This window comes from Hemicordylus capensis, chromosome 2 (genome assembly GCF_027244095.1).
Source record: "Hemicordylus capensis ecotype Gifberg chromosome 2, rHemCap1.1.pri, whole genome shotgun sequence".
In the NCBI taxonomy this organism is placed as follows: Eukaryota; Metazoa; Chordata; class Lepidosauria; order Squamata; family Cordylidae; genus Hemicordylus; species Hemicordylus capensis.
Window position 1 is genome coordinate 384,212,489 of NC_069658.1, and position 72,089 is coordinate 384,284,577.

Here is a 72,089-nt window from a genome sequence, read left to right on the forward strand (position 1 = left end):
CCTTGTGGTGGCGGCGGCAGTGGTAGTGGGCCCTCGCGGTGGCAGTGGTGGGGGCCTCATGGCAGGGGCCCGAATTTCTCTCTCTCACAGGGGCCCAAACCTGCTCTCAGCGGCCCTGCTTCCAAGATTCACACATATGCCTAAACATGTGCCTATGTGCCTAAACATATTGCATGAGAAAGGCTACACAACTAATACCCATCTGTATCTCCAACTTTACAGGAAAGTCAACTTTAGTTTAGGGTTAATTACAGTATAGCCTGGAGGAGCACCCCTTTGTGGTAAAAAAAAATGCAGCTTGAGGAAGGTCCCTTTGGTGCACCCTTTCTTTGGGCCAAGTGTATTAAACAGCTCTTGAAACCTTCAAAATGAAGCCTCAGAATTCCTGGGCATTAGGAGACAAGCAGAGGCCCTGTGGCTGCATCACTGTGTACCTGTGGGGTTAAGTGCCAAAGTATTTCTCAGCTCTTTTTGCTGCTTGCTTTGGTATCTGAATGACAGCTGTCAGAGAGTGATTGACACTTTTATTCCTTTAGCTGCTTCCGGGGGGTTTCCGTCAAACTTTCCCACCACTAAGATGTCAGCACGGCCACTCCCCCGCGGAGTAATCCTTTGCTCACCCTAAATAGGCCCTGCGTGTTCACTATGTTCCCTGCTGGGGGATAAAGATAGAGGCGCTGTCCCTTTAAATAGTAAGGGTGTTCTCTCTCAGACCACCATGACATATCTGGGCGTTGGAACTGGGGCTGAATAAACTGGGCAGGCACGAGACCTGCAGTTGCAGTAAAGGGTTTGCAACAGCGAGGGCTGACCCCACACGCAGACACACACGGGTGGTTTGGAGAGCAACTCTTCTTCTGCATAGGATCCAGCAACTGGAGTTTAAACCGCCTGGCTCTCTCTTTGTAGGGAATATCGTACAAAGAAGCGCACGCCCTTTGGCACTGGTAAGTCCACCTTGCGGGGCAAATGCCCATCAGGATTTTGTAGCTTTACCTCTCATAGGGCTCGGAGTGTCAGACCAGTCCAGATCATCATCCCAGCTTTATAGATCAGACTGGCTGTAAAAGATGATCCTCAACTCCCTAGGTCGGATACTCGTCTCAATTCTACCGCATCGTTTGTAGGGAGCGGGGCATGCCGGTCGAGCTTCAATACGAAAATCGTAAAGGGCTCTCAACCTTCCCCCCCCATCGGATTCGCGCGTGTGAATATTTGAACGAAAATGGAAGAGGAAGCCAATTCTGTAGTCGATTTTGCTTTAGAAAACAGATAGGTTAGCAACGTGGACATGTGTAGTAGCTGATGAGATGTTGTGAGGTTTCAGGGGTGAGGGAAGCGGCGCGAGACTTAGCCGCGTGAGCAGCTGGAGGCAGGGGCGTAAACAAGGCTGGAGTGGGCAGCTTTATTTTGTGCACATCAACCGAGGGAAAGAGCAGTTTAAAAAGCCACTGATATGAAACACACAGGTGGACAGGCCCCTTCCAAGATATCGGATCAAGAGCAGCCGTAGGGCAAAGATAAATTGACCTCTTGGTCGCTTTGGTCCATGCTAGAGTAGTTAAGCGAATGTCAAATCCAGGGGTGTAGTGCGGGGCGGCGGGGACGCGCAGGGACGGAGCGAGCGCCGGTACTTCTCGGCTTGGTGGTGGGCATGGCCATGGGGGCTGTCAAGGAGAGCGCCTGCACTTCTGAATTTGTAACTACACATCACTGGTCAGATCATAAATCGCACCCCCGGGAAAAGCTATGGAAAGAGGTACGTAAAGAGTGCAATTAATTTACTCTGTCTGGGCTAGCGTGGATCGTGCTGACGATCCACGTCATCCAGACCGGTTCCCATCTACCCTTTCTCGATCCGCCAGAGATGTCTCTTCTTTCTCCGGAGCAGCGATCGGAGTCCGTAGTAGGCAACTCCATCGCCGCCGTGTCTGCCTGCGGAGATTGTTTCCATACCCCTGCATTGGCTCCCAGGACTTGCATCCATTCCGCAGCCATTCCAGGACGAGAGACCGTAAGCGGAGATCTTCGGGGGCACCGTCGGGGCATCCGATCCGCATCCGCCTCGTGATCTTGCCTTGTTCTTCAACATTGCTTTCCCGAGACTAAGCAAGGAGAGGACTTATTCCGAAGAGGGTCTTGGGGAGCGCCGGGCATCCCCTTTGGAGAAATTGGGCTTGCTTTAACAGGCCATGATTTCTGGTTCCTCATTTTTCCACGTGGCTATGGCGGGGTGGGGGGCGGTTGGATGGCGAGACCCTTCTGGAGGAGGAAGTTCCCCTGGGTTCCAAGGAAGAAGCCTAGTTAGCGAATCGATCGCTCCCCCCGCCCCGTCTCCGGAAAATTATTTATAGACGGGGCTCAGGCAGGCCGCCTGCTTTCCTCCGTCTGCTAGACACACCCCGCTTGGCACTCAGTCACGATTGGGGCGTTGTTCTTGGTTGGAGGCGAAACTTTTCAGCTCCCGCCCCCTGCAGGCTCAATCGGTTTGAGTGCCGAGACACGCGGGCGTCTCGTCTTCGAATTGGACTCGCTTTCGACGGGGACACTTTGCAGCGGCAGGCAGAACCGCCCCGGGTCAGGGATCGAACTCTTGCAGGGCAGTAAGTAGCTTGCATCTTTCCCCAGCTGGGGAATCTTCACCCAAATGCCCTCTTCGAAAGCAGCCCCTTTGCCCTTACCTGCTCATCCTCGTTCAGAATACAGTCAGCCACAGCCTATTTACCGATTTCTTTCTTTCGCCCCTATCATCCCCCACAAGCCGGCAGAATTCTGTGGGACCTAGTAGGGATCCGATCGTCAGTTGAATTGCTTGGCTCTAATGGGACCTGCGGGACTTGCAGAGCCCCCATGGCTTCACGCATGGAGGAAAGTCAGCTACACCAGGCTGGGTTGGGTTTGATGTAATTAGAAACGGGCTGAAACATTTTAGCACGTAGATCTCTCCCCACCGCCCCGCCATGGAAATTCCGCTCTTTATAAAAGTCCCTTGGCAGATTTCGGAGTGTGTGTGGGGGGCGGGGTTCATGCTAATATATTTATATTGAAAATAGAGAGAGAGCATTTCTCCTCGGATCTCTGCCACCCAGTCTCAAAACTCAAAGGAGTTTTTTGATCCTTTACTGGGGTATTATTGCAAATATCTTCTTGTCCAGCGGCTCTGAATCATCTGCATGATTTGTCTTTTTGTGGGCCCTGTAGGCCCCCGCCCCAAAGCATTTCTCTTCACTTTCCATCTCATTGTGAATATCTGGGATATATTACCCCCACACACACACACACACACTCTAACAAATTCCACTGTGAAGGCCATCGCACCATTTGGGAATCTCTGTGTTTGTCCAAAGAGCTTTGTCATCTTGTACAGCAGCAGGGAGTTTAGCTAGGCTGGGTGAGTTTGCAAGGTTAGTGGTTTAATGGACTCCAAATGTTGATTATTCAATGAAGAATGGTGGCTTTGTGGCATAACGGTTTCCATTCCCCCGCCTCCTAAACCCCCTGAGCCAGTGGAGGTCTGGTTCAAGCGGGTGACTGTGTTTTCCTACTTTATTTTAGACTTTGCTTTATTTTTGCTTTGAAGCTGTTTCTTCAGCACCCCTTCAGAAAACAGATATTTGATTTTCGTCTGTTTCCAAGGAGAGCCCCTGGGCTAAATGGAAACTTTGAGGAATGTAAATGGCATTTGAGTTCCTTTTATATGCCAGGAGTCACCATAAACTTTCCAAATCTGGAAAAATGAAATTGTGCCTGAGAAGGAATAATCCACAGTCTAATATTTGGGGGGGGGACAGGTGGGGAGTTCTGCAACATTTATTATTACAAATATTTCACCTCTGTCTATCTGGGGTACATCCACTGCTCTTTCCCCAGCAGCGTCAATCTTCCTTGGTCTGGTTTATTTCAAATCTCACATTTTTCAAATTTGCCAGTTTGGCAGGAATTCTTCAGACATACAAGACGAATTTATTTAAAATTGGATTAGTGCTTTCCCCTTTTAGATCTCTGTGTTAACTCCCTGAAAACGTTCCCTCCCAAACTCACACTTAGCCACCTCCTGTTTATAAAGCAGAGGTATAGGCTTGTAAATTTTGCCTCCTTAAACTGAGCCTTATGGTGTGTGTATTTATTTTCTGTCTCAGAAGCCCCCTCTGCTGTTCACTCCTAGAGGATTGGCTTGCCTCATCGTTCCGCTATCTTACATACAAACAGGGCTGACCACAGGTAGATGGTTTCTCAAGCTCTACTTAAAGGTGTTTTTCTTTCTTTCCAGATCTAGCAGAGACTTTTGCCAAAATGCTCCTTTTGTTGTTGGGGATCATTGTGCTCCACGTTTCAGTGCTTGTCCTTCTCTTCGTTTCTACAATTGTCAGTGTAAGTATGCACCTCCATCCTTGTTTTTTTAGCTCCTCACATGCTAATAAAGTGCAGAATAACCCAGAAGCTTAGCAGAAGTTGGAATCTTTTCCGGTTTTCAATCCTTATTACGGTCAACGACCAGAAAAGCATAAGAAGTTTTGTTAAAAGATTAACAAAACAAAATAAGACAATTAGATAAGATGATAACCACTACCCAATAAGCTAAGACAAATTAACTAACTCTTAGTGAATTTTACAAACTATAAAACAAAATGGTGCAACATTTAAATAAATTAGATCATTCTGATCAGACAGTAAATGAATCTGAGTGGCCTGGAATTTTAACTAAAAAAGGTAATAAAACAAGAACGGATATCCTTGTAAAAAAAAGAGCGTATATAAGGGCATGAGCTGTTGATACAATGGCACCTGCACCACAAGGTCAGAGCCGGGCTACATATGGTATTTTCTTAAATTTTATTCTAAAACGGTTGTAGGGAGAGTTGGAATCTGATCCTAATAATGTTTACTGGGGCATAATTTCACTGGCATCCATAGGAGTTTGCTTCCAAGAAAGTACTCTTAAGGCTGCCAGCCTATTCACACTTACTTGGGAATAAATCCCATGAAATCCACTAGAATATCTAAGTTAGCATGCTTAGGGTTGGGTTGTTCGGGTTCTTAATGCAGTGCTCCTTTATGGAACAGATTAGTGTGAAAGCCCAGTCATTTCTCAAAGGAACAAACACTTGTGGAAGTTGCAGCCCAAACTGTGCTCCAAAATAGCTTCATTGTTACTATCCTAGGACATTTGATCCTCACCAAAGAAGCTTTGTGTTTGAGAGAGTGTATATCAAAATAGGTCAGTATTTTCAATTATATGATATCTTCAGATTTCTTTTTCAGTGGGTTAAATGAAAGGCAAAACTGAAAATCTAAAGCTTTGCTTAATTTACCACAACTTGTTTTGAATACCAGGAAAGAGTTCATCTGAGCATGTGCAGAGTGTATTCTCCTTTCGTGCATTCTCCAATCACAACCAGCTTCTGGGAGAAAGATTTCCAGGCAACAGCTCTGCAGTTACCTTAGGCAGAGATGTGGCTATGCCTAAATGAAATTCATTGTGTGAGCAGCTCGTTCACTCCTGGCATGCTTTATTTGCATGCTTTTCAAGCAAGTCTTATAAAAATACTTACAAAACTCTTAACAGATGTTGTAGGAGTGCATGCAGAACCATTCTCATAGCCCTGCTACTGAGAGGTGAGGGTTGAGGGGAACTGGTTTTCCCTTCCCTTGAAAGATTTGGCAAACACTAAAAGAGATGGTTTTTTATTTGAACTTTTTTTTGCTGCTGCAGTAGCAGCAGCAGCAGAATCAAAGGAATAAAAAGACACAAAGAGATTTTCTCTCCACAGTCAGTCTAAATAGCCATGTCTGCATTTGTGTATTCACTTTTGGAAAGAAGCCTTTTAATTTGTGCATTGCATGCATGTGTTGAAAAAGTGCTTCTTTTAAAGTTTTTCATAGCACATAATTGATTCATTTTGACACTTATAGATTCAAAATTAAGCAAGGATGAACATACCTGTGAAATTGCACTAGGAAATGTATTTATTTTAAAACAGGGTTTTCTTTGGTATTCAGTTTCAGCTTGATTTTGCCCCCTCTCATGAGTCTGCCTTTCTCTTTCAGCAATGGGTTGTTGTGAATGGGCACACGTCAGACCTCTGGCAGAACTGCAGCGCCACCCTGAGTCCATTTCACTGCTTGCCGTCATCCACAAATGGTGAGGATTCTGGTTGGAATTTTCTCAACTTGGTATAGAGCCCCCCGCCGCCCCCCCGCAAAAAAAAAACCTTTTAAAAAGAACTATCATCCTTTATCATGTCTTATACCCGGTGATACTTTTTTGAAACATACTTGATAGGAAGCTAGTCCTGGTAGCTTGTTTGTGCAAAATCTCACAATTTGGACAAAATTCTCGCAGCTTTGCCCTATTGATGTTTATACCTTGCACTGTTCCCTTCACCATTAAACAAGTGTTGCTTGAGTCAACAAGTGTGTCCAGCTTCTTGCCAAATCTTTTGGCAAACCCAGCCACCTAATCAGCAGCATGTTGGCCTATTTAATTTCTTGAGCCCCTTTCAGACATTATGTTATACCCTTATTTAGATATCGGCACACTCTTACATATTTTTGTCTGAATGACTGTGCCTGCACTAATTTTAAAAGTGAACCTGGGTACAGACCCCTCAAATGCATGATACACATAGGAGCTGTACAGCTGTACCTGTGTTCAGCATAACAAGGTTGACCTAATGGTGCAGGGATGGGGAGGGTGGGTGGGGGGAAAGGCAGGATTGCATCTAGCTTCCCCCTAAATGATCCTCATTGTTTTCTTGGCTGTGCTGCTCACTTGCCCACACAAGTTCCACTTCCGGAAGAAGTGTGGTGATCTGGAGGCCAGGGAAATCTCGGATTCATTCACATTTTGAGCAGGATAGCAAAAGGAATGATGCAGTAATACCTGTATAAGTGTGACCCCAAATGAGTAGTCCAGAGAACAAAGTCTTAAACATAATCAAGAGATCTAGGTTCAAATTTCTCCTTTTCCATGTACTTACTGTCTTTCAGTTTCACTTCCCCGTATATAAAAATTCTACAGGTTTGGGTCACAATGGTTTTGTGGAGATGTGGCATGGAACATAGGAAGCTGCCATATACTGAGTCAGACCATAGGTCCATCTAGCTCAGTATTGTCTACACCAGGCCTGCTCAACTTAGGCCCCCCAGCTGTTTTTGAACTACAACTCCCATAATCCCCAGCCACAGTGGCCAATAGCCAGGGATTATGGGAATTGTAGGCCAACATCTGCAGGAGGGCCGAAGTTGAGCAGCCCTGGTCTACACAGACTGGCAGTGGCTTCTCCAAGGCTGCAAGCAGGGATCTTTCTCAGCCCTATCTTGGAGATGCCAGGGAGGGAACTTGGAACCCCTGTGCTCTTCCCAGAGTGGCTCCGTTCCATGAGGGGAATATCTTACAGTGCTCACACATCAAGTCTCCCATTCATATGCAACCAGGGCAGACCCTGGTTAGCTAAGGGGACAAGTCATGATTGCTACCACAAGACCAGCTCTCCTCCATGGAAAACTTCCCACTTCTAAAATTACCACTTGACTACGAAAAACTTTAGAGGTACAGTGAGGGGAAACTAATAAGCTGGGTTTTAAAAAACTGTATAAATAGGTCAGGTGACATGCCAGATCAGATCACAACTTATCTACAGCAGCAGGAAAATGTGTATAGTAACTTTTTTTTGAGGAAAATAGTTATGCAAATGAGGGGGAAATTTTCATGGGGAAGTTTTCCAATTCAAAATTTATAGAAAACTGAGAATTTGATACATTTTCTATATGAAGGCTGCAAAACTATACATACTTACCTGGGTGTAGGTCCCACTGAAGTCACTAGGACTGTGCTATAAAAGTGTCATAGCCATGGTTTGTGAAACTAGGGCCTGTGTTGAAGGAAATACTCCTGGAAATGTTTTCCTTATCTGCAAAGCTTTTGTTTTCTGAGTGTCCCTTATTTCTGCTCGCTTTAACTATTGGTTGGTTAATCATAAGAACATAAGAACAGCCCTGCTGGACCAGGTCCAAGGCCCATCTAGTCCAGCATCCTGTTTCACACAGTGGCCCATCAGATGCCACTGGAAGCCACAGGCAGGAGTTGAGGGCATGCTCCCCTTCAACGGGTACTCAGAGGCATCCTGCCTTTGAGGCTGGAGGTGGCCTATACTTGCAGTCTTTGTGAATATCATTGCATATGTCTTGTTCATGCATTCCACTTTGGCTATTTCAATAGCTTAATGCCCAGAGGTGTCTTATATTAACAACTCTGCAGTCAGATAATTCAGAAATCGGTGATTCCTACTTGGTGATCATAAATGATCTTTCTGCATTCAAGGATATTTGAACCACAAGCATTATTATACTCCGTAATGTCAGAATGCTATGAAGAAACCAAAAGGTTGATCAGGAGAATATCATGATTATTTTTACTGCATATGTAGCAGATGTATAAGTATATGGCTATTTCTGAATTTACAAAATGGTTTTGACAGAATTCCTCACCCAGTGTTCCTAAGGAAACTTGGCAGCTTTGGGATAAGAGGCTAATAACTAGTTAAAAGACAGGAAGCCAAGAGTATAAATAAATGGCCAATTTTCTCAATGGAGGGAAGTGAACAGCAGGTTCCCTCACTGATCTGTATTGAGATTAGTGCTATTTAGCTTAATTCATAAATGGTCTGAAGTGAATAGAACCACAGCCAAGTTGACAGATGACATTAAACTGTTCATGAAGGCAAAATTCCAAGCAGATTGGGAGAGATTTGTCCCGACTTCTTCAAAGCCAGTTTAAAGGACAAAAGAACGGCAGAAGAGACTGTGTAAGGCTATGCATGGCTCTCAGTCTGGTAATTCCATCTTAAAAAAATAATATTATTGTGCTGAGGGAGATACAGAAAAGGACTACAAAATAATCAGGGAGTGGACCATCTTCAGTTTGAAGAAAGACTAGAGAGGCAAAGTTAGGTGAGGGGGAAAAGCCAACAGAGAAAGAACTTGATAAAGGATTATAAATTATGGAAGATATGGAGAGATCGTATATGTAGAAATTGTTCTCTTTCTATTTTTTTTTTTAAACAACCTGCTAGAACTTGGGATTATCTAGTAACACTTATGACACCAGTTGCCACAGGATATTGTGATGACCACTAGGGTTCAGGGTGTGTGTGTGTGTGTGTGATTCTTCTGTCCAGGAGTGCAGAGAAGTGGAGCCAAGGGGGCAAACAGCCCCTGCACTATACTAGGAACATAGGGACATAGAAAACTGCCATATACTGAGTCAGACCATTGGTCCATCTAGCTCAGTATTGTCTTCACAGACTGGCAGCAGTGGCTTCTCCAAGGTTGCAGGCAGGAATCTCTCTCAGCCCTATCCTGGAGAAGCCAGGGAGGGAACTTGAAACCTTCTGCTCTTCCCAGAGTGGCTTCATCCTCTGAGGGGGCAGTGCTCACACATCAAGTCTCCCATTCAGATGCAACCACGGCAGACCCTGCTTAGCTATGGGGACAGGTCATGCTTGCTACCACAAGACCAGCTCTCTCCCAACCACTAGGCTGAGGGCCCCTCAACATGCTATTACTAATAACTGGCCACATTTGAAGGAAGGGTGGAGGAGGGCCCCTGGACCATGGTATTTTTCTCTACAGCCCTGGTTCCTTTCAGTGACTATTAGCTATGATAGCTAGTAGTGAAAGCTTTTAGTTCATCAGCATTATACAGTACTTCTGATTACTGGATGCTGGAAACAGACTGCAGAGGATAGCTGCCTCCACCATGACCTGTTTGTAAACTTTCTAAATACATCAGACTGGTTATTTATTTATACTTATTTATATGTTCCATTTTTATATTGCCTTTCTGCCTTGACCAAGGCACCCAAAGTAGTTTACTGGATTGAATAAAACCAACCAACCACTGGACTTGATAGAGGCAAGAGTACTCTTTATGTACTAGTAACTTGCTTCTGTGCAGGGCGGGGAGAAAAGCATTCTCCCAGCAATGTATACAGTTGGCATCCTTGCAGGCGTGTAACAGAAAGCAGGGTTTTGTCCATGAAAGGAGGTAAAAGAAATAACAAGGTCAGTGTAATGACCCTAGCTGAACTCTTTTTCAGTTTTCCCTTCACAAATGCTCAGTCGCTCTGGGTGGTTCTTTTTATCAACAACCACATGCTCCACCCAGATCAAGTTGTTGTACTTTTTGGCAGCTCTGGCAACTGCTTGAGACACGCATTTGGGTTTCTGAAAGAGAAGATCTTTCAGAGATGTTCGAATAGCCCTTCTAATTTGTTCACCAATCATCTTTCTATTTGTGGTTTGTTGCAGTTCTGAGAATGGTCTTAGAGGAACAAAGCCAAGTACTACAATCTATATTATGGACATTATTACCTTCCCCAGCTGTCATTCACATCTCCAAGGCTGTGCAGCTTTGAGGGCACTTAACTATTGCAATCATTCCTTTCTCCATCAGAGCCACACAGATAATGGAGTTATCTCATGCTGTATCTGGGCTGTTACTCGACTTGAGTAACTTCATGTTGAATCACCTTGAGATTCAGACCCGAAGCACTTCTGTTAACATGACACTTGGGCTGGGTTACACAGTAGGAATGGCCCCATTTTTAAATGCCTCCCAGCCCTATTTCTCTAAAACTGGAATCAAATTGATGATGACTCTTTCAAATCAAAGCTTGAAACTGAGTTTTTAGTCCTATTAATTACTAAGTAATTTGAAGTCCATGGCCTCAGATGTTCAGTGGCTCTAACTTATTTGGTATTTTGAAATATACAAATCTAACTTGAAATTCATGACTCTACAATAAGGCAGTTCACACAATCAGAAACAGGGTAGGACAAGCATCCTACCCAAGTTGGGGAACAGTGCACATTCCTGTGTTGTGATTGTGCGTGAGTGAAAAACAAGATAGGAGTTGCTGGCAGTGATAATCTGCAAGGTTTCTTCTGGGTAGGAGAGTTTTTCCTTCTATTTCATTCAGCAGCTGGGTAGAATCTAGTCTCCTACCCAGCAGGAGCCTTGCAGATAATCACTTCTGCCCACCTCCTATCTTGCTTTTTACAAGAACAGGATCGATCACAAAACAGGCACACATGGACGGTTCCCAAACTGGGCTAGTTTGGTCAGCAGCCAAGTTAACATAAAGCCAAGTCAAAGCCACACATTAGTGGGGACACATTCAAGTTGGATAGAACTCTTCCTCAGGCTGGGTTTCAACAACAGCAAAACAGAAGAGAAAAAGATATTGTTGATCAAGAGTCAGTAGAATCTCTGACTGCAATGTGACAGGCTTACATTTCAGATTCAGAAAGCTCTTTGCAGGCATACTGAGGGTCAAATTACAAGTGGCTCGCACAGACACTTGATTGCTTCCCTTGGTTATTGTTGTTTTTAAATGTTCAAAGCAGTTGTGGAAAGCTGCTTTCTAGATCAGAACTTTATGTGCAGAGGATCCTCTGATCGCCTTTCCTCCATGCTGTGTTCTTATAAATATTCCTTCCTAAACTAATTTTTGCACAGATATCAGAATTTGTTGAAGAGTTTATATCCTGCCTTTCCATTAAAAATGGCTTGATACCTGTATTCTCCCCTCCAACTGGGTGAAAAGCAGCTCAGAGGGAACAATTTTGATAGGCAAAATGTTCTCAGGGAAGGAGTTCCCTCTCCCAGTGAATTTTTGATCTAGATTGCCGCTTCCCACAGCTGCTTTTAAAAAAACAATCATTTTATTTTTAAAAACCTCTTGGGGAAAACATTCACGCAACTAAGCATCCCATGTAGTTTGACCCAAAGTTATTTTATTCCCAGTGTAAAAGATCTTGGATTGCCCCAAAGCATAAAGGACAAAGAAGCAATAGTCTTCTCCCTTTGAAAACATAAACACCAGCTGTTATTGCAATTTGCCTCTAGCAAATTAGAAGTTTGCTTAATACACTGTACTACTTGCAGAGTTTGGGGGTTTAATGGGCCTTCCGAGTTGAGCTTGGTTCTTGCCAATTTTTGGAAATGATTGAATTTGGCACTGTCAGTGGTGATTATCATTTCTGCACTAACTGAAACTCAAATCAAAGTACTTTAGGAAAGAAATCTCAAAAGCAAAATTCTAATTGGTTTTTTCCTAACTCATTAGTATTTTCTCCTGAGGTCTCTATCCTTAAATCATCTCACCTAGAATGATCCCACAGGCATCAAGAAGAATAGAAGACTAATCTTGAAAGGTGGTGGTGGTGGTGGGGAGATTTTGTCTTACTTGTTTGAGAGAGGCAAACCTGTGGTCATGTTGAGGGCCACTTCTTGCACCGAGTTGTCTGTGGATTTCTGGAATAACTCCACTGTCTTTGGTGTAGAGATAATCAGAGTCTGCATCAGGATCTGACAATCATCTCCTGCCCTCTTACATGAGTGAAAGCTCCTTAACACAAAATCAGTGGGATTGCTCATTTGATGTAAGTTCAGGAACAAGTCCTTGATAGCAGTTGGGGGTTGGTCATTACAGCATAGATGAGAGAGCCGAGGCTGCTGGGGATGAGGTTGCCTGGAGTTCGTTCAGGTTTTGGAAATGTGTCATCTTGGAACTGGCTAGTGACTCTGTAGAAGATGACAGTCAGGAACCTGAAACTGGTAGAATGGGACCAGATTCAACCCCTTCATAGATTTGGAGCAGTAGTTAGTTGGTTGCTTGTTTGCTTTTTAAAAAATGCACCTCAATTCTTCTTTTACTGCATTTGTATTTCCCTGTAGGTCTAGTTCTGTTTACCTTCTGCATAATGGGAGGCATTTTTCCAGTGGCAGCATATCTCCAGACAGCCCCTGGTTCCACAGGAACTAACTAGAGGGAACTTGGCTTCATAAAGCCAGTGAATTCCAGCATGCATGTGGTGATGCTGGAGTTACATTTGCCCTGCGAAAGAAAGGTCCCTGTTGGAGGTTTATGCAGGAACTTTGGCCAACAAAGAGCTGTTGTGTTTTTGCTGGTGGAGAGCTCTGTAATCCTTTAGGTTGAAAAGACTCCTAATCAGCCAGTTGTATGTTAATGGAATTGTGGGTGCTTCGCATCGGGAGGGTTCTTCAGCAGTTTGCTGTAATGCTAGTTTTAACTATGCTAAAAGCAGCAAGGCCAATGGCTTGTATTTCCCAGAAGAGGGAACTCTTTGCAAAATGGGTGTGTGTGCGCTTGTGTATGATGCTCTCTTCTTGTGCCTCTCTGCTGGCCCCTAGTGGTATCAGTTCCGACTAGACAGTCTGGATGCCCCTGTGTAACAATGTAACAGATTTACACACTATAGTTATGTCCTTATTCAGCAGTTGGTGGCATTAGTTTAGGCACGGCTATATATGCAGGCTGGGCATGCTATTTCAGAGTCACTCATGCACAGCACAATTTGGCTGTGCTTGTATTTCAAATATAAAAGGATGCACTTAGTGGCACCCTGGAAATTGGGGATGTTGTTTGCACAGCTAAGTAATTCTTGCTCTTAGCAGCGGATGTTTATATTAAAGGAAGATCCATATTTCACAAATGTATGGTGAAGGGATGCCTTCCTTATCCCAAAAGACAAGTCTTGGGTGTTCGGTATAAGTAAATTCTTTACAGCCAAGGATGGATTGAAGCAGAAGAGAACCTTGTGCTGAGCCATATTCTAGGATGACCCCTCCCCTCCCCTCCACCCCCCTGTCAGATCTCATGCACAGAGACAGGCCCACCTAGACTTCCCTACTGGCCACCATGACCACAGCTTCCTTGTCTTAAGATGAGAGCACCGCAACTATATTTTGAGCTCTGGATATCTTAGCCCTCTTTAGGTGAAATCGCCATGTGGTCAGTGAACACATGAAAGAGGAGGAGGAGTGAAGAGGGACCACTTTGCCTGGCTCTATTGACTGACATCTATGGGACTCTTGTACAGCTGTGTGCAAGTTGGGGCTTGCACACAGTGCAAGTGAGTGGAACTTTTGGTCTCACAAGGTTTCTGATCGCATGGAAGACCCTTAGTGTTTACAACTGTATATGCATAGAGACCTGCACAATGTGCGGACAGGCAGACGTGCCAATGTTTAGTGCATGGCCAGCCAGTGAAGAGGGAATAACAGGCATGGTGGGGCAGGGGACCAGGACCATGGCATGCAGGGTGGGGCAATTTAATCCTTTCCCCTCCCACCAGGTTCTGATGATAATCCCCTCTGCAGGTGCTATTAGCCCTGGAAAGAAAACTGCCATTGGCACCCTTGAGTGCTCCCTTGCAGGGCCTAATGGCAGTTTTTGGAGTCCCTTGTGGCTTTGTGGAGTCCCTTGCAGGGAATAATGACATCCTGTGCATGCTTACTGGGAAGTAAGTCTCATTGGCCAATGTTCTGTGCACTGGAATTAACGCAAAGCCCATGCACTGTTTTAAGGAGTTCCACAACAGCTTTGGGGCTGCCTTTCACCCGAGCTTCACTCCCAGCAGCTTGCTAACACTGAGGCTGCACTCTGCAGAATGTTGGCCACTATGTTCAGTGGGACTTGCTACCATGTAACTGAGCATGGGACTGCAGCCTGACTGAAACTGGGTTTCCTTTTGGCTGCTTAGTTCTGGCATGTTGTTGAACTCTTCTCTGCAACTGCAAAGGTGGCAATCTTTGTTTGAAAATACAAAAGCGACGAGTCTTAGGAATCTAACAAAAGCCATCCTGTTACAAACCTTAATGGGCTACATGTTTTCTCCTCCTGCTCTATAATAAGTACAGTATGTGCCCAGTCCAGTTGCAGACCAAGAGCATAGTGTTGAGAAGCTCCCCACAGAATGTATTTTAACCCTCTCCCCATCTTCACATGATATGCTGACCGCACACTGCATGACACCCATTCATTCCTGGTATTCCTCCTGCAGTTCACGATCATACATCAGTAGCTTGCTAATCCCCAAGCTTTTGAGCCTGACACTGCTCCTGCTTGGGAGTAACCTCTCACCAGGGGCCTGGGGAGGAGCTGTCTGCTGCCTATGGGGAGGTGCAGCTGGGCCTTGGCTTTCAAGGAATGTCTAGTCATGTTGCAGCATTCCCAGTGTAGGGCTGATGGGCAGGGTTACAGCACATATGGAGTGCCTCCACATTCTGCTGGATCGTGCGCAGTGCAAGTGAGCATGAGTCTGATGTAGTCAACAGCAAGGTAACCCCTCTAATACAAAACTGGCAACATTTCCAAGCATAATGGATTGCTGTGGTATCAGAAGACATTCTGCTACACTGTTAGAATAATAAGGGTGCCCCCCCTTTTCCAAGAAAATGCTGTAAACTGGGAATTGTTCCAGTTGATTTGTTTGAAGAATCACTACTGGGAAGCAGTTAAGATTTGATTGGTCAGCCATAAAACAAGCTTGCAAGAATGCATCAAGGGCTCCTCCTCTGCCCTGCTTCTCTAGCCTAAGACTTTTACTGTTGATTTCCAGAGATTATGGGTTTCACCAGTGGGGCTCTCTATTCACGGATAAGAGCTTTTGTCAAAGAAAGCACCATTGTATTTATTTTGTAGAAAGGGACACTAAGGCATTGAGCATGTAATGGTAACATTTTCAAAAGAATGTGTAGGTCACCATGGGTTTACTGTTCTTTAGTAAACCATGAGTGACCATGAGATCTTGGTTTGGTGTGAGAAACCTTTGACCCACAGGCCAAATCCAAGCGTTGGTATCTTTTTAAATTTTATTTTATGGCAATTGCCAAGTCCCAGCAGGTGTGCTGCAGCAACAAAAAGGTTCTACAGCCAGAAATAGCTGCCAGCAACAGCCTGTAACAGTACTGTTGGTCCATAGAAGGTTGCAGTTCTGTACCTGCTTGGCTGGAAGCAAGGTCTGCTGAACACAGTGGGACTTGTATCTACATAGGTCAGGCTGCAGAACAATTCCCTCTGTGACTTCCCCATGTCCCAGTTGGTTGGTCTCAACCTGACCTTGTCCTTGAGCCTCATCTCCACAGGTCATTCAGCTAGAGGAACTGGTCCTAAGGAAAAAACTGGCAAAGTCTGGTTCAGGGGAATATTCCAGATGAGGTACAAAGGTCCCTTTGGTAGCTGATGAACATATTCCTAGAGAGCTCTCTGGCAACTATAATTCCGGTTAGTCCCTCCTTTTCTCTCTTCTGGGAGAGGCATCTACAAACCAAACTGGTGCATTGGAGGGGGATTGTATGTGCCCCTCACCAGCTAAGACCACCCTTTGCCCTCTCTTATTGTATATCTTTATTTAGGATTTTCCTCTCAATTTCTTTTTCAAGGTCTGAGTGCAAGTTCAAGTCTTCTTGAACCTAGTGAGATGTTAGCCCTGCATGTTGTAGGAGTGTACAGGTACTGTACATGTTTTTGTATGGATGACTGTACCTGCTTTAAAAGTGAGCCTGGGTACAGCCCCCTCAAATGCATGGCACAGGTATGAAGTGACTGCTATACCTGTGACGTGTGAATAACTGCACCTATGTACACTCATTAAAGTGTTGAACGTAATGCGTAAATAGGACTTTATTTTCCAATTAAACATGAATACGATTGGACTGTATGGGAAGAAAGCAGTGTTTTAGCTAAGAGCCAAACCTTTTAGGACTTTTATCACATAGAATTGGACCCAGAAGGCACTTATATCAAGCCAAAGCACAGTTGCAATTCAGGTGACTTTGAAAATGTGGACTTTACTGATTTGTCTCATTTCACACAATATGGGTATTCACGCGATCTGCACGTGGGCAGCAGGGAGGGAACGCAGGGTCCAAATCGTCTCCCCGCCCCCAGACAGCAGTGTGCCTCTTCTTTGGGCGCTCTGCCGTGCCGCTCTCCAGAGGCCAGGATGGTGCGTCCCGGCCTCCGGGTAACCCACAGTCAACGAGTGCAGTGCATTGGAGAATGCCCCCATGGAGAATGCCCCCATGGAGAATAGAGTGCCCCCCATGAGATGGGCACTCTAGGTTCATGTCGCTGTGTGTGCTCAGGCTGCAAGTAGCTCAAGCTCACACATGATCCTGGCAGCTGCCTTAACCTTGGCTAAAAGCTGGGCTTAGAAGTTGGATTTGGCTGGACGGGAGCGCCAGGATTTGTGTGGATCCTGGTGCTCCACACGAGCAGCCTTAATGCATATTCTTGCTCTCTGTAGGATCCTGTTAGAAAACTCACCCCTGTGAGCATAGCTGAACAATAGAGTAGGATCAAATGCACAAGCCTACATGGCAGGCATCCGAGATGGTGGTGATGTGGGATGTACCTCTCCTGCCTTGTGTATGCAGTGTGAGATTAATTAGTCCCAAACTGTCCTCGTTGATTTTCAGTCTATAAAGGGCTTGTATCTACTGAAAGTCTTTTTGGATGACAACATCCCTGCTCACCAGAGAGCAGCCTCAGAGGCACGGTAACAGTGGGATTGATACCTAGTCTCCATGTCAGGAATGTGTTCTTTTCATTTGGGCACATTCTTCCCAGTTAGGATCACTCCTCAGTTAGCTGACCAGTATGCAACAATTACAAGTTTAAATGTTGTACTCAGAGTTTAGCTTGCACTGCCAGACATTCCTTGTGTAGGCTTATCTCAGGAATTCAGGACTGGATCCCACTTGTACATCAAAAGATTATCAGTCAGATCCTCGACTGAAGCAGCACCACTGAGGATGCCAAAGACCCCATGGAATTCCAAACTTTTGATCAAGACGAGATGGCATTCTTCAAATGACATTTGTGGGGGCTAAAATATATCTCGTCTTTCTCCCTTCCTCTACTTGATATTGATGCTATCACAGCACGGCATGCTTTTCATTCAACAAAACAGGATTTCTCTGGGTTGTTGAGAGTCGGGCATACTTTTTAAAGATGTATTGAGTAGGGTTGCCATTTTTGTTCTTCAGGAATGGTCTTGCTCTTGTGCTTTTGACAGCAGTCTGATGCATTGAAATGTAGCAGTGAACCTTTTCCTGTCATGGAGACAAGTGGCTTCATTTACCAAATTACTGTGTGCCCGACTGTTGTTAAAGGACTAGGAGCGAAGCCTGTAAGAAAGGCAGCAGTGCTACCTGGGACAAGCTGCAAAGACATGTGCAACACTTCAGAGCTGCTAGCTTTTTTCTGCCAGGGCTCCTGTGCCTTTAATAGCTGCATATTGGGAAGAAATCAGTAGGTGAAGCCTTTCCTAACAGCTCAGTGAGATAGAAAAGGCTTCACTTGCCATATTTGGCTCACGTGCTGCTATTCCAAGCAAAAGAGGCCTGCTGGTAGAAAGTTTAAAACTCTGTATCCATTTTTTCTTTTGATGACAAGCCCAGGGATGTTTTGTCACTGGCAGCTCTTTGAAGCTCACATGCACCTTAAAAAGAAGAATATACATGGTAGTATTATGAAACAGGTCAGTATTCTGAATGTATCGCACATTTCTGTTACGTTTGCCGACTGATTCCCTATTATTAGTGAAAACCAATGTGATCTAATTGCAGTAGGCTGGACTTGGAACTGGGAGACATGGGTTTGAATTGTGATTGCTTGCTACAGCTTTCCTGAAGGTGCCTTTAAACTGTTGTATAGCAGACAGACATGCAGTGTTCCAGCGCCCGACATCATTGAATATCTGTGCTAGTAAACACTGCATCTGTTGATCTTCTGCTTGTCAGGCCACTGTTAAATCACAGGACTCTGATCAAGCAAAAACGTGGCAATACCAGTTCAAATAACTGCTGGGTCATCAACTTACTGCGTGGCCCTGGCTTTGTTGTTATCTCAGCTCGAAGTTTCTGTCTATAAAAAGGGGTGATAGTGGCCTACTTCCGAGAGTTATTGTGATGAAAAAGAACCTAGGCATTTTAAAGCTTTTTGCACATCACCAGGGCTATATACATGTTCATGGACTGATTTCTGTATATCCTCTGGATGCACACTTGGTAGGATATGACTAGCTTCTGCTGAGCTTCTACTGAGATGACCTCTGCTAACCTGGCAAAGAGGCACCTTTTAATGTGGTGATTCTCTTTATTTAGCAGGGGGAGAGTAACTGGCCCTATCCATCCCAGCACAGTACCTCCAGTGACTGTACCTCCAGTGACCTATGCTTCTTTTTAGATTGTGAGCCCTGTGAGGACCTTTTCCCTGGTGGACTTCCTATGCTTTTCCCCCAACATGGTGGAGGTGAAGCATTATCTGTTGAATTTCTATCAGACAGCTGTTAAAGGCACAGGAACTCTGCCACAAATGTAGCAAATGTGCTCCCATAGTATTCTGCCATTCTCTTGCTATGCAGAGCTGGAGTCTTGCACATTACAGGGAGGAAAATGGGTAACTGTTAGGGCTGGGCAGTTGCATTGGTCTTATAGGAATGTTGGACTGATATGACCACTATTGGGCATTGTTGGGAGGATTTCTGTTAGGACAGCGGGGAGTCCCAATAGCTGGAATTCTGATTGAAATGCCTGCTCTCCTGTTCGAAATCCTTCCACTTTAAATAGTAATATTGGCGGTGGGTGGGTGGGTGGGGGGACTAGCCCATCTGCTTGGAGAGTCTTTTCCTCCAAGCCAGCTCAGGGCTGGTTTTTAAGGATTGCATCCCTGAGATCAAGGGTCCAATGGATGTTTCTTGGGGGTTACTTTGGTGGCTGACTCCCCCAGATTTTGGAGGTGCAGTGCTTAAAAAGCAGATCAGAATAGGAGGTGGCTTGGAGAGGCTTTATCTCCAAGCTGGTTTCCGATAAGTAGTATTGGGTCAATGCCGATGCAATATTGATAATGATAGTGTTGGGGAGGCCCTATCATTCTCCCCATTATTTCCCCCCATATCATTATGAGATTGGCATTGATCCAATATTTCTTCTGGCACCCAAGTCTAGTGGCTGTAGAGTCTAATATGAATTCTGAAATGTTTTACAGGGTTCAGAACTCCCCTTTGTTTTAGGAGATCATGGTAGTGATATTTCTTTCTTGTATATCTTTTGCATTATATGAGTAATTAACTGCAACATGTTTCACTAAGAATCTGCTGACTATGAGGTAATACTTTTTCAAATTAGGCACATGATTTATTTTATGTTATTTAGTACTTCCCCAAACTCGCATCTCTGGGTGGTTTACAATAAAATCACATGAATTAAAACAGAACATTGAAACAATTTAAAACAGTGACAGATTCTACATTTGATGTAGTACAACCAAAATGTTCTTAAGGTTGGGTTGCCACCTTTTGATTTGCTCTTGTACCTTTAGCAGCAACCTGACACAATGAAACTGAGCAGATAAAGTTTCCCCCAGCATTATGCCTCTGGTCCCAGAAAAGTTTCAGCTGGTTAATTGCTAGAAGCTAGGCTTCTAATAAATGCACAGAAGCAGGATCACTACAAAATAAAAGGGGAGCAGGGGCTTCATTCCAGCCAGATCCTTTAGAACAATTTGTTCAAACTCTTTGTCGAAGAGTTTGCTGTGTTGTTGTTCCATGAAGTACCATTTCTGAGTGCCAGTGGCAGCCCTGTAGGATTCTAGTAGAGCCTAAGGACTGGCTAGAAAAGCTGAGGAACGCCAAGCATCTCCTTGGGATCCTTCTCGCTCTTCTAGCAAAAGGGATCAGGCAGGGACATAGATGTGAGGCTTCTATACATGCATAATATCATTAGAAGGAATGTCTGTCCAACAAAACTTTGCAGCCCATTAGAAATGTTGTAGAGGCTGTTTGCATTTAAAAGTACACAGAGATGTCCACTTAAGAGGACCAAAGTGCATTCTTGGCATTCTTTTATTGGTACAGTTTTGATTTATAGCTTTCTGCTCCCCCACTGGTAAAGAATTCTTGACTATTCATTTCCAGTGTGGATGTTCAGCTAGATGAGCATGAAATCTGGTAGAGGGCCTGGTACCGCATGATATGAAATGGAACAAAAGATAGCACACTTATTTCATAACCTAAAAAACTGTGTATCCTTTTGGCTTGGAACTTATGAGAATAACATAAATATGTCTAGCTAAATAAAGTATGATGTAAAAAATACAGACCGAAAAGGATGCCTACAATACCTCTCACACCTATTTTTGGCCTGCTTATATAGCAACAGTCTAACACCACTGTTGGAATATACTTGGGCACAGACCTCTTAAAGAAAGGTGACTGAGCAGGGCTGCACAACTTTGCCACCCCCAGCTATTGTTGGACTACAATTCCCATCATCCCTGATCATTGTCCACTATGGCTGAGAATGATGGGAGTTGTAGTCCAGCAACAGCTGGACTACAGCATGGTGCAGTGGTTAGAGTGCTGGACAAGGACCGGGGAGACCCGAGTTCAAATCCCCATTCAGCCATGAAACTAGCTGGGTGATTCTGGGCCAGTCATTTCTCTCTCAGCCTAACCTATTTCACAGGGTTGTTGTGAAAGAGAAACTCAAGTATTTAGTACACCGCTCTGGGCTCCTTGGAGGAAGAGCAGGATATAAATGTTAAAATAATAATAATAATAACAACAACAGCTGGAGAGCCAAAGTTGTGCAGCCCTGACCTAGAGAAAGGCCAGTTGCTGCCGATGTATGATTTGGATATAGAAAGGCTCTCTTGTAAGAGCAAAGGGGTTGCATTGGCACACAAAGGAGATGGTGTTCTTTAGGACATGTAGGATCTCAATAGTTTTGAGTCCAAACTAAAGCCATGAATTGTCCCTCTAAGCCAATGATATCCTCATTTTCTTCATGCAGCATTTGTGGGGGAATCCTCAGAAGTGTGACTTCCTCTCTGAGGAAGTTCGAGAAATTGTACAGTTCAAGAAAAGCTGCATCATGCAGTTCTGTGGCATGTGTAAATTAGCTGTGAATGGTGATAGAAAGCTGGATGCCATCTGTGATGATGTCTTGGTAAGGCTTGGTTGCTGTTGTTATTGCAGCCTTATCTTGATGCACCTTGAATTCACCCTGAATTGACTCATCCACAACCAGTTGCCAACCATAGCCAGATGCTGTCATGAGCAAGATTAGCTCCAGGGCATTATTGTGAAGGTTCATGAAGCTGGTTCACATCCATTAGTTACAGAGAATGACTCTTCTGAGAGACTCCTATGACTTGACATAAACTATATTGGTGGTGGGGAATACATATACATATGACTTTCTGCCAGACAGTCTTGTGCATGGCAGGCTCCCTGCTGACTTGTGGCTTGTCCTCTAACACGTATGAGTCATTCAGATCATTGTATTTCCACTTGCATCCAGTCATGAGAATTTATGTTCTGCCTCAGTCTTGTCTGTTGGCTTCTAGAAGGTCTGTTATAAATAGCAGCTAAATAAGAGAATGTGTTCTCTTGCTGCTTTGGATGGGAAGGCGTAAACTTTAGTTTTACGGTGATAATGTTCCATGACTGGAGAAAGACATACAGGTGAACTAGAAGCCTTAACACATCTAGCTACATGAGTGATGGGGAAGTGGTCCTAGCCATTTCATTTAGGCAAACTACACATCATCACCCCAAGTGTTTGGGTCTCAGGCAAAGGCATTTCCCATCCCAGATGCGCACGGTCCCTTTTTAGCTGGGGATGCCCTCAGTTGAACTCCAAACCTTCTACCTGCAAAGGATCTGCACTCCCTCTGAGTTTATAGGTGCTCTCCTTCATGTTTGTCAATGTTGCATGTAGAGAGATTGGCATTAAGTGGAGCCTTGTGAAGTCTGTAGCTGTAGTGACCGTGCTGTTCCTGTAACAGCCTGCATTCTGGAGGAATAATGTTTTATGTATTGGTTGCTTACATTAGTGACACTCTTAACAGCCCTTATCTGCCTGAGACTGCACTGTTAAAAGCTTATATGGTGATGAAGAGCCTGGAGGAACATGCGTGGTGTATATATATTTTTTAACCCAAGGGTTCTGTGAGATAAGTAGGCATTTATAAGCTCTTTATGTGTACAGTATGTTGCTCTCAGTCTCTCACTGAACCACATAGTGATCTCAAAATGTTCTTTCCTCTCTGATTCATTCTTCTAAAAGATTGCCGTTTTGTTGTGTCTCGATCAGTGCTGGAGGCTGCTTTGGTCTGTGTGTTGCTGCCATGGGGATTCCGATGCCTTCCGTGTACTGCCTCTGCTTTCATGTGATGCGATCCCTCCTGGCTGGGGGACTGTGTGATGATGATGATGCAGCCTCATGGGTGGAGCAGATCATGTGGGTCTTCCCTTCCTATGCAGTTGGCACCTCACTAGAGGGTTCCAGGGATGTGGGAAAGTCCCATGTAGTGTGCTCCACCCATATGGTTGCATCATCTATATGCAGTCCCAGTCATGTGGCATCACATCATAGAAAAGCTGCTCCCACACAATGATATTGTGCCTCCCACACAGTCCTCTTTGAAAGGACTGCATCTCAACCCTTGTTAATGCTATCAGAAACCTCCCATCTCTCTCACTCACCCACGCAGTATGCCCACATTTGTGTGATTGGACTGATCAATAGGATGAGTACAGTTCTGTTCAATAAAAATGGCATCCCCTAGAAGACTTGAAATTGAATCATGCATCAAAAGAACGCATGATACATGAGAAAGGAATCAGAATGCTAAAAATGCCCCGTATGGAATCTTAACAGTTTCTGTCCTCAAAATAAGGTGAAAGAGATCTAGAAGTCCCTTGCCATTCATTTCTTATGTGAAATGTGAGAAATTCCCCACAAATGCACAAAGAAATATGCTATGATAGTTCTCAAGCTTGGGCTTGGTTTTAAGAAATGGAGAGAAGAATAGGAGAGTGAATTGTACTCAGGGGTGTTTGAATCTGTTTCCATTGACTTCAGTGAAAGCTTTTCATCATGTTAACGAACCTTCTCTGATGAATGACACCCAGCTGAGGTTCTAGGGAAGCAGGATGTATATGTGGGAGTTGGGATTTGGTCTGGACATTGGAATGACAGCTGGTCTTTGATCTGCAAAAGTATTTAAACTTCAGTTGTAGCAAAACTAAAAAAAAAAAAAAAAAGCTCCTCTAGGTAATACAAGTAGGATTCTAAGGAAGATGGATAGAAAGTTAAATGATTTAAGAGTAGGCTCAGTTCACCCATGCAATCAGCAGTGTTGCACTTGCTTGTAAACGCCCCAGGTATAGGTTTTTTTGATACAGCATGCAATCTGTGTATACAGCAGTCTCTCTCCATAGTTTTTCTCAGTCTGATTCTGAGAACATACTTAGAACCCCAATCACCAATTTGCAAGTATCTAGACCACTTGGCACTATAATAGTAAGAGCTGCAGTGACTGAAAGGATGCCTGTTATGTGTGCAAGTCAAATGACCTGCTAACTTTCAAGTAACTATAAATATTGAGAGCTGATCAGTTGAGTAACCTAGCCACATCATAATCCGCTTAAGCCCGAAGGAGTAAACTGTGCTTTCTAGAAATTGACAAACATTCCTGCATCCAAGCAGTGCTATTGTGGTATTTTGAGTGTTCGTTGTAGTATTTGTTTTGCAAGAGCACTTACCCAGCTCCAAGGCATGTAAATAGCTGGACTCTGACTTGGGCATCAGGGATGGCTTTGACTGAGCTCTTGTTGTCAGTGTCTTGACTGATAATCATGGTAGAGTGGCTTCTTCTAAGATTCTAGATGTGCACAGGATTATCACTTAGAATAGCTGCTTATTTCAGATTTTGTTTCATTTTTTGTTTGCAAACTGTTGTTTGCAAGCTGGTGACTACATAGCTGTCAGTAGACCATTTGAATAACATCGTAATCGTGTAGCAGGGTGCGAGAATTCTCATTTTTTCAGCACCTCCCAGTTTCTTTGGAACTGCAGTTCTTCCAGTAAGTGCAACTGCTTTAGATGAAGTGCTGTGAAGATGGTGGTCGTGCTTGTGTCATGGACACTTCATGGATGGTATCTATCATATCACTCGAAAGTGGGCCATTGTGGTTGGAGATTATAGGAGCTGTAATCCAACAACATTTGAGGACCCAGGTTTGAGAACCCCTACTCTAAAACATATCAAATTCCTCCCTGAATATTCTGCCATTTTAAACAAAATTTCCACAGTTTATTATCTTTCCCTTTCTCCCCCGCCAACATTTTATGATTGGATACTGTATCCTTCCTCCACCCCAGTATCCAATAGAATGCACTTCTCTAGCAATGTGGAAAGTCCAAGTTATCTCCCAAAAGCAACTCTAGGCTCTCCCTTCTTACAACAGAGGGTATCATTTCATGAGGTTTGTGTATACGGGGTGCTGTTAGGCATGGGCTTAGGGGCCCAGATCTGTGTGCCCACTCTCCTAGGGATCTGATGATTTTCCCCAAGGGAAAAGAGTTTCCCTTTTATATTTGTGGAATTGCTTGGGCTACAGTTCTGAAATTTATCACAGGTGTCGGGTAGATGATCGGGACTCTGTGTATTGATTTTGAAGCAGAACAGTTGATGCATTGATTTTTAATGATGTTTTTAAAATTAAAAAAAACTTCAAAGAAGTCCTATAAATAGCTTGTTTTAGGGCATAAAATTACAAAAACACTTGGAACTGAAGCCCTGCCCCCCCCCCCCCCCGGACCATCATCCCATCTCCATGTGGAGGAGTCTGCCCATTGCCTTCATTAAAAAGGATAACCCCCACTTTTCACCCCTTTTATATTTCTGGAATGGCTTGTCCTAGAGTTCTGAAATTGGGTTAATATGTAGTAAATAATAATAATAATGATGATGATTCGATTTCTATACCGCCCTTCCAAAAATGGCTCAGGGTGGTTTACAAAGAGAAATAACAAACAAATAAGGTGGCTCCCTGTCCCCAAAGGGCTCACATTCTAAAAGGAAACATAAGACACACACCAGCAACAGTCACTGGAAGTACTGTGCTGGGCGGGGGATAGGGCCAGTTACTCTCCCCCTTCTAAATAAAGAGAATCACCATGGTAAAAGGTGCCTCTTTGTCCAGCCACCCACACGACTGCCGGCTCCGTGACGGAGCCTGCAGGGATCGGGGGCTGCATGGCCCCCGGAAGTCTCAGGATGCCTCGTGTGAGTGCGCAGGGCATGCTGGAGAGAGCCCCGTGTGTTGCCGTGGTGCAGAGCTGCGCCACAGCAAAACACAATCAAAAGATCGCGGTTAATGGAGCGCTCACTCAGTTAACCTCATTTTAGGTGAGGGGTATTCAAGCGGGTTACTCGCTTTGGCTAAACCAGGCTTGCCTGCAAGCCCAGTTGTTCTCGTGCTCGCCCAAAAGTGGGCTAGGCTCCTTTAGCCTGCTTTTGGCTGATCGTGAGAATAGCCTCTGAGGCTATTCTCACGATTGCAGAAAATCGGGCTAGCCTCTGCTAGCCCGATTTTCTGCACTTGTGAGAACCACCGGGCTCGACTGTGAGCTTGATAGTTCTAGAGCGGATAACTTGCTCAGGTACCCCTCCCCTAAAAGCAGGTTTGTGGAGTCAGTGCTCCGCAAACCCGGGTTGGTGTGACTCATCACAAGGAGACCCCCGGAGGGGAGGCGAAAAGCTGCCTCCTGGCTCCGGGGGTCTCGCCAATCGGCTCCCGCTCCCCGCTGGCTCTATCACGGAGCTGGCAATTGTGTGGGCAGCCGATCCAGCTGCCCAGGGCTCCCACTTGCTCGTGTGCGGGGAGAGCGGGCTTAGCCCTGTAAATAGCAGTTACAGAGCAGTCTGATAATACACAGGTTGGGAATACTAACACACACACACCCCCAATTAACCCTCACAGTTGCTACTTAACCTTGGGAAGGAAGCTGTTATTGATGCCAATGTGCGCTTCCCTCCTGAGGCTAATAACAGATTGGGGAAGTTTGTTGTCAAGACAATGGTTAAATCCTCTTCCCTGCATGTTGTGCCTTGATCCTGATTCTCCCCCACCCCTGCCAGCTGCTATTTAACTGAAAACACAGACACACATACAGGGCCAAACTGTGCCTTTTACATAATGAAACTATTCACACACACAGAGAGACAAAACTGGGCTAAGAAGCCCAGCCTGGTTTTACCTGAGCATGTGTACCCCGGTAATCGGGCCCAATCCCAGCGGCACCTTGGCGGCAAACCTGCCTGTGGAGCCACCCTCCAAAATGAGGTTAGGAGAACGAGTGCTCTCCTAACCCCATTTCTGTGATCATCTGCCAGCCGTGGCTGCCAGCAACCACAGCTGGCAGACTGCGGGGGTCCTGGCCAGCTCCGGGGAGGTATGATCCCCACAATACACCACACACTCACATGGTGCAATATGTGAGTGCATTATGCATGCTCTGGGGGTGAGGCAATGCAGGGCAATGCATCCCAGCACCCCAACCCCCTCAAGCTACCAGCAGCAGTTGGTAATCGTCTAGGCGGGCACTCTGCTTGCTGAAGAGGGAGCCCTCGGTTGTCTTCAGGGAGGTAAGCTATTTAAGGCTTCCTCCCTGCTTATCTTCTTGTCCTTTCTCACAGCTCGTGAAAAAGGGCTCAATGTGTTCTTGGGTGCTTTGTAAGGCCTTTGTGTTAATACAAGTGCCTACTGCCATCTCTGCGCTTCACAGCTGAAGGAAAATGAATTGCTAACAGTGATGCCAGTGATGGAGGGCTGATTTGCTATAGCAGGTGAAGAGCAGGAGGGTCTGGAAATGAGTGCTGTAGCCCCATGCACAGATCACTATCTCTTGCTAACATTGCCCTAATGGTTCTCTTGTGTCCTGTTTCTTTTTCCAGAATGGCTGCAGTCTGTCCAGGCAATGATGATCCTGTCCATCATCTTCAGTGTTTTGTCTTTGTTCCTGTTCTTCTGCCAGCTCTTCACTCTCACTAAGGGTGGACGGTTCTACCTTACTGGCATTTTCCAAATCCTTGCTGGTAAGTAGAGCGGAATGGGAGGGAGTGTCTTGGAACACTCCAAAGATCAATGTCATGCTGGAAAGTCTGGTGACTAAACCCGCAAAGTGCTTACCGCATAGATGAGGATAGGCTTGGCATGAAGCCCGTTTTACAGAACTCTGTAAAAATCAGGAGCACCTCAGTGTCTCTGAATCCATGACTTCTGATTAGGGATATGCAAAAACAAAATGGGTTCATGTTTTGCTTTGTTTGACTCATTTTGTTGACTCATTGCAACATTTTTCTTCATTCTATGCCTAGCTTAGTTGGTTACTCTATTTACCTTTCCTTCACTAAATAATCGTTGATGAGCTTGTAAATCAAAGCTGTCTTAGGGCTCTGGACAGCATTTTGTCACCAGCCAACGTTCATTATTACCCCCAGCCATAAGCCAGGGGTCAGCTGCTGCTGTACCCCCATGCTTCAACAGGGAATATTTTGTATTCACCTCAAACAATAGCTTGAACTGAGGTTAAGTCTGGGGCCATTTTGAAGAAGAATCCCAACCGATGGAGCTGGTTAACTTTGGAACAATGCTGAGCTGCAGTATTTTTGGGTCCTGTTTCTCTGGGTCCACCAACAGAAAACAAAGCAATCAGTTCTAACAAATCATAGCATTGGAAAAATTTTTAGGAAGTTACTGGGATGCCTGTTTCCTTTGTGGCCCTTCCCATAATATGTGCCAAAAGCTGAAATTCCTCTGAATATGTGCCATCACTGGGTGCCAAGAGAGGCAGAGTTCAGATCCAGCAGCCAGTCTGAACTGTAATTATTACTGATTGTTGCCCAAATATATTGATTGCGTACCAACAACTTCCTGTTGAATATCCTGTTATGTATTCTCCACCCGGGATTGGGGCAGCTATTTGTGAAATAGGATTTCTGTGAGAAATGCAAATTCTATTAGTTCAGACTGCCATGATTGTAGACACAGAGATTGAAATATTTTGCAACCGGTGTAGACAGAAAGCATGAAATGATGCCTGGTATGCATTTTTTGTGGCCAATAGGTTTGTGCATTGCCAAAAATGTCAGAATTCGACCCAACCCACAGTGGGACTTGTGGAAGGGGCCATGCTGCCCCCCTCCCAACTATCATGACAGCTCTGCCGGACCCTCTCCACCTCACTGCCATCTCTCCCCTCCCCTGGCTCCTTTCCCTTTGAACAGATGGGGGCAGGGGGCAGGTTACATTGCTTCACCTTTGCTCCAGAGGAAGCATACGTGCACACAATCACACGGAGCTGCCTTCCTCAGCTTGGGATTTAAAAGTCGTGTTCCTGCTTGTCTTCAACTTTCCTTCTAGATTCAAGAGTAGCACTGGCACTTCTGGGATTGGTTGTGTCCCCCCCCCCCCCAGTTGTGACTGAGAAAGTTAAAGCAAGTGTGTGTATGTGTGTGGGGGGGGACTCATTTAAATCTGAAGCCACAGAAGTCAGCTCCTTGCATGTGCATGCTTCCTCGAGAGCATAGGTCTTAATTCTTTTAGTATGTTTGCATACCTCCCCAAGCTCATGTATCTGGGCAGTTTACAACACAAAATTAAAACAGTCTAAAAAGAAATTTGTAGTTCTCCAAATCGAATTAAAATCTTAGATGAACAAATGTCTCTCAAGAGGTTTTTTTGGAAGCTGTCAGAGATGGGGAGGCTCTGATCTTGTGTATAGGCATAAAGAGAAAGAGCGCATGCTGGGTAGCAGCTGCCTGCCTGCTCTCTACTGAGCCTGGGGAAGTGCCATTTTTAAAAATGAGTTGTAGACCCAAGGAAATGCCTTTCTGATGTACCTTGTTCTTCAGACCACACCTCTTCCTTGGGCCTAGTGTGGAGGAGAAGGCCTAGGGCTGTCTTTGGAGGATGTGTCTGTCCTGGAGGAGGTCCTTCTCTGGTTCTGGAGCTTGCTCTCAGTGGCTGTATCTGTCAGCCATGATGGGTGTTTGTGTGAGTCACATTGCACTTCTTAGCATTACTCCAAGGGTGTTCTACACAGCTATTTTTAAGGCCTCAAAAGTGCATTCAGTGTGCATCTAGACAACACTTGTTGGGACCTTTCTGTGAACCTTGCTTTGAAATGGCCATATGTCCCTGAAGAAGCGATAGCAGCATACCATTGGCTTTACAGACTATATCAGCAGTCCCACAGTTCACAAACTCATTTAGACTTACAGGTCTGGCCAGGGCTTAGTCTTCTGTCAGTCTTGGCTTCTTTCATCATGGAGGTGGGGGGCTGTCTGTGAGTCTAGACAAGAAGTGCGGCATCAAGGGCACTCTGTGTTATAGCCAATGGGACACCTGACCCACAGAACCTAGCACAGGAAGTTCTCATTTACCCAATAGTAAATGTTGGGGGATTATCCTGAATACATAGGTGGCCAACCTCTGGCATGGCTGCCACAAGTGGCACAGGTAATGGGAGTTGGGGCACACCTGGATTTAAAAAAGGATTGTGGCATACAATCAGGCCTCCACTCTTGTATGTCCCTCTAGCACTGTGCTGCTGCCTCCCCCTGCCGCATTTCAATAGACTAGAGGTACAGCTACCCCGAGTGTTCTTTAGGGAACATTGGAATGGCCCTGTCTCTTGACTTGTGTCCATGCTTGCCAACCACTGACATAATACATATCCAGGACTATCGATCAATGGCAGTTCACCGGCCCAGTCTCCCTCTCTGCTCTGAAGGGACCTGCCATGCACTTCTGAATAACCCTCATGCCAGTAGTAGCTCCTTCTCTGTTGCCCGTTCCTCTTCTCCCTGCATTCCAGACTAGCCGTTGGCGGATATTCCACGCCTCAGCTCCTAAAGAGAGAGTGAGTCTGTTTAAGAGTCTCCAGAGTGGGGGCCATCTTGGCTTGTGCCCAAATTAATTTGCATTCCTTAAAAAGGGGTTTCTTTTTTCAAGTCAAAGTTGCACACTTGCTCATAGCATTCCTTAGGCTTTGTGGACATTACACCATAGCCTGCATGTCATTGCTGGGAATGGCGAAGGCCCAGGAGTGTCTGCAGCTAGCATAAGGATAGTCCCTGTTCACATGTTTCCCATTAGACCTCTCTGGCAGGAGTGGCAATGTGGGAAAATGGAGGCTCTATTTCTGCTGGGTGGAGTCTTTGAAAACCACCCCTGCGGCAGTCCATGATAAAGCACGTTCCAAACCCATCAATCAAGCTGACACTTTCTGTGGAGAGGATTGTGCCCCCAAGGCAACCTTTTGCCCTGTGACTCAGCCTGGCATTGCCCAAGAGCTGCAGTAGAAATGCTGCTGGTCTTGCTGTGCAATTTGCCAGCAGCTTTGGCAGGGATAGGATGTCGAGTGCAGGAGCTCTCTGGCTAATCTTTCGTCCTCCTATTTCTGCTCAATGTAAGGTCTCCCAGCAGGAAGGAAATGCAGTTAAAATGGAATGCAATCTAATAGTCTGATGGTACATGATGATATAGTTAAGTGGGTTTCAGTCTGGTCTGGGCCTAGATGGAAAATGGCCTGCTGATGCAATGCAAACCACTCTGGAAAGGTGGCATATAAAGTGTGTGTGTGTGTGTGTGTGTGTGTGTGTGTGTGTGTGTTTTAATCAAGTATTTGGATGCCAGCAAATGTTTCAATTTCTCTCTCTTTAACATGCTGAAACTCAGATTTTTACAAAGTGGCTGGCATCAGCTTCGGAAGACAGGCTATATATATTTTATTTTACTTTATTTTACTTTATTTTACTTTATTTTACTTTATTTTACTTTATTTTACTTTATTTTACTTTATTTTACTTTATTTTACTTTATTTTACTTTATTTTACTTTATTTTACTTTATTTTACTTTACTTTATTTTACATTTTATGTCCCGCTCTTCCTCCAAGGAGCCCAGAGTGGTGTACTACATACTTAGGTTTCTCCTCACAACACCCCTGTGAAGTAGGCAGACTTCAACTCTGCCTACTTCAGACCTACTTGAGGCTGAGAGAGAAGTGACTGGCCCAGAGTCACCTGGCAAGCATCATGGCTGAATGGGGATTTGAACTCGGGTCTCCCCAGCACTCTAACCACTACACCACGCTGTCAGTGTGTGTTTTAATTAGAGGAGGGGTTCTGAGAACAGCATCTGTTTGCTGTAGCGGCCAGTGAAGGTGCCACCGGGGGGGAGGGCAGCGAGAGGCACCTTTTAGAAAGTGTTTCAAGCAGCAGTGCGCCACCCAGCACTCCCTGCAGCGGGGAATTGGCGCCTCCACTCACCTGGCCGCCACTGGGGGGATTGGCTCCACAGAAGCCGAGTGAGTGGCAGAGCCATGCTGGGTGGTGTGCTGCAGCTCAGAGAAGCTTGCAGGTGCTGCCGGAGCAGAGGTAAGCACCTACTAATTCATGCTTAAGGGTGCCCCTCGCTGCCCCGCCCACCTGTGGCACCTGCACTGGCTGCTACTGTCTGTTTGTGTGCAAGTCAGATATCGACCTTTCTAAAAGAGCACTGGAATGTTGGTCCCAAATACAGGATTTTGAGTACAGATGTTTTTAAAATAACAGGCTATAAGATTAATTATGCATTCACAACCTGTTTCATTGTTCCCTATGGCTCACAGAGCTGTGTGCTTGGGGTGACGTTTCATGTGGGTTTTCCCTACTTGTGTTCTGAAAACACAGAATATGGCTAATTTCAGCCATCATACAAAGATGTCAGACTTCTTTATTTTGCAGCTGGTTAGAATGGACCCTTGAGATCTGTAAATGGCAGAGAGCCCCGCCCCGCCCCAGAATTTTGTTGTTCATTCTGTTCACACTCATTACATCTCTCTCTGAAGTCCTTTTCTGGATGCTTCCATATATGCATACTCAGAATATAGACGGGGCCCTAAGCAGGGGTGGTGGTGGTGGAATGATTAGGGAGGAGCATCAGAGTTGAGGTCTGCTATCATATTCAGATTGGAACAGAATAGGGAATCATTACTTGAAGTTTTGCAGTAGCCTCCTTCAGCTAGATATGTACACAATTTCAACCCCTATTCTGGGCTCAAAGCTGATCCCTGTGGCCTTTGCTCCTGTAGTGGGTGTACACCCATGGGAATTGCAGACGATATGATCTGTAAGAACCAGCTTCAGGGTTTTAAAAAACAAAACAAAAAGGAACAGAAGCCATCTGTGTTAATTCTTCATCCTTTGAAGTGTTTTCTTCCCTGCAATCCCCATCGCCACTTTTGAGACCTAGTGAATCTTTTGGTATCTTCAAGAAGGAACAAAATCACCACCATCTCTTCTCTTCTGCCACCTCTTTACATACAGAGTCTATGCTCTCTTGTCTAGTGTCTGTAGGTGATTTGTGGTATGACCACAGCACTCTTTTCATCCCACCCAGATCAAGACACAATAGTTTTTGCTCCCAGCCTGTGGGCTGTTGCTGTTGCTGTGGGTGTCCTCTCCATGGCTCAGAGAATGGGAGCTGCATCAGCAGCTTGTGAATTCAACACATTCCCACTCCTGCACTTTCTGCAAACAAAGGGGGCAGTGTGGAGGGAAAGAACAGCTCAAATATCACTGTGGTTAGGTGTAGGTGGTCCTGAGGCACGTCGCAGGGATTTGGAACAGAGTCTCCTCTGGTGGCACATTGAGCAGGTTGTGGAATTGCTGGGATCAACGGAAAGGCCTTGTTCTGGGCACTGAATAGAAGAGTCATTGTGTAATCCTGGCAGTCTCTGATGCTGGACTAAAAAAAAAAAAGTCCTAGAGCTGGTATTGCTGATCTGGCAATACAAAGCAGCTGAGCTTAGTGGCATTACTGCACAAGGGGCCTGGGGTGACCTGTTCATGCTTTGATCACTGGGGCTTAGGGCGCTGGAGGCAGCAGGATGGAAAAAGAAAAAAAGTCAAACTCTGATTTGCAACTGGTAAAGCAGGATTAATCCATATGCTGAGTATGTTATGGAATAAGGCGCCAAATTGGGACCCCTGCTGAAATTATAATTATCTGAATATGCCTCAGTATGGTAAGAGTGCTTGTCAAAGTTTCACTGTCAGGTATCTTAAACTCTTGCCAAGCTAAACAAGAGGACTAGTGGCCATGTCTTTCCCCAGTTATGAGGCACTCCTAAATAATAGAAAACCCAATGCCATTTGGCTCTCATTCCAAAAGATTTAGAGGCTTGGCTCAACCACCCTTACCTTATGCACCATCTACATTTTGGTGCATACCTCTTCCACTTCCACATGGCCTTTGCATTCATCACTCCGTTAACATGGACAGGTGAAGGGAATGTGGCAAATCTGAGGTGTGGAGTTACTGGGACAAATGGTTAAGTTGGTCCTGATGGAAATTTAAAAGTTGGCTTTTGCAGAATATCCTTGCATCCCCCAAAATGCATGGGATGTTTCCCTAATCTCTTGAACATAGTTGCTAAAATGTCTCCTAGAACCTTTTGATAAAAGAATTGACAAAGGGAGTGGAGTGGGGAAGGACAGATATTTGTAACTAAGTGATACAGTGAATATTTCAGTCATGAATTTGCTTGCTAATGTTCTTTCCCCCCCTCCATTTCCCCAGGCCTGTGTGTGATGAGCGGTGCTGCCATATTCACAGTGAGACATGAAGATTGGCATCCCCACGTGGATATCTCCTTCGGCTTCGCATACATCCTGGCTTGGGTAGCTTTCCCTCTGGCTGCCCTTAGTGGAGTGATCTACATCATTTTGAGGAAGCGCGAATGAAGTGTCAAGTGAGGCTGCTGAGACTAGAGCACTCGGGACAAAGGGGTGTCTAAGAGTTAGAGAGTTTTAAAAAAAGGAAGTTAACCCAAAAAAAGCAAAAAACCCAACAAGGAAAAACAAAAACCAAACCAAACTGAAGAAGGGTTATTGTGTTCATTGAAGATGTATATAGTATCTATGGTTTTAAAAACCTATTTATAACACTTTTTACATATATGTACATAGTATTGTTTGCTTTTGTTTGTTGACCTGCCGCCATGTTTAAAGCCTAAAGAAAGTGCCTAAGAATTCTTACTCCTAACCGTATAATTAGAGTGCTGTATTTCCTCCTCCTGCTGTGGAAGCCAATGGATCCCTCCTCCAAAGCTTTCCACTTCCAGCCCCACACCACATACAAGTCAGGAACCCAGGCTGAGCCCTCAGATGGTTAGGGTGTGCCACCACTGCACTGATGCTGGCCAATGCCCTCGTGTACCCATGTTAACCAAGTGATGGATATAAATGCCATGTGGAAAGGGGAAGGATGTGTGCCAAAATGTAGATGGTGCATAAGGTAAGGGTGAGTGAGCCAAGTTTCAAAACCTCTGATAGCCAATATGGAGTTGTATGTGAAGTATAGTCTCATCTGTGCATCCTGCAGCTGTGTAATTTTGCCATCTCCCCCATGTATAATCCCCATGTATGACAACCTGAGCTCCTTGGAGGAAGGGCAGGATAGAAATGTCATAATCAATACATCTCTTCCAGCGGGGTCTACTCGCAGCCAGTGCCTGTTTGTGTTATATTCAATCATATCAATATATACATATTGTGAAATGGCCAAGACTAGCACTGAGGCTGAAGGAAAGAACTGAGTGGGACAAGAAACAAAAATAAAGTTAGTCAGGTCAGTTAAGAACTAGCCAAGTGGGCTGTCCTTCCATTGAGACAATTGTGGGTGAGAAGATGGCCCTCCCCCCCCCAAAGGACTTTCCTCCCCTTTCTGTGAGAATAAGCTAAAGTGGAGAAAATGAATGAAACCCTCTAAGCTTCAGATCCCCATTCCTCTCCCTAATATATCTCTAGAAATTTGAATACCAAATCTGTGAAATGGTGCTATCTATTTACCATTCCTTGTATTGCTAAGCCATTTAACCTTACTCACTGGAAAGTCAGATAATGATTTTATGAGATAAACCAAGAAATAGGAATGATAAATAATTCTGTGTAATATATATACAGCTTATAACTGCTTTTGTACTTAGGAAAGTTGCTATTATTATTATTATTACTATTTTTTTTAATAAAGCATTTATAACCAAGGTATTCCCCCCCCCCTTATGGTCAGGAGGGAAATAAGCAAACCTTCTAGACCCCTCCACGCCTCTGTAACCCTTTTCTGTGCTTCTGAAGGTGTGTCTGGCAATGACCTGTACTGGCAGCCGCATGTAGATGTGTAAGCGGTGCCTTCTGATGCTAAGACTCCAGACATTATTATGCGATTATTTTGCTTTGCTTTTCTGATTTTATACCAACTGTGTGGACTAAGAAGCAACAAAATAAAAGTCAGAATAACTCAGATGTGTCTGTCCTCTCTTGCTTCTTCTATAGCAGCAAATGTATCACAGCCACAGCTGTTGAGAACTAGGGTAAAGAATTGTCCAGTAGTTGCCAGCAACACTCATTCTGCAGAAAGGTCTTTCTTCAAACCACTTTACATCAATTTCCCACTAATTTGCTAATCACAGCCTTCAGCAGGGGGTTAAAGACTATCATAGCTCTCTTGCTTATGAGATAACTGAGCTTAATGGGAAACTGATAGCATGTGACTGATAAAAGGAGTATTTCTGACCTCCCTGGGAATCAGGAGTGACTCTAGAATAAATAGTCTGGGGGAGCAAAGGGGTGGCAAAGAACCTTATAAGGGTAGCAAGGATTTTGCTATGCATTAAATAATAACAGAGGTAAGATAACTAACATAATTATAGAGGTAAGATAACTTCACATTTCCAAACTTACTCAGAAAATGGGACAGATTCCTCTTAGAAAATACAGAGGCTCTTTTCATGATGGGGACAAACTGGGCTAAAGGAGCCCAGCCTGGTTTTCTCCCATCGTGAAAACCACCGGGCTCGCCCGCGAGCCCAGTGTTTCTCTGCCGGCTAGCCTACCAAAGAGGCCCTCCACTTAAATGAGGTTAGCGGAGCGAGCGCTCCACTAACCTCATTTTGGCAATCGTGAGTCACCACAGTGCGGCTCTGTGCCATGGCGACGCATGAGGAGACCCCCACTAGGAGGCTAAAAAAAGTCTTCCGGTCTCAGGGGTCTCCTCAGGATGCCCTGCACACTCATGTGGGGCACCCTGGGACTGGGTGGCCCCCTGATCCCCACAGCCCCTACAGGCAACGTGATGGAGCCAGTAGTCTTGTGGCCAGAGATCCAGCCACCCAGGGCTAGGTGTTTGATCACGTGTGTGGAGAGTGGGCTAAGCCTGCTCTCCCCACACAAGCCCTGCAGGCTTTCCACACTGCTCATGTGGAGAGCCTCATAGTCTTTTTTGGATTAGGCCAAACCTTCCAGTCTGCTTTCCAGCTACTTCTTTGTTCCTGCCTAAAACCATGTGGCAGGAAAGACTGGAGTGGGGAGAGAGGTCAGTACAAGGACAGCTGAACTCCTGGTCTCACTCAGCCCAGTTCCCACCCCTTCCTTCACTAAGCGGGAGGCCTGGCTCCTAGGAGGCCGGAGGAGTCTCCTGGCTACCTGGCTGCACTGATTTCTGCTGCTTGTTCTGGGGTAGGGGAGTGAGTGAATTAGTCTTTTTAAAACAGGTGTTTTTTTTAAAAAAACAAAAAACCAAGCGATAGGACCGTAATATACGATGACTGTATTGTCTGCGTATCACTTTGTTGTCAAGCTCCAGTCTGGTGAGTGGGGGAGTGCCTGCTGGCCATGTTGGTAAGAAATCATGGCTTATATTCCACATGAGATTAGCCTTTTTAAAAAAATGCTTCTGAACAAGACAGCCAGTCACAATCTGAGAAACAAAAGGTTACTTTATGTTTTATTATTAACAACAATTATTTAACACCCCTTTCTCAATTTGAAGATTTTCTGAGGATTCTGCTCTTTGTTTCCAAGGAATTACTTCATTGACTGTTGTGATTGAGATAACTCAGTGAGAGCCCAACATGGAAAGCCTATTTCCCCACAGAAATCCCAGTATCCCCGAAGGGGTCTCTTTTAATGTGCACAGTCCAAAACACTACACCTGCGCTTAATACATTTTGGGTTCTGGCTGCCCCAGCCTTGGTAACTTCATTTTGCCATTGCTCTTTGTATCACCCTCACAGTGGCTAACAGACGTACACAATAAGATCATAAAAAGAGTTTTGCTGGATAAGGCCTGTCTAGTCTAGCCTGCTGTTTCCAACAATGCCCCACCAGGTACCTCTGGGAAGCCCACAACCAGGAGGTGAAGGCATGCCCCTTCTCCTGCTTTTACTCCCATGCAACTGGTATTCAGAGTCAGCAGGACATAGCAAGGTTGGAGTGCGCCCAGAGACAAGATTTTAAAATGCCCCCCCCCACCCACTCAAGCTCAGCTCATGCAGTAAAGAAATCTTAAATGAAGCTGAATAGTGGTAACAAAAAGCATGGTAAAATTCATCCTGTAAATTGTGGATGATGCAAGTCATTTAATGGTACTAGAGAAAGACATGCTGTTCTGGTAGCTCCAGGGCTTAACACACACATCAGTTTCGGAGGATGAAGACAACTGAAGGAAGCCTGGGCAGGTGTGCAGCTGGGGGAGTCAGTCATGTGAATTGCCTCTGGGGGGGGCCAAGGCAGTGGACCCCCAGACAACTGTCTCCCTTTGCCCTATTATAGTTACGCCCCTGTTCAGAGTAATTTGGACTTCACACTCCCAGAGGCTAGATGGTGTGAGCACAAGTTTGTTTATACATAAAATGAGATGTGTATGTTCTGAATCATATGGGTGAGCTAGAGGTCTTCAAGTCTCTTGTCTGTCTAAGGTGGACACAGTCATAATCGAGGACTTGGGGAATATTGGAGTTAGTCCAGCCAGTCTTGTTTAACTTCATGTCAAGATGAAATATTGATGGAATAGTGGTTGTGGTGGTGGTATCCATTCCTTTCTTTCCTCTCTTTCTTGAATCAATAGTCTTGGAGCATCCTAGAAAGACTAACATATCACCTTTGGGTAGTAAACCATTCCTAAGTGACTTGCATAAAAGATAGCGTGCACACAAGTCCAGCATATCAGTAATCGCCCTGCTGCTCAGTCCACTTCCAGTCACAAAACACTCCTTAGACTTCCTCTCTGCATTACCTTTCAGGGAGCAGATATTGCAATTTCAAAATGTCTGCTTCCATTTTTGAACTATGTATAGTAAACTTGGGGCCAAATGTCTTGGGTTCAGCAGGACAGTGCATGTCTAAAGTCTGCTGACATAAGGCAAGGAGTGATTTTCTTACAATGGGGAAGATAGCTTTCAAAATTTTGATTGATCTTGGAAGCCCTCCTGAAACTCCATCTTTCTCTCTCACAGTCTCTATCCCTATACATAATCTCACAACTTCTAAGGCATGAAAGATGAAAAATCTTGATCGTGTTCAGGTGACCTTTTCCCAATGCTCTTTTATATTCCATTGATTCAGAAATGTGATCTGTGAATTTGCACAAAGGAAAACCTTGGCTGACATTTGATAGACATTTTTCTGGAGTTCCGAAGTCCTAGATGGATTTACAGACACATTGCTGCATGAATAGGAGAGAACTGTATTTGGTACCTCTGAGCAAAAGAATGTGCATGCTTGATCATCTAGTTTTGTTACTGACAGCAATGAGAAACATGTTAGAAGCCCGCCCTCTTATGGTGAAACCTGGCATAATTTGAAATGTGGAGAAAATCTCCCATTTTTAAACTAACTTCAATGCTGCAGTCACTGGTTGAAAAACATTTTTCTCAGGAGTGGAGCACTGAAGATACAGGTCACAGGAGAGGTATCCATCCCTACCCTGCCAGAAAGTGATGGAAACAAAGAAGGAGATGATGGTGTAGTGACTAAGAGACTGAACTGTCCATGGATTGCTACAGAGGAGTTTGCTTGCCTCTGCTATCTATAGACTGCCGTAAGAGCCCTGCACACTACAACTATCAATGGAGAAGATAATTCTGTGAACTGCCATACCAATCTGCCTAAAGAAGCAGGTTTACCATGTTGAGTAGACTGCATGATTCAGATGCTGTAATAACTTTTGCTGGGATGGGTCCCGTGTCCAGTGATTGAGTCTCAATGATAACATGAACTCTCCCAAAAATCTCTGCAATTGCACCATGAGGAAGTCACTATTTGATCACTTAATACTGGTGGTGGTGGTGTGTGTGGCATTACACCTGAGATGCCTAATAGCTGTCTGTGTGTCACTGAAGGCAGGGTTCCCAGGTGGTCTTTCATCCAGGCACTGATCGGATCCAGATCTGCTCCTTTAGCAAGGCTGTTTCTTCATGTGCCTTCAGAGCAAGACCTAGGACCACCTTTTCTATCTAGGCAGCTGTCCTAGTGAAATATAATAAATATATCTATGTACTTATTTCTCTTAGATGTGCCGTTCCATCAGAAATCACATGCGTGGTGGAACTCTTGCGAGAGTTCTGGACACGCGGGCAGCAAGCAGTTTGGGTGGGTGGTGGAGCCACGCGAACGGCAAGAGGTGGTTGGCCAGCCGGTGGACTCGGCCTTGTATGAAATAACTGCCTTTCAAAGTACATTCATCATGTCACAAAGACCTCCTTGTTTTTGGAGCCTCATTCAGATGTTACTCACCACGTGGTGCTTACAGCTGGGAAAGCAGAGGAACTCCTGCTCAGGAGCTGTTCCTCAATAGCTCACCCCAACCCACCCCATTCAGCCGCCCACAGTGACAGCAGTGGTTGTCTGCAGCAGAGGGACATGCTGTAACCATGAGAGAAGGTGCTTTCTTGTTGGGATGTATGCTGGTGTATATTTATTGTTTGTTTGTTTGATTTGTATACCGCCCTTCGAAAATGGCTCAGGGCGGTTTACAATTAAAACAAACCACTAGAACAGCAAAGAGCTAAAACAAATTAAAAAACAACATAAGAAGTAACAATTTAAAAACATTTTTAAAACAACAATTAAACAATTACAGTGATTAAAAACCCCAAAATCGGGTTTTTAATTTTAAAATAAACCAGCTATTAAAACCCCCAAAATTTAGGAAGCTGAGAAAGCTTGGGTGAAAAGATGGGTTTTCAGGTGTTTTTTGAAAATTGCCAGAGATGGGGAGGATCGTATCTGAGCAGGCAGCGCATTCCACAATCTTAGGGCAGCGACCGAGAAGACCCGTCTCTATGTAGCCACCAAACGAGTTGGCGGTAACTGGAGACGGACCTCCTCAGATGACCTCAATTGGCGGTGGGGCTCATAACGAAGAAGACGCTCTCTTAGGTACCCAGGGCCTAAGCCATTTAGGGCTTTATTAGTTATAACTAGCACTTTGTATTTTGTCTGGGAACCTACTGGCAGCCAATGTAACTCCATCAGTAAAGGAGTAACATGGTCTCTCCAAGATGACCCAGAGACCAACCTGGCTGCTGCATTCTGAACCAACAGAAGTTTCCAGACTACGTACAAAGGCAGCCCCACGTAGAGCGCATTACAGAAGTCCAGTCTGGAGGTTACCAACAGATATACCACAGTTTTGAGGTCATTGATCTCAAGAAACGGGCGCAGCTGGTGTATCAGCCGGAGCTGATCGAAAGCACCCCTGGCCACTGCCTCAACCTGAAAAACCAGGGAGAGGTGTGAATCCAGAAATACTCCCAGACTGCGAACCTGTTCCTTTTGGGGAAGTGTGACCCCATCTAGAACAGGCAGATCAAAATCATCTCTGGAGTTCTGACTGCGCACAAGAAGTACCTCCGTCTTATCTGGATTCAGCTTCAGTTGATTCTCCCTCATCCAGACCATTACTGCTTCCAGACAGGCATTTAGGGAGGATATGCCATCTCCTGAAGAAGCTGACATGGAGAAGTAGATCTGGGCGTCATCAGCGTACTGGTAACACCCAGCTTCAAATCCCCTGATGATCTCTCCCAGCGGTTTCATGTAGATGTTAAAAAGCACTGGAGAAAGTATGGAGCCTTGAGGGACACCATACTTAAGCTCAGATTTTGAAGAGCAACAGTCTCCAATTGATACCATCTGGAATCTATCCGAGAGGTAGGAGCAGAGCCACTGTAAAACAGTGCCTCCCACCCCCAACCCCCTCAGATGTTCAAGGAGGATACTATGGCCGATAGTATCGAAAGCCACTGAGAGATCCAAAAGGACCAACAGAGTCAGACTTCCTCTGTCAATTGCCAATTGGAGATCATCCATCAGGCCAACCAAAGCTGTCTCCACCCCATAGCCCACTCGAAAACCAGTTTGAAATGGGTCTGGATAATCAGTTTCCTCCAAGATCACCTGGAGCTGAGAGGCCACCACCCTCTCAATTACCTTGCCCAGCCATGGGAGGTTGGAAACAGGCCTATAATTGCTCAACTCCAAGGGATCTAATGCAGGCTTCTTTAGAAGAGGTCTGATGAGTGCCTCCTTAAGACAAGGAGGCATCCTGTCCTCCCTCAGAGAAGCATTTATGATTTCCACCAGGCTGTTTACAACAATCATCAGTTCTGTAGGCTGACTGATCTATTTGTATTTCTTACTGGACACTTGAGACTGTTATTTTTCTCTTTGGATGATCTTTCACTCAGAGTAGGACTGCTGCTTATGATTTGGTAATCCTATATAATAAAAGGCTAAGTGAGTGGCCGTGGCTTTGGAATGTTGGGGATCTGCGTCCCTGCCTCCCTGGGCTGTTCTGGGCCTGCACGAAGCACAGGCCCAGAACAGCCCAAGGGAGTCCGGACCCCCAACGCCAGTGTTCCAAAGCCACCACACACTCGACCTCCTGCCGTCGCCCGCCCGCCCGCCCGCCTTCCAACACCGTTCCGGGCCCACCGGCGGCCATTTTGCCCCTATCCCCGGCCCAACATGTGGCCGGATCGCTGTCTGCCCACCATCACTGCCCCAGCCACCAAACACTAGACCTCCTGCCGCCGCGGCCATTACGGCCGGATCGCTGTCTGCCCGCCCGCCCTCCATCACTGCCCCAGACCCATCCACGGCCATTCCGGACCAATATCAGGTGGTCCTTGCACGGCCCCACTGGCAGCCATTCCCCCCCCAACAATGCTGTTGCCCGCCCCCCGCCCGCCCTCTCTCCCAACTGCCGAGCCCTCCTTACCCCGACCATGTCCATCGGGCGCAAAACACCAAAACTGCAGAGAAACAGAGGAGCTTGCAAGCAGAGCTCCTCTCTTTGGAACGGCTCTGCCCGAACTGACACTATGGCCGTAAAGGACGCAATAGGCGTCCTTTGCGTCCAAACTGACAGTACGGCCAGAGGCTCTGCAAGAGAGTGGAGCTCTGCTTGCGACCTCCTCTGTTCCTCTGCATTTAAGTCGTTTAAAGCTGAAATTGAGCAGTCCTTCGCCCGACGGACACGGCTGGGGCGAAGGACAGGCAGAACAAGAAATGTATTGCTGCTCGCACTATTGCTTGCTATCTCACTTCCCTAAAACCAGACTCTTTTCCAAAAAGGTGTGTACCAGTATGGTTGCCAAGATTTTTTTTAAGACTTAGACCTTTAAGGCTTAGTGTGAAGTTGGCCTCAAGCTTGGAAAGAAAGGATATTGGATCTGGGGTTGGGGGGCAGAGCTTGCAAACAAGTTTGTGTGTCTCATTTTAGAAATTAAACACTGCTTGATTCTTTCCCTGTGATAATGACTACATTGACTACTTGATTTCTGTCTCACCCCAGTGTAAGGATCCATTGACTTTTGTGTAATCATTTCTGTTTGTCCCTCTTTGCCTCAAGTGTGCTGAGGATGAAATAGCAAGGTTATCTACTCTAATGGCATGTGGAATACGTTATATTCCATATATATTTTATTAATGCTCTGCTTAATTATTTACTATTTGTGAAGATGACTGTAATTGTTCAAAATTATAGAACTTTCCAATACTACTTTGCATACTGCGCAGAGATCCACAGCTCTGAGATGTGCATGTACTGCTTGCAAGCCACTCCAAAGTGCAACCACTCTGGGGCCACTAAGCAGTGCATAATTCTAATTGTGATGGTACTCTCATTTTTCCCAATGGGTGTGCAAAACAAAGACAGAGAGAAAGAGAGAGACAGACAGACAGACAAAAAAATAGACAGACAGCAGAAGACAAAACAAGGAATGAGGGAGGGAGACAGAACAATAGAGAAAAGAAAAGAAATAAAGAAGGAAAAACAGAAAAAAGAGAGAGATGGGAAAGAAAAGAACAAAATAAACAAAGAGAGAGGAAGGGAAAATAAGAGAGGTAAAAGTGAAGAACAAAGGGAAAAAACAAAAGATAGAAAAAGAGAAAAAGGAAAACACACACACACACACACACAACCCCACAGAACACACCCATTATAGAAAGAAGAGAGAAAAAGATAACGAAGAGAATAAAACATATAAAAAACAAAACAAAAAAAAGATAGAAGGAAAAGGAGAACAAGAAAAGGAAGGAAAGGAGAGAAAGGAAAAGATACAGGGACAAAAAAAAGCAATAGAAAGGAAGAACACTTAAAGGGAGGGGAAAGCTAGCGCCCGTTATTATAACGGGCTTAAAAATACTAGTAGTTAAATAATAACCTTAGTAACTCTGTTCAATAAACTTAGCAAGCCTCAGTTTCCTCTCAGTTACAGTTCTGTGATTGACAGGGTTGCCCATCATGGAAGCTACCTTCCCTCACAGATAACTACTGCTGCAACTGTGAGTGGCTGAAGAGTGACAGCTCTGGGGCAACTCCTGGGTGGGACTTCCTCCCTGCTTTCCCAGTGGTAAGCATGAGCAACGCCGGAGTGAGTAATATCTGAATGAGGCTTGGGACTCATGGTGAAGCTGAAAATGAAATGGCACTTGTGGTTACCACTGATACCAGTGGAAGAGCTGCTATAATTGGGTGGATGTGTTCAAAGAACACAAGCCAGCCATCCCCAGGAGCCACCAGGCTCAGCCCTTGCCCCTCCCCTGAGCTCTGGCTGGCCTCTCGCCTCCTTGCTCATTCACAAGCCGGTGCTTCATTGCTGGCTGGGTGATTTTTTTTAACTTCCACTCCCTTGTTCAAAGCGAGGGAAAGGAAAATGAAACACATAGCTGCAACAAAGCTTTGGCTGGAAATGAGCAGCAGGCTGCTGTCACACACGGGGCATGGCCAGCAGCCAGAAGGGCCCATGCAGACTTCTGCAGCTCATTCCGTAGTTGGAGCTTCATTGCCAGCTGGGTGTTTTCTTCTCCCTTTTCCTTGCTCCGGGTGAGAGAGAGAAATTAAAAAACACCCAGCCGGCAACAAATTGCCCATTGGGAATGAGCTGCAGACCACCATGGGCCCTTCTGGCTGCTGGCCATGCCCCTTGTGTGTGATGTCACATACATGTGTGTCTGGTACACAAGAATCTGCCCACAGAGCTGCTGGGGAGGGGGGAACACAGGCCCACCCTCCCCTAGCTATGCCTCTGGCAGAGTGTTTTGAAAAGTGACATTCTCTGAGGGTGTTGACACGACCAAAGATCACTGGATAAGAGAGGGTGAAACCAGGGATCCCTGGTTATCTAGGGAACTGGGAGCCTTCCTGACCCAGCCGTGCTGAACCTGGGTAGCTCAGATTTGTTATCCAGGTTAAAAATGACATAGGAGGACAACCAAGCCTGTCCTACTTTCTTCTAGGCCTGTAACCAGCCTCAAATTTGGGGGAGGGGGGCAGGGATTGCAGAAGTCAGGGGAGGCAGGTTATAAAATGTTCAGTGAAATGTTCAGTCAGTGAGGCTGGGGAGGAAAGAGAATTTTTTGGAGTGGCACGTACACACCATGCCACCAGTTGGCTACGGGTCTGCTTTCTTCTGTGCAGCTATGTTGTTTAAAGCTTCTGCCAACCATGCTGGCAGCTCCTGGGCTGCCAGTGGATATTTTAACCATAGATCTGGGTGGAAAGAGGGACTAGTTAGAACAAAGCTGCTGCAATAGTTCAGGCTGCCTCTCTGCTGCTCCTGCACTGCATTTTGGTAAGGCTGGAGGCCCCAGCTCCTGATTTCAGTAATGGAGAGTACCACTGTGCTGTTTGTGTGGATGCGTGAGCAGCAGAGGTAAGAGCAGACTATGTCATCTGGGAGTAGGCGGGTAGGGTACTGCCTTCTCTCCAACTCCCCTCCTTCCCTCACCATTTGGTCATGAGAACAAGCTCAATGAGCTCATTCAGTATCTGCCCCTGTGTGTGTAGATGTAAGTTCTAATAAGACATCATATAACGACAATGACCAGTCCATTTTCTTCTCCATTTCCAGCTACAAAGAGCTAAATGTTGACATTCTTGGTGAATGAAAGTTCTTTTCGAAAATTCTACTGAAGAGCGACCCATTTCTCTGTGATATCCGGACTGTATCAGTGCCCTGTTCCCCCCACAGAACTTGATTCTGTCATTTACAAGCAACACAGGTGGCGTATCATCTTCCTCTTCTAAAAGTAACTTAGAGCCTGTTCTCAACAGACAACCCTTCCATGCAGAAGCATGAGGTTGTTGCCTCAGGCATGGGCATGAGGAGGGGCATTCTAAAGCCCAGGGGCAGTAACAGAGAAGGCCCATCTCTGAGTAGCCACCAGACGGGCCGGTGGCATCCATAGATGTACCTCTCTAGATGATCTCACCTGGAGGTTCATGGCGAAGATGATGTGCTCTTAAATAACCAGGGCCTAAGCTGTTTAGGACTTCCCGTGACTGGACATACTGTTCCTTCCATTTGGCACCAAATGCAACCTATGACATTGGTCCACTGTGTGGAAGCCTGTTTCAATTCTTCCCCCTGAAAAGTGGGGGTGGGGGTTGGCAGGGGGAAGGAGACTATGCCTATGAGGGCAAAAGCCAGGAGAAAGGCAAAAGCCATCTGCAAAGCCAGAGAAAGGTGACCCAAATCCAGCTGAGAACAGGAAAAGCGTGTTGGAATTGCAATGCCCACCCACTCAGTCCATCTTTATAATCACATTTCCATATACGTGCCAGATGCATCTCACTACTAAATAAAAACAAAACAAAATGTGCTGCTTCTGGCTTTTTGCCTCAAGTCGATTCTTCCACTTATTTCATGATAATGCCACTGATGGAATCAATCATCTGAACAGGTTTTGGACCTGCAGGCCCGTGCAATAGAGGAGGAGTTCCAAAACACTTTGGTGACTGTAAAATCATATTAAAAATCCCTAGTAGAACAGCTGGATATCAGAGTAGCAATATGTTGAAGAGCTATGTGCAGGGGAAGAACGAACACCTATTGGGAAAAACTCTTTAATAATATTGTGTCAGAAACAAATGCCATTTAATGTCTCCTTCCTGTACTCAACAGTAAACCCTTTTGCAAACTGTGTTGGGCAAAAATATTTTTCTTCCACGTATTGCCTTTAAATGCCTACATGTAATTGTAAACTTTAAAAATTTTAATCTAGCTTTCACTTACACTGCAAATCATTTCTTATTACTTGGCCACATGGTGGCATGGTTTAGCTGTCTGTAGCTGCTTCTACCAGGCTTGAAAGCACTGCAGATTTTGCAGAGGTCTATTGAATGACTTTCTGCTAGCTGTGTACAGCAGAGAGGTGAGTGCTCCATAGCCAGCAGGGGGCACACTTGACCATGCACCTTTGTTGCCATCAAGAAGAAACCAGGTAAGGAGACATATGAATGTGGCAATAACAGGCCTGATGCTCCTTTTAGTAGTGTATCCAGAAGAGAATGTGCTAGCTTTGAGGTTTTTGGTTTTTTTAAGTACTGTTTTTTAAATCTGAGTCAAGTTTTAACCATCCTTATTTCAGTCAGGCTCAACACACACACACACACACACACACACACACACACACACACACACACGATAAATCATTAATATTTTCCTTTTTGCAGATGAATGAAATGAACCAAGACTGAGATAATGGGCTGGCTCCAAAGAAGTGTGAGCAGAAAGAAACTAGCCACTTGTGTTCATCTGTAAACGCTCTTCTGTGATCTGAAGACACTAGAGTAGAACATGGGAAGAATGATGTGCTCGCTGGTCAAAGAGATCAAATGGTCACAAGAAAGATAGCACACACCGGGTAAGAGATTCAGTGTATCGGTGCTTATATGCCAATGCCAGAAGCCTCCGAGCCAAGATGGGCAAGCTGGAGTGCTTGGTTGCTAATGAAGAAATAGATATAGTGGGCATAACAGAAACACGGTGGAATAATGAGAACCAGTGGGACATTGTTATTCCTGGATATCGGGGAGACAGAGCTGTAATAACGGGTGACTTCAATTACCCACATACAGACTGGGTAAATTCACAGTCAGGTAATGACAAAGAGGTCAAATTTCTAGATACGCTGAGTGACTGTGCCCTAGAACAGAACAGTTGGTCTTGGAACCAACCAGAGAGAAAGCAACCTTGGACTTAATCCTGAGTGGCACCCAGGAGCTGGTGCGGGATGTCAGTGTCATGGACCCTTTGGACAACAGTGACCATAGTGTGATCAAATTCAGCATACATGTGAGGAGAGAATCACCAAGGATGTCTTACACAGACACTTTGAACTTCAGAAGAGGAAACTTCTCTAAAACGAGGAGTTGGGTGAAAAGAAAACTGAAAGGGAAAATCAGGAGAGTCACTTCACTCCAGAATGCATGGAGTGAATTTAAAACCACAATAATAGAAGCCCAGTTAGAATGTAAACCAAAAAGGAGGAAAGATACCACCAAATCCAGAAGGATGCCAGCATGGCTAACAAGTAAAAACAAGGAAGCAATAAAGGGGAAGAAAATGTCCTTCAGAAACTGGAAGGCATGCCCAATTGAAGAGAACAGAAAGGTACACAAAGAAGCTCTACAAATGATCTGTGTGTAGAGTCTGCAGGGCTTCTGCGAGGAGAACAGGCTTGACCTGTTCTCCCCGCAGATGATCCAGCGCGGAGCCCCGGGTGACTGGATTGGTCGCCCACACGACTACCAGCTCTGTTGTGGGGGTGGCATGTATCAGCAGCTGCTCAGCCCCCAGAAGCCCCAACATGCCCAGCGCAAGTGCATGGGGCATGCTGGGAAGATCCCCATGCCGGGAGGTTTGTTGTAGCCTGCAGTCATGAGAATCGCCTCAAACTATGGCAAAAGAAATGCAAGGAGACAATAAGGGAGGCAAAAAGAGCGATGAGGAACATTTTGCTAAAAGCATCAAGGGGAATTTTAAAAAGTCCTTTAAATACATCAGAAGCAGGAAGCTTGCCAGGGAGTTGGTTGGTTCATTAGATGATGAGGAAGTTAAAGGGATTATTAAGGAGGATATGGTGATTGCAGAGAAGCTAAATGAGTTTTTTGCATCTGTCTTTATTTATTATTTATTTATTTATTTATTTACACAGTCAGATAGGTGTTATTGACTGGTTTGTTTTATCCAGACATTGAGTCGTTCCCAAGGACCTGGGATGGCTGAATTTTATTGTCAATGTTGTTGCTGTTGTTATAGATATCGTCACAGAATATAGGCTGTTCCCAGTAAAGTTACTTTTTGTGATTGGCTGATGGTGATTTCTGTGGCCCCTATGGTGTTGAGGTGCTCTTCAAGGTCTTTTGGAACTGCACCCAGGGCGCCAATTACCACTGGGATTACTTTGGTTTTTTTCTGCCACAGCCTTTCAATTTCAATTTGTAGATTTTTGTTTTTTGTGATTATTATTACTATTACTATTACTATTATTATTATTATTATTATTATTATTTTACATTTATATCCCGCTCTTCCTCCAAGGAGCCCAGAGCAGTGTACTACATACTTAGGTTTCTCATCACAACAACCCTGTGAAGTAGGCTAGGCTAAGAGAGAAGTGACTGGCTCAGAGTCACCCAGCAAGTATCATGGCTGAATGGGGATTTGAACTCAGGTCTCCCCGGTCCTAGTCCAGCACTCTAACCACTACACCATGCTGGCTGTCATGGCAGAGGATACTGAGCCTGAACTGAGCTTTTCAGGACAGAGGCAAAAGAACTGAGTCAGACAGTGATGACAAGAGATGATGTTCTAAACTGCCTGGAAAAATTCAAAAAATAACAAATTGCCAGGGCCAGATTGTCCTAAAAAAACTCAAACGTGAAATTGCCGACCTCCTTGCAAAAATATGTAACTGATCTCTACAATCAGGCTCTGTATTGGAGGACTAGATAGTAACACCGATTTTTAAAAAGGGATCCAGAGGAGATATGGCAAATTACAGGCTGGTTAACTTAATATCTGTGCCAAACAAATCAATGGAAAGCATTCTCAAAGATAAAGTTGTTAAGCATATAGAAGAACAGACCCTGCTGAAGGAGTAGGGGGGTGCACAAAACTGGTTTGCCTGACTCGAACCAGACCTGGCATGTTTGGTTTTCTGTACCCCCGAGGCCCTCACCCCAGTTCATCTCGAGTTTCAGCTGGTCTGGGGTTCAAAGCATTTAAAATCTATATCTATATCTCTATCTCTCACCAACAGGGCCCGGGGTAAATTTTAGGTGCTGCCTTGGAGGAGTCTCTGGAGCTTCCCCTCCCCCATGCTCCTCCACCTGGTCTTTTTCAGGCTATTGCGTCCTGTTTTGAGGCCTTTCCAGCCCTCTCCCAGCTTGTGGCGAGCATTTTGAAGGCTATTGCACATACACATGGGCTAATTGCGGGCCCAGTTCTGTCAAAATGGACACTGTCTGCTGGGAGAGGGTCAGAAAGGCCTGAAAACAGGACGAAAGACTGTGGGAGGCTAGCAGGTGGGGGGGGGGAGAGCTTCAGAGACTCCTTCGTGGTTATGGCAGCAACCCCCAGAGGCGGCAAAATTACCTCTGGCCCGGCAGTGAGTTATAATTTAAAAAAAAAAAAAATTCGAACCCCGAACTGGCTCTTAGCCATCCTGAAGTGTTCGGCTCAACTTTGAGTCAGTTTGTACATCCCTATGGAGAACCAGCATGGCTTCTGCAACAGTAAATCAAATTGCCTCACTTTTGGAGTTCTTTGAGATTGTCAACAGGTGCGTGGATAAAAGTGATCCAGTTGACATAATATACTGGGACATTCAAAAAGCTTTCTTCAAAGTTCCTCATCAAAGACTCTTGAGAAAACCTAGCAGTCATGGGATAAGGGGACAAATTCATGTGTGAATTGGTGACTGGTTGGAGGACAGGAAACAGAGGGTAGGTATAAATGGAAAGCTCTCTAAATGGAGGCAAGTAAGAAGTGGGATCGCCCGGGGATCTGTACTGGGACCAGTGTTTTTAAATTTATTAATAAATGATCCAGAAGTTGGGGTAAGCAGCAAGGTGGCCAAATTTGCTGATGACACCAAAATATTTACTGTAACGAAATCCAAAACAGATGGTGAGTTGCTCCAAGAGGATCCTTCTAAACTTGGGGAGGGGTGGGCAACAAAATGGTAGATGCAGTCCAATATTAGCAAGTTAAAGGGATGCATATTGGGGCAACCACCCCCCACCCCCACAAAAAAACGCAACCCAAGGTTTGATTTTGTGATTTGCTTTTCTCAGCACCGAGTTTAATATGTTGTGCTATTGTTGCTATAACTATCTGGTTTTGATGGGTCTCAGATTGACAAAGGTAGAACTTAGGTGCCTGCCTTCCTTGAGTTGTGGTTTGTTCTATCTGTAATATCCCTTGGTGATTGCTGTGATGAGCTTTCTGTCTGGCCTTGAGACTAACTTGTGTTTCACTCACTGATGGTCTGCTCTGCATTCTGCTGAGTACAACCAGGTGTACTCAATCAATCAATCAATCAATCTATCAATTGGTTTTTATTACAGCCGTTGGCCAGGCAAGAGATAAAAATCAAAATAACAAATATAATTAATATACGCAAATAATGACTGAAAATTACACACAATAAAACAGTATACAAACATCCAGGATAGATTACTTTAAAAATGGTTAAACAACTCCTAAAATTGAGACCTTAATCTCATAGCAATATAAAAAATTTGGCCACCACTTTTGTGATCTCACAGCTTGTATCCGCAAGGCAATATTGTGTATAAAAAAGCTCACACCTTCCAGGAAATCTAACTAACGGGGGGGGGGAGGGAATAAGTTCTTCTCTAACACCTTGATACAAAGAGCAATATAACAAAACATGGGTAACAGTCTCCAGGAGGCCAGAGCTACAAGGGCAGAAAAACGTAGCTGAAGAATCCTTAGCAAACCTCCTTTCCAAAAGAGAGGAGGGCAGCACATTTAAGCGAGCCCAAGCAAACACCACCCGAAACTTGGAGAAGTGAAGTGTTGTTAGCTAATTTGCACCTCTATCTCCCGTAGGGGGGGAAATCCCAAAGTGTAGGGGAGAGCAGGTCCTGTTAGCCGAAGACGTAATTTCCTGACATTCAATGTCATGCAACTGTAGAAATAGTATTTCCTTCACCTTATTATTCTCCAGAGTAAGTAGTTCAGAAGGAGAGAGTCCCAATTGCATTATTTTGTTGTTTACATAAGATAGCCAGGGGTTTGGATAAGAGTCCAACCATAATTAACGTGAAAAAGAAAATTCCCGAATCTCTAAACAGAGTATAATCCATCTAGCAAAAGTAGATTCCCAAGCTTTACAGACTATAGGAAAAGACCCAGATTCCAGGCAAAGGACAGAATATGGCACACACCTAGGCACTGCAAAGATTGCTCTTAGGAATATAGACTGTACTCTCTCCAATTCAGTTGTTACCCCCTGTATCCATAATGAGGCTCCAAAAAGTAATTGAGCCACAATCTTAGCCTGAAATACCTGGAGTGCCATAGGTATATACTGGCCTCCTTTAGAATAGTAGAAGCGCAAAAAGGCACTAAGAGTTTTACGGGCTATATGGATGGAGGACAGCCTGTGGGTATTCCAGTTAAGATTGTATTGGTGGGGGGGATGCCTAAATATTTGTATTTGTAAACCTCCTCAATACAATTCTGGTTTCCTACCCATTTGTATACTTTCCTGGATTTAGAAAAAACCAGGACCTTTGATTTTTTATAATTGATAACTAACTTGTTATCGTTGCAGTAGCAGGCAAAAGCGTACAGCAATCTTTGCAAGCCCAGTCTAGTCTGAGATAATACAGCCGCGTCATCCGCATATAACAACACTGGCACTCGTTTATCAGACAGCTTTGGTGCATGTGAATCCACCTTTTCCAGACATTGGGCCAAATCTTTAATAAAAAGATTAAACAATGCAGGGGCCAAGACACAACCCTGTCTGACCCCATGAGTAGAAGGAATTGAATCAGTTAGAGCCCCATTAGTGGCATACCTAACCCGTAATGAAGATGTGGAATAGAGCTGCATCATCAGGAATAACAAATCTTCTGTCTATTGTAGTTTTTTCAAGTTTGGACCATACTAAGTATCTGGCAATGGAATCAAACACAGATTTTAAATCTATAAAAGCAACAAAAAGTTTGCCTTTAGGGCCACTAGAATATTTCTTCGCTAGCTGATACAAGATCATACAATGATCTAGAGTAGAGCGGCCTGCTCTAAAACCTGCTTGCTCAATCCCAAGAATCTGGTTCTCTGAGATCCATGCCTCAAGCTTATCCAATAGATAAAGAGCATATAACTTACCAACCACAGACAGCAAGCTTATGGGCCTATAATTAGATGGATACAAATGAGAATCATTATTAAATATGGGAACAACTATTGCTGTTTTCCATTGCTCTGGTATAATTCCTGTGCTGTTAATAGATGTAAATAAATTAGCTAAAACTAAGGCCCACCATTCTATATTAGCTTTTAATAGTTCAGGAAGAATAAGGTCTGGACCAGGGGCTTTTCCAGTTTTTAAACGTCCTACTAAATTCGTTATTTCTGCAGGAGTAACGGGGGGCTAACGGGGTAACACATTGATCAGAGGTGGTACAAAAACCTGGCTGGGCTGTGCATCATTATAAACGGTAAAAAAGTGCATTTCTCACGATCTAGCCAAAATCCTACAAGGCATGTTAACTCGGCTTGTTACAGAAACAATTCTCCAAAAAGTGTGGCTATCTTTATTATTAGAAGCCATTATAAGCTTATTCCAGGCATTTCGTGAGGCTTGATGTTTAGCAAATTTGAGACTGCTTTTGTATGCCTTCTTTATCTGAAAATAGATTGGTGGGAGAGTTTGTTCTGAATCAGATCTATACTATCTGTAAATACTCTTCAGTTGTTTGCATAGTGTCCTGCAGCATGAGTCAAACCAATTAATAGTTGCTTTCTTGCAGTGAGCATACGAAGACTGTAACTTGCTCAGGCATGGAAACTTTTGGATAAGAGCACCTTCTAATTTTACATAAGCAGTAATGGTTTGCAGGCCCAAATGTGCTTGCACAATAGAGTTATATAGATTTCTACCTTCGGGAGAATCATAGAACATAGATATCTTACTTTCTACTTCCTTTGACCATTTTATTTTGCAGCTTGAATTGGTAGAGCTATCATCAAAAACACAGGGAAAAAGATTATCCCTCCTTTCCTGGGGAAGATCTAGATAAATGAACATGGGAAAATGATCACTAAAAATTAGCTCCCCCACCTCAAAAGAAGTGACATAAGGAAGAATAGATCTAGAAACCATAACATAATCCACAACACTACTCCCCCGTGAGGAAAGAAACATGTATTCCCCAGGAACATCCAGGGGTATAGTACCATTTAATATTGTCAACTCAGATATGCTAGATAGATAGACCAGTTGGACTCCTGATGAATTGATGGCTTTATCTTTAGAAAAACAATTGGAAACAGGGGCACCATCTATACAGTCGCCCCATTTCCAAAAATGGGAGGCCAACAAAGTTGTATCATCAGTACCACATCTAGAGTTAAAATCCCCCATAAGGATTATAGAAGCATGGGGATAGTTCAATATTGCTTCAGTTATGTAGAAATCCAATTGTTGCCAAATAGTAGCAGAAGAATTGAGTGTTTGACCTGGAGGCAGGTAAACATCAAACAATAACAAATCTCCACTCTTAGCCTTAATCAGAATTGCCATAGCATAAAGGGGAAAGTCAGATAATCCAATGAATTCTACATTCAAAGCTAACGATATGCAGCATACTAATCTGGCCATCAGCCTTCCCCTGTTAGTATCCAAATGAGCTTTCAATGAGTAAATAGTATAGCCACTGATATTAATCTCTCCTTTTGTCCATGTCTCCTGAAACACTAAGATATCCCACTGTTGTATGAAGGTAATAAACTCTATATCATATCTCTTCCCATTCCACCCAGCAATATTCTAACCAAGAATTTTCCAGGTTGACTGTTTACAGCTCGCATTACAAATCTCCGATTGATCAGGAATAGATTGTTCAAGTGAAGATTCTGAAAATAAAGGTCCAGTGCCATTTCCCATCAGTAACGTTAGCACAGGGGATTTCACCTCTGAAAAACTTTCCATATTCCCTTCAGATGGTGCAAAACCGGACATAGGCATCAAATAATCCTGCTTATCAAAAACAGACTGAAACTGTCATTTCTGCAAAAGAGGACTTGATAATTTTTCCAAGCTACCTAAGGTCTTTTCCAAGGGAGGAAAAAAAATTGAGATTTTAGTCTGTCTCAGGTGGTGTAAATCAGCAGTGGGCAAGCTGTACAGTTGATCCTTCATGCAGGAGGAGTTAAATTTACCATTCTCCTGTAAATAAGAAGGTGCAATAATATCTTTTACACTTTCCTCCTGTAGTGTCTTCTTCCTTTGATTTTGAAAACGAGGAACCGGCAAATTAGATTCTATACTGGAACAAATAGTCCCACAAGGGAGCAAGGCTGAAGACCTTTCCAAAGCAGAGCTTGGGAAAGAAGTTGGACTCTCAGGAGATACAATGAGAAGATTTTTCCTAAATTTATGGTTATTGGCCAAGATGGATTCAAGGCAGGATAATTTGGCAATATTCGGCCAAAGGCCGTCCTAAGGAGGGAGGGAGGATTGCAGGTCATATCATCCTCCACTGCAGATGGCTCCAAGATGTCAGACAAGGTAGGTGACTGATAGAATCTCCGAAGGCCCTGGTTGGCAGCAGGTGGCACTATCGAAGGCATGTCCAGCAGATTTTCTATAAGATCAGACAGATCAGGGATAAACGGATCCAAAGTCGGGCCAACTTCCGAAACAGTCAATGGGATGAAATCCTTGGACTCCCCCAGTGGAAGTAAGGCAGGGTCAAAAGATATAGAGAAGACAGACGCAGGGGACACCAGGAGACTATCATCCAAAGAGCAGACTGGAAGATCAGATGTTAAGCAGCACAGCCGGGCTTCTTTATGGGTGGGAGAGGATCCCCTTGGAGCACTTGACCGAGAAGAATCGGCGGGCCCCTGAGAGACCCTGTTCCTAACCTCCCCAGAATTGATGAATTCTGTAAAAACCCATCTAGGGGAGATATTCCACTTTGCCAAGTGGTCCCTCATATGTAACAAAGACAAAGGAATCAAATCTCCAGTAAAAATCAGCTGTAATTTTAATAGATAAGGTGATGCAGAATCCAGCAGAGAAAAGTCCTCCAGATCAACCACGTGAGGATGAAATGCTAGCAGGGAAGCAAGTGAGCTAACAATTTGGTCCTTAGATTTGGTCCATCTGTCACTATTATAAGAGTTTGAAATTTTTCCCAAAAACAGTTGGTTAGATTGATAAATTAGAGAATAAGAAGATTTCTCATCAGCACATACCCTTCCCTTGTCAGCCAAAAAAGTTCGTAAGGTGGTTCCTCTATGTTGGTGGCGAGGGCTCTGGGCCAGAGTAGTTGGGAGAGAGTAAGAAGACGCCTCTGTCTGGATCCCTGCTTCAATAATAATGGAGAAGCCCTTGTTAGGCTTATTAAGCGAATTGCCATCAAGACGATAACACCTAAAGGCTCTCCTCGGCTCAGATAGCAGGTGTTCCAACAGCTCAGTAACAGCTGTGATATGATGGAAGAGCAGCTTCAGGGACTCTTGAACCAAAAGAGCCATACTGGACGCAGATCCCTCCGCAAGTTCAAATGAAGGCTTTCGACTTGTGGCCGATCCTTGCTTGGGGAGAGGAGAGGTAACAGGAGTTTCCTGCCAAAAAAAAAGGGGGGGAAAAAGAGGTGGTTCCTCAACTCCACTCTCCCTCTGGGCAGCAGGCAGAGCTGAAGAATTCTTATGAGCCACACAGTGTGCAGAAGAGTACATACAACAACAAACATTAGGCTCAGAAGTGTGGCTAGGTCAAAGAAAATTGCCCTCCTCCATAATATCCTTTGAATTACCAGGTGTACTCCATCAGAGTTGCTCAGGTTTATGGCTATGCTTACTGCTAAGTAAGGGTGCTGCTGTGGCAGTTGTTGTAATGCTAGGAAGTAAGGTAAGGAGTCATAATTGTGTGCGAGAGAGTAACTTGTGCCAGTGATGTTACTGCAGTGCAGGTACTGCAGCTGGCAGTGGATGCTGGGTCAGTGATTCTTTTTTGGCCATTTTAAAAACTTTGTTTGAAATGTGTGTGCAGGAGCAAACAGCTGAGTCATTTGAGGGAGATAAAAAGCCTTTTGAAGAGCTGGTGGTGATGATGAGTGAAGGTGTCAGGATAACCCTGGCTAAATGGGCAAAGAGGCACCTTTTAAAGTTGTGGCTTTCTTATATATAGCAGGGGGAGAGCAACAGTCCTTTTCATCGCAGCAGTGTCTCTCAGTGGCTGCTGGTGGTGTGTCTGAGTAGTGTATGAATATAGTCTGTCAGGCCTCTTGGGATGGGGAACCATCGTCTCACACCTTTGCTATATAATTTTTTTTCTGTTGAAAAGCAGTCTGTAATGCAAAAATAATATAAGAGCAGAGGGAGAAGAGAGTGGCAAAATCACAAAGGCACTGGCTAACATGTCCCACAGAGCAATGTGGGTACTGCAGAACCACCCACGCCACTGCAGGGCTCTAATACACAGAACGTTGCTGCGCAAGCAGGCAGTACCAGAACTACTGACCTTTTGTGTGACCGCACCTTGTGCATTTCCATGCTTCCCAATGGAAGCAGTGTATTACATGTGATCCCACAAGGTCAGTATTTCCAGTACTGCCCTCTTGTGCAGCGCCGTCACCTCATCTGTTGCAGCCCTGCATGGCACAGGCAGTTCTGCAACACCTTCATTATACTGCAGGACATGTACGCCACTATTTTTGAACAGAGTCATTATTATTATTATTATTATTACATTTATATCCCGCTCTTCCTCCAAGGAGCCCAGAGCGGTGTACTACATCCTTGAGTTTCTCTTTCACAACCACCCTATGAAGTAGGTTAGGCTGAGAGAGAAATGACTGGCCCAGAGTCACCCAGCAAATATAATGGCTGAATGGGGATTTGAACTCAGGTCTCCCTGGTCCTAGTCCAGCACTCTAACCACTACACCACACTGGCTCTCATTGTTATCTCATTGTTATCTCTTTACTTGTCCAACTTCTGGCATATATGCAGACATTTCATAATGCATTTTTGTGTGACAGTGCTCCTGTAATGGATTTATATAATGCATTCTTTAACTTCCTTTTAAAGAAGCATGGCCATAAAAAAAAGTTTGACACTGAAGCAATAGAAATAAAATTTTTAAAAATGGAAGGTGGTTCTAACAGCTTGCCCAAAATTTATTTAGAAAAACTGAAAATCTTAACCCCATTCAGACACAGAACGATTGTACAGATGTCTGTACACTCGTACATGTGTTTGTGTGAATGACTGTACCTGTGTTCATTTTAAAAGTGCACCTGGATACAGGCTCTTCAAATGCATGGTACAAATAGGAAGTGTACTTCTGTACCTGCATTCAGCATAACATGTGAATGACTGTTTCTGGGTAGAGATCTGTACCTGTGTGCACTGTACACTTGATGTACAAGTGTTAAACATAATGTGTGAAAGGAGCTATTGTCCACAATAGGGGAGCTTCTCCCTCCACTCTGCAAAAATAACAAGAATAAGAAAAGGACCACAACACAAAGACACAAGAGTTTAAAAGTAGTAATTTATTGCTAAATGTTAATTGCCCAATAGATTTCAATAACCATCTTTCTCATGGAAACTGTAGAGCATGGCATATGTGAAATAGACAGATATAAAATGACATGATGCCATATCATTTATATCTTCCATTTGTAGTTAGACATTTATTGTCTTGTTTTAGTAGTTTGCAGTCATTTTAATGTCTGTTTCATGTATGTTATTCATTTACAATTTCCCTGAGGAAGATGGTTAATGAAATGCATTGGGCAATTACCATCTAACAATAAGTTACTACTCTGAAGTATCAGTTTGAGAGTCTGTACCTCTCATTTTGTGTGTGCTTGTTCTATGCTTGTGCTGCTTTTCAGTAAGGCTGTTCTCATGACCAGCCCTATCTGCTCCTGGCGTTCCTCCAGGTAGCCCAGGTTTCAAACACAGGTAAAAGTGAGGTAGGAGGGTGCACACATGATTCCTTCCTCACACCTGTGTCATGTGGAAACTTGGGCTGCTGGCAGCCCAAGCTTCTGTAGAGCCGGGGGGAGAAGGTTCAGCCGGGCAGTGCAGAGAAGACTCATTGAGGGATACTGGAGGCTGCAACCAGGTTTCCCTGATCCAGGATAGCTACTGCAGCAAAAGCAGTCTCGGATCATGTGTGGGAATTGTAAGGAGGCTCCTGCCTATCATACTGGGCCGCAGGGATGTCTTAACCATATTCATTTAAGACACCATAAGCAGCCAACAGTAGGGATGTGCAAACAGGTTTGAATTCAAACTGGTTTGGTTCGAAGGTTTGAACTCAAACCAAACAGGGCATTGAATTGGCAACGCCGGTCTGAGTTCAAGCCAAACAGAGCCTGGTCCTATTTGAACCGGTTTGAACCAGTTCAAAGGTTCAAGCCTCCAAAACTGGGTTGGGGTGGTAGGCACCCATGGTTTCTAACTACCACCCAAACCCCAAAGCAAATTGGACACTCCTGTGATTTTTAATGATTTTAAGGGGGGGGGGATTGCATTTTCCCCATAGGGTATAATGAGGACTCAAACTGATACATCATTCCTTATGCAGAGTACCTAGGGGCACAAAACTGGAGTGAGTGGTAAGCCAGGGGTGCCTACCACCCACTGAACCCCAAAACAATCAGACACTCCTGCAATTCTAGATTATTTTTTGACGATTTTTCAATTTTTTTATTTTTTTGCATTTTAAAAAAGATTTTAGCCTGTTTCAATGCAATGAAAAGGAGCCCCTCCCCATTCATAACCAGAACAGTATGTGTCCTTAATTACTGTGAACTCTGAACTTAGAGTTCACAGCAGTTAAGGCCACACACCGTTCATTGTATTGAAAAAGGCTAAAAGCTTTTTTAAAATTATAAAAAATAAACCATGAACCCCACAGGCTTGGGGCACCTGGGGGGAGTTATGGCCATACCTGCCTTGCACCCAAACCCCGTTTGGTGCCCAGGCACCCCCAGGGGGCAGTTGGGGCATCCTGAAATCCTCACTATTTCCTATGGGGAAAATGCAAAAAATTGAAAAATCTTCAAAAAATCATTAAAAATTGCAGGAGTGTCCAATTGCTTTGGAGTTCCAGTTTTGTGCCCCTAGGTGCTTTGCATAAAGAATAATGGGCTGGTTCGAGTCCCCTTTATACCCTATGTGGAACCTTTTAGAACCAATTTGAGTTGGGTTTGAATTTGAACCAAACCAAGGGCGGGGGCGGGGGGGGTTCCGAGCAAAGCCAAAACCGAACCAAACCTACCCAACCTGGTTCAAACTGGATTCGAATTTGAACCAAACAGGCCAAACTGGTTTTGTGCACATCCCTAGCCAACAGGTGCCATCTCTAGAGAAGGTGAGGTTTTCAAATAGAAGCTGGGTGCCATTTGTCAGGGAAGCAGTCATGGTTTCCTGCTCTGAGCAGAGGATTGGACTAGGAGACCTCTGTCTTTTCCAACTCTACGATTCTATTTTGCATACAGTTCTATCCAGGGGAGGGGCTGTTGGTAGAATTTTCAAGTTCAGCAAGTTTTTGTGAAGACTCACACTGTATGTCTGAGGCAGCTTTACCTGAGAATCTCTGGAGACTGAGAGATGTCTACTCTGCTGTAGTATGCTGTGGGATATATGCCACCATACCTTCCTCTGCTCAAGATCCACTCAATTATGGTGCCATTCCCCCTGATTATTGCATAACCACCTTCATGCCCCCCAAACACAATAAAAGCAACTATCGGGGGGGGGGGGACACAAGCTGTTCTAGTAAGAACAAATCTACCTACTTTCCTTACACTATAATCTTAATTGATAATTACCATCCTCACAAGTTAGCCCATTTCAGTCTTAAATGTCCGCATGTCCACCATCTTGAATTGGGTTGGATAACATCATCACAAACTGTGCCATCAAGGTGTCCCTATGTGTCACTCACTACAGTTGTACCAAATTTGATTAAATCAGTTAGGGAGTCCACAAGTTAGCTCACTTGTGCCTCAAGTGTTCATGTATCTGCCATTTTGAATCAAGGTGGATAACATCATTACAGACTAGGCCCTTGTGCTGTCCCTATGTGTCCTTATACCTGTAGCAAATTTGGTTCAAATCAGTTAGGTTGTTTACAAGTTAACTCACTTGCACCTCAAACATTCACACATCTGCCATCTTCAGTTGGGGTGGATGACATAATTACAAACTACACAATTGAGTTGTCCATAATATGTCCCTATAGATGTAGCAAATTTGATTCAAATTGGTTAGGAGGTTCACCAGTTAGCTCACTTGCACCTCAAATGTTGACACGTCTCATATCTTGAATTGGGGTGGATGACATAATCACAAACAACGCTGTTGAAGTGTCCCTGTCTGTCCCTACAATTGTACCAAATTTGGTCCAAATTGGTTCCCACTTGTGCCTCAAACGTTCCCGTGACTACCATCTTGAATTAGGGTGGATGACATCATCACAAACTATGCCATTGAGGTGCCCCTATGTGCCACTCACTACAACTGTACCAAATTTGAATAAAATCAGTTAGACAATCCACAAGTTAGCCCACTTGCATCTCAAACCTTTATGCATCTGCCATCTTGAATTGGGGTCATTACAAACTATGTTTCCTACAGCTGTAGCAAATTTGGTTCACAACAGCCTTCATCTGAAGTGGTGAAGGTTGTGAGTGTGATGGAAGGCACTTGTGTGATTGGGAGAATTGGACTTTGGACTGCGTATGTGTGAGTATACTGTTCTTTAAGAATAATGTCTGGATGAGACTCCTCTGGCAAGCAGCAGCATTTGGCAGAGGCTGGGGCAGATGTCAACTGGAAAGTTTCTCCCAGCCTTCTGGATGACCCAGCTGCTGCTTGTTCTGCTGCTGCTGCCGCCTCTGCTGCCTTATGACAGGCCCAAGGGAAGTACCCCTCCCACAGGAAATGGTTATTGGGTTTCCCCAACCAGCAGCTGTTGTTCATGTCTCTGGAGAGCAGAGCTTCTCCTCACCTGAACCAACAGTCAACCAACTGTAATTAGTGTGAGCTCATGGTTGGGCGAATCCACACCTCCTGGGGTTCTTTGGTGCATGAGTCACACACCCACATGATCACTGTCTGTGCTACCTCCCAGCAGCGTGAATCAACAGAGGCCAGGACTCGTTTTCCCAACCTCCAGATATTCTACAAGGCACCCTATGATGAGCACAGTGCCTTGGGGAATTCCCCTGTCAAATGGGTGCTCTAGGCACTTGTCTCTGTCTCTGACTGCCTGAGGAGGCTGCCTAAGGAGACGCACAATCCCGGCAGCCGGGTTAAGGGAATGCTCACTCCCTTAACCTTGGCTAAGAGCTGGGCTGGGAAGTGGGATTAGGCTGGATTAGTGGGAGGAACACTAGGATCTGTGTAGATCCCAGTGCTCCACACAAGCAGCCTAGCCCAGACCAGCCTCCATGTGTTTCCTCTTAGTTGAAAAATATATGTGAGTGGGAGCAGATAGCAGGGCTGTGAGAAGCTTTGGACTGCTATTTGATTTGGCTGAGATTCAGGATGAATAGGACATTGGATAGCTAAATCCAAATCAAATATCTAGACAGCAATGTTCAAATAGATTCAGAGAGACTGGATATTTGGAAGCTTTTTCTCTGCTGCTAGTGCTTTTCAGTGGCAAACGTTGTAACATTGAAACTGGCAAAAGGAAGAGAATGAGGTGATCTTTCACATATGGAAAACACGGAGGGGAGAGAGTCTGTTGGGTCTCACTTCACCTGTCAGGGGAGGCAGGATTGGCCTCAGAGATTTGGCCCCCGGGGTGGCAGTGTTCACTTCTGCATGCAGCCTGTTAACTCCACAACCTGCTCTTTTATACAGCCACCCCAGGTAGTCTGAAGGAACTCCTTTCTCCTGGCAGCCTTCCTCCTGGACTGGCCCCTCATCATCAGCCACTGCCAGTCCCTTCTTATATAGCCCCTGACATGTGGGGTGATTCTCGTGAGATTCCGCAGTCTCACAAGATTTCGGTGTGAGATCTTGCGAGAACTGCCCCCAGCCTTGCGAGACAGTGTTGTCTTGGCACCCTGCAGGGGGCCAAGCAGAAGCTCCCAGGCCAGAAGAGATGGCCACATCAGGAGCCATGGTGCTGGGAGAGAGCGACGCCGCCCCTCTGAGAGGGTAAGCTCTCAGACATCGCTCTTGTCCCGTGCCCGGACCTGCAGTTCCCCAGAGGATCCTTCTCAAGCTGGCTAGTGACTTTGCTCAGCCTTTCTGTTTCCTTCCAATCACAGTGCTTTGGGTGGGAAGGTTATAGAAGTAATATATAAAACTCTGCTCAGCCAGAGAGCCTTCTGCAAGTTGCTGTGTGGGGCTACCAGTTCTCTGCTATTTTCTCAGCTCACTGTTGACTAACACTGGTCTTGTTCACACAATTGTTTGGATCGAGGTATAATGTGAGTTACTGACATTAGAATGATTGTGTGAACTTACACCCAGGTGTAAAATCTCAGTTACATTTTGGGTCATAAACCACCTTGGCATGGGTTTGCACAATCATGCTAATGTTGGTAACCCACGTTAAACCTAGATTTGAAGAATTGTGTGAACCAGGCCAAAAGAAAAGAAAAGAAAAGAAAATTTCCTCCAAAATGTTGAAGTTTGGTTTTTTTAGGAAATCCCTGCTCCTATTTATTTGGAATTTTGCAGGCTCCATGCCTGCTTACGGGCCTACTGCATTGTTTTCATCCCAAAGTAATGAAGACAATATAGGCATTTTAGTTATTCTCTCCATTCTATCCTATGGACAAATATCCAAATGAACCAAATATTCAGATCTAAATCACCAAATCTGAATTGGAGGGATCTGAAGTTCTGAGTTGAATAGTATATGCTCTGAATACCTAATCTAATACTTGCCTATTCACACAAGCCTAGCAGATAGTCTAACCCCACTATCCTCCACTGTAGTGTTCAGCAGGTCTTATTATGTACAATACAAACATCATGTTGTGAGTTTTCTCATTCCTGCTTCATTCTGCTTGCAGCTACTGAAGAGGCAGAGTGAGCTACTCCTTATGTAATGGCTGCTTTTCAAAAGGAAAGAGCTGATAATATTACCAACGCATTCTACTTTGGATGTAATAGGTAAGTTCCCACCCAGACAAGGGGTGAACTTCTGATATTCACCTTCGGCCACCTTTGGATGTAATGTGGAAGTACGGGTCCAATGAACTGCAGTTCCATGCCCCCTCCCCCATCCAAATTTGGTTGTGCAGGGCTCCCTCTCTGTAGTCTCACTGACTGCAGAGAGCAGGGGGAACTGACTGCTGAGACTTCCTTCTTTAATGAAGGACAGCCCTGGCAGCCAACAGCAGCTGGAGTGAGGGAGGAGCTTCCTCCTTCAACTCCAATTGCAGAAGGGGGAGACTGTGGTGCCAGTATTTGCATGTAATGCTGGCACCATGGATGGAGGTCCAGGTGACAGACCTTACTACAAACCAAAGGTACAAAACACTTCAGGGAGGGAAACTGTGGGTCTGTTTTTTAACAAAACTGTGGTTGCCCACATTCAGCCAGTACAGTTTCTAAAACTGGAAGTCCCTTCACATCCAGTTTTGTGTTACATGTGAATGTGGCCTGTGAGGGATGTGCATGAACAGCCCAGGCAGCTGCTGGTGGGGAGGTGAGCAGTTCCCTTTTAAAAGCAGGTAAGCAGCTCCTTACCTGCTTGTTCCCCACCTCACCGCTTTTCCATTGGCGGCTCCCACTCTCCAAAAGGCTGCATGCAGCTGTGGTGCTGTTCCCTGCAGCCTCCACATGGCACTAGCACTAGGGTCGCTACATTCAAGCTTCCCAAATCCGGGTGGCCCAATTTGCATATCATTCAAATTAAGCAGCAACTAATTTGCATTTTATTTATTTATTTATTTATTTGAGAGATTTGTATACTGCCTGCCACTTCTCAAGTCTCTAAGTGGTTTAGAACACTAAAACAAACCAATGACTGCAGAGCCAATGGCAGGAGGCAAAGCCGCAGAGCCTTCCTTCCTTTCTCCTCATCTTCCCTCCCATGTGATCGGATCCAGAGTAAAATCCAGGCAAACTGGGTGGTGCATTTGAAATCTAGGTAAATCTGGGTGGAATTTAGCAGCTGGGTGGAGGAGCCAAAATCCAGGGGCTACCCTAAATTCTGGGGGACATGGCAAGGCTAATTGGCATGCACATGGCTGGTGAGCAGGAGGCTGTAGGAAAAAGTGGTGCAGCCATGTGTGGCCTTTTGCAGAGTGGGTACCATCACCAGAAAAGTGTGGGGTGGTGGACGAGGAGGTAAAGAGCTGCTTATCTGCTTTTAAAAGGGAACCTTTTAAAAATCTGCCCCACCAAACTGGTTCAAACACTGGCACCCAAGCCAATTTGGCGCTTCCCAGAGGAGGCTCCAAACATGCTCGTGTACTTCCCTAGTCCCTGTGCATCCTAACTGGTGAGGTTGGAGAGTTAATATGGAATACTGACAAACTGTAATGTTCATGTAAGAGGAATGTAAAGTAATTTGGGGTGGTTGGGCTGGGTGTGTGCCTTGAACAGTGCTCTCAGCTCTGGTGACAAAATGGGTTGTGTGTTCTTGGTAGCAAAACTGGAGGAGGTCAGAGAGAATAAGAGCTAGGGAGCTGGGAAAATACAGAGGAGCCTAGGTGGGGCAAGTGAGGGACTAAACTACACATATTAAAGCAAAACCCACCACCAAATCATTGGTTAATACACAGTTGATTAATCTTTGGTTAACATTCAGATCATTCCCTTTCCCCAGAGAACCTCAGATATTGCAGTTCTGGGGCTGGGGAGCTAGAAATCTCTTTTTGTAATTAAAAATAAGAGTTTAGTAGTCTATGATACTAAGCCCAATATTTTCAAAATTATAGGGTGGTATTCTTTGAGCCCACATAAAAGAGAATCATGATAGTCACCTTGGGATTTATATGCACAAGTGAGGTGTAAAAGCAAACCAGGATGGTATTAAACACCCCCACCCCCCAATTCTCTGGTTGCATGAAGCTTTGTCAGTTTGATTTGTCCACAAAAGCAGCTGTTTTTGACAATCTTGCCCTTGCTCTCTCATTGCTCCTTCATAAACTCATCCAGCAACTGCTATGTTACATTCCATCCCAAGTTCTTTTCATAAACCTTGCCACAGTTTGCACTGCTGATAGTTCACCACCACACAAGATTTATTACATTCAATTAGCAAAGCAACCAAGTTGTTAGCCACAAATAATTAATCTTCTAAACAAAATCAGAATGGACGAAGTGTGACAAGTCAACAGCTCCTGTATCCCAAACGATACATTTTCTTGACTGTGTTGGTTACAGCTTACTCAAGTTTTTATTAGGCAAATAAAATGAGCTGCAACGATGCACAATTTTATCACTATCTTTTAGCGGGATGTTTTTCTCACCCTTGTTGTTTCATGTGGCATAAAATTTTATTGTGGCACTTCCACTGATAGAGTTTATTGCCAGTGAAAATCAACCACAGCCTCTGCGATATAGGAAGGAAGAAAAAGGTGTGGAGTTTTTCTTCTCTATCCAGTTTCTTGATCTCAATGGGATCACAAACACTGCTACAAAGATAATCAATAAGGGCCAGAAAATTAAGGAAAATAAGAGAGAGGAGAAAGGAAATGGTATGTCTGCATGTGGCCATCCCTCACAGAAGTTTCAGAGGCACTTAGCATGGTCTTATTATGCTCTTGTTTCTCAATATCAGCTCCCATAGGATCAGAGATAGATGCCTATGTATGAGATCCAGAAAGCAGTAGACTCTTCACTTCTTTCCTTTAGGCATTTTTCAAGCCCTGGCTGCTTCATATTCTTGCAACTACTTGAGTCAGGTTCTAGACATCCCATTTAAGGAGCATCTATTGGCAGACTTAAACTGGCATAAGAAACATTCCTTTCCCTTTTGCCTTGAATATTGTTTTTCTGGGGTGAGGGGGCTAGGGATCTCTGACAGATAATTCTCAGCATCTTCCCCAAGCAACAGCTCCTGAGATTCTTTGGAGGAGGCTATGGAATTAAACTGGTACAAACCTAATAACAATAATAATAATTAAGAATTCTCCAGGCTGATAACATTGCATACACTGAAGTTAAAAGAAAAATTGGAAGTGAATACATCAGGAGAGTTAGAAAAATCCTCAAGTCCAAACTCAATGGTGGGAACACCATACAAGCCATAAACACCTGGGCTATACCTGTTATCAGATACACTGCAGGAATAATAGACTGGACCCAGACAGAGCTAGAGACGCTAGATCGTAAGACCAGGAAAATCATGACCATCAATCATGCTCTGCACCCCCGCAGTGATGTAGATAGGCTCTACCTCCCTCGCAGCTCAGGTGGAAGAGGAATGCTGCAAGTCCATCAAACAGTAGAGGAGGAGAAAAGAGGCCTTGAAGAATATATCAAGGACAGTGAAGAAGATGCACTTCAAATGGTCAATAGCAAGAAACTATTCAACACCAATGAAAGAAAGCAGGCCTACAAGAAAGAACAAGTCAGGAACTGAGCAGAAAAATGGAGAAATAAGCCCCTGCATGGTCAATATTTGCACAATATAAGTGGAAAATCAGACATCAGCAAGACCTGGCAATGGCTTAAGAATGGCAACTTGAAGAAAGAAACAGAGGGTTTAATACTGGCTGCACAAGAACAGGCACTAAGAACAAATGCAATAAGAGCAAAAGTAGAAAAATCCACAACAAACAGCAAGTGCCGCCTTTGTAAAGAAGCAGATGAAACCGTGGCCCACCTGATCAGCTGTTGTCAAAAGATCACACAGACTGTCTGCAAACAAACAAAGGCATGACAAGGTAGCAGGGATGATACACTGGAACATCTGCAAAAAATACAAGCTACCTGTAGCCAAAAATTGGTGGGACCATAAAATTGAAAAAGTTGAAGAAAATGGTGATGTAAAAATATGATGGGACTTCCGACTACAAACAGACAAACATCTGCCACACAATACACCAGATATAACTGTAGTTGAGAAGAAAGAAAAACAAGTCAAAATAATCGACATAGCAATACCAGGGGATAGCAGAATAGAAGAAAAAGAAATAGAAAAAATCACCAAATACAAAGATCTACAAATTGAAATGGAAAGGCTGTGGCAGAAAAAGACCAAAATAATCCCAGTGGTAATTGGCGCCCTGGGTGCAGTTCCAAAAGACCTTGAAGAGCACCTCAACACCATAGGGGCCACAGAAATCACCATCAGCCAATTACAAAAAGCAACTTTACTGGGAACAGCCTATATTCTGCAACGATATCTATAACAACAGCAACAACATTGAGAATAAAATTCTGGCATCCCAGGTCCTTGGGAAGGACTCGATGTCTGGATAAAACAAACCAGTCAATAACACCTGTCTGACTGTGTAAATAAATAAATAAATACTACTACTACTACTACTACTACTACTACTACTACTACTGCTGCTACTACTACTACTGCTACTACTACTACTACTACTACTACTACTAATAGAAGTCTGGACTCTCTGGAGATTATATATCACCTGTGAACTGCTGCCAGCAAGTCAGGACTTTCATTCCTAGATCCCCTTAACTCTTCTTCTCCTATCTTCAGCTTCTATCCCTCTTTGCTGACACACTGTGCACTACTGTACATTGTTTCCTTGGTCACTGTCTCATTCTCTAACTTATATGGCTATGGTAATTGTCTCATTGATGGCAATATTAATCCAACCAACCCAACTGTGATGGATTTCCACATCAAAGTGAGTGGCAGATGCTTACACAATTGGAATGTGCACGGAACTGGATTGCCCGAATCAGCTCAAATCTGGGCTCAACGGCTATACTTGACTAGTACATAATGAGGCTATTCTCATGACCTCCAAAAACTGGGCTAGGGCAGCCCAGCCCGGTTTCTGGAGATTGTGTGCTGCAACGGGAGCTGCGTGGCTCCTGGCCGCAAACCTCACTAAGTACCCCCACCCTTAAATGAGTTTAGTGGAGTGAGTGCTCTGCTAACCCCATTTTGGTGATCGTGAGTTGCCACAGTGTGGCTCCATGCTGCAGCAACTCATAGGAGACCCCCGACCAGGAGGCTCCAACAAGCCTCCTAGCCTCGGGGGTCTCCCCAGAATGCCCCACACACTTGTGCAGGGTGTTCTGGGACTGCCGGGGAGCAGGCAGCCTCAGATCACTGCTGCCCTTACTAGCTCCATGACAGAGCAGGTAGTCGTGTGGATGGCCGATCTGTCCACCCAAGACAAGTTCCCTGCTTGTCTGTAGGGAGAGTGGGCTAAGTCCACACGGATTGCGTGTAGAGCCTCAATGACTAGCAGCCATTGATAGACTTGTCCTCTATAAATTTGTCTAAGCCTTCTTTAAAGCCACACAAGCTAGTGGCCATCACCACTTCCCATAGCAGAGAATTCCATAATTAATTATGTGCTATGTGAAAAAGTACTTCCTTTTGTTGGTCCTGGCCTTCAGTTTCATGGGATGACCCTTGGTTCTAGTGTTGTGAGAGAGGGAGAAAAATTTATCTGTGTCCACTCTCTCTACTTCATGCATAATTTTATACATCTCTATCATGTCTCACTGTAGATGCCTCTTTTGCAAACTAAAAAGCCCCAGATGAGGTAGTGTTGCCTGATAAGGAAGGTGCTCCAGGCCCCAGATCATCTTGGGTTTATTTTACTTTATTTTACATTTCTATACTGCTCTTCCTTCAAGGAGCCCAGAGCAGCGCACATGGTTATGTTTACCCTCACAACAATCCTATGAAGTCGGTTAGGATGAGAGATATGCAGCTGGCCCAGAGTCACCCAGTGAGTGCACCTTCTCCCGTTCTACAATGTCCTTCTTAAGATACAGTGACAAGAACTGTATGCAGTACTCCAAATGTGGCTGCACCATGGATTTGTATAAGAGCATTATAATATCACCATTTTTATTTTCAATCCCCTTTCTAATGATCTATTTGAGAGGAGAACTGATCTTGTGCTAGCAAGCATGACTTGTCCCCTTAGCTAAGCAGGGTCTACCCTGGTTGCATATGAATGGGAGACTAGAAGTGTGAGCACTGTAAGATATTCCCTCAGGGGATGGAGCCACTCTGGGAAGAGCAGAAGGTTTCAGGGTCCCTCCCTGGCTTCTCCAAAATAGGGCTGTGAGAGATTCCTGCCGGCAAACTTGGAGAAGCCGCTGCCAGTCTGTGAAGACAATACTGAACTAGATAGATCAATGGTCTGACTCAGTATATCGCGGTATATGGCAGCTTCCTATGTTCCTATGTTTCTATCCCTAGCGGGGAATTTGCCTTTTTCACAGCTGCCATGCACTGAGTTGACATTTTCAATTAGCTGTCCACCATGATCCCAAGATCTGGTCAGTCACTGACAGCTCAGAGTTCATCAGTGTATATGTGAAGTTGGGGGGCGGGGGGTTGCCCAAATATGCATCACTTTATACTTGCTTACCTTAAACCACATTTGCCATTCTGTTGACCACTCACCCAGTTTGGAGATATCCATTTGGAGCTCCTCACAATCTGTTTTGTATTTCACTACCCAAAATAGTTTTGTGTCATTTGCACATTTGGCAAATATGCATTAGCAGAAACATTTCAACACACAACTTAACATATTCCTATCCCACATGTTTCTTTCCCCGCTCCCCCGCTGTCTACTGTGAGCAAGAGCTGATATCAGTATTCTAATACAGCTATTTAACTCACTTTCAAAGCAGTTCGGTTCAAATTCCAGTGGTTCGGTTCGAATTTGAGCCAAATTTGAATTGGACCACCAGACCATCAGCTGGTTTGAGTTGAACTGGCTTCTGGTTTGGTCCAAGGATCGAAATGGACTGAACCAGTTTGGAACCAGTTCGATTCGGCTCCTGGGGCATGCTTGTAAAGCATGGTGAGGATTCCCCTTTACAAACAATGCGGGGAAACTTGCCTGCCTTTAAACCTTGCCTTTAACCTTGCCTGACTCCTAATGGGGGTAGTGAGAGGGCACTGAGAGGAAGGTGGCTGCGGTGGTGGTGTGGCTCCTCCAAACTCCATCTTCCTGAACTTGGTGGTACCTTTCTTTCTTCTTGGTATGCATTCCAACTGAGCTTCTATTATTGTGGTTTTAAATACATTGCATGCTTTCTGGAGTGAAAGCCTCCCGACTTCCCCTTTCAGCTTCCATTTTACCAGTCCCCTCATTTTTGAGATGTTTCCTATTCTGAAGTTCATGTTGGACTTCTGTGGCAATGGTCCACTTGCACATAAGTTGTATTGGATCACACAATGGTCACTGTCCCCCAATGATTCTACAACTCTGACATCTTGCACCAGGTCCTGGGCACCATTCGGGATTAAGTCCAAGGTCACCTTCTCTCTGTTTGGTTCTGTGATTAACTGTTCTAAGTCATTTAGCATGTCTAGAAATTTGCCCAGTCTAAGTGAGGGTAATTGAAGCCCTCCATTATTACAGCCCTGTCTCTTTATGACACCTCTCTGATTTGCTTCTCCAAGTCCAGGTCACTCTCAGCATTTTGATCCAAATGGCAATAGCACGTCCCTAGTAACACATTTGCTTTTAGTCTTCGTATTGACACCCATAATGATTCTGTGGTGGTCTCCAGTCCTCCTAGGTTTTCTAGCTTGTTGGATTCTATCCCTTCTTTAACATACAGTGCTACTCTACCCCCAATCTGCTCTATGTATTTTGCCCTCCAGCCCAAGCAGCTGACCATCCAAGCCATGCATACAGGAAGGTTGACAGAGTAGACTGGGTGCTCTTATAAAGAGCCTGGCCATGCTGCTTTAGCTGTTGCATCCCACCAGCAGGAGGTCATACAGCCCTCTTGGCTTTGATCTCTGCTTCCCATTTTACATCCATCAATGTCACTTGCTATCTATAGCTGCATTTGCCCCTTTCGTTATTTTTTTCTCTTATCTGTAAAGACCTGATTCCAGTATTGCAGG

General features: G+C 44.7%; 1 protein-coding gene across 3 annotated transcripts; it reads left to right on the top strand.

Moving 5' to 3' along the window:
- The first annotated feature begins 678 nt into the window (after positions 1-678).
- On the top strand, positions 679-36,018 carry PMP22 (peripheral myelin protein 22). 3 transcript variants are annotated; one of them, XM_053303278.1, is made up of 5 exons: positions 679-947; positions 4,271-4,371; positions 6,049-6,142; positions 27,624-27,764; positions 34,297-36,018. In XM_053303278.1, exons 2-5 carry the CDS (start codon positions 4,294-4,296, stop codon positions 34,458-34,460), a joined length of 477 nt encoding a protein of 158 aa, XP_053159253.1. In that variant the 5' UTR covers positions 679-947; positions 4,271-4,293; the 3' UTR covers positions 34,461-36,018. The 3 variants fall into 3 exon arrangements, with proteins under 3 accessions (XP_053159253.1, XP_053159252.1, XP_053159254.1); XM_053303277.1 differs by lacking the exon at positions 679-947 and adding an exon at positions 1,439-1,759; XM_053303279.1 differs by lacking the exon at positions 679-947 and adding an exon at positions 2,447-2,603.
- The last annotated feature ends 36,071 nt before the right edge of the window (positions 36,019-72,089 follow it).

Coding starts and splice junctions, on each gene's coding strand:
- PMP22 (XM_053303277.1), top strand. Junction 4,372..6,048: donor TCGTTTCTACAATTGTCAGT/GTAAGTATGCAC, acceptor TTTCTCTTTCAG/CAATGGGTTGTTGTGAATGG. Junction 27,765..34,296: donor CATTTTCCAAATCCTTGCTG/GTAAGTAGAGCG, acceptor CCATTTCCCCAG/GCCTGTGTGTGATGAGCGGT.